The following is a 72,089-nucleotide window of genomic DNA, read 5'->3' on the forward strand; positions in this document are numbered from 1 at the left end:
AAAAATAAATAAATAAAAAACCTCCAAACAAAAACAGTTATTCCTAAACTCCATTTTTGCTCCATGGGCAATCTCATCCATGCCCATGTCTTTGAACATTACTTTCAAATCTCTCTCTTGAGTTCCAGAAACCTATAGCCAATGTCTTCAAGAAACCACCAGGATATCCCTGGGCACTCCAAAACACATGTCCCTAAACTATCTTTTTCCAAAGGCAAAACTCTAACCCCAGCCGGAAGCCTAGGGTCCCCCTCTAGTTCTCCTGCTCTTACCTCCTGCATCCAGACACAGGACCTGTTTCTCGTGTTGCTATGATACCTGAAGAATTTTAAATGTTGTATGAAATCAGCTGTGTTGATCTTTTCCTTCTGGCTACTTGTTCCTGCCTGCAGATGGCTTCTTGGAGGTGGTGGGGAAAGGCTAAGGTCTTTGGGAAGCTTGAAAGGAGCAAGCTTAATTAGTGGCTGTTCCTCACATTCCATGAAGAGCCCTGTCAAGGGTCTTGGCCGGGGTGTCGGGTGGGAGGGGGAATGATGGAGGCAGAGATGAGAGGTGACTTTGTTGAGTTTCCCTGCAGGCAAACCTTGAGGAAATCACTGTGCATTTAATAGAGTTGGGAGGTGATTCAAGGAAGCAGAAACGAGGGCATTAAGAGTGACATAGATGACTAAGATGTGGCTCAAGTGGTAGAGCCCTGAGTTCAAGCTCAATCTTCAAGAGCACAAAAAAAGTGACACGGAGAGTGAAATATGTTAAAGTGTGGTACCTGGGCTTCATCCTACAAGGGATTCTCTGAAAAGCTGTATGGATTACACCTTAGAACTATCACTAATGGATAGGAAGGCTCAGGCTAGGCTCCACCGCCCATGGGCCACCTTCAGAGGTATTAACCTCCTCTTCTCCAACGCACCTGCACATGGCTGAGCAGCCTTCTGAAACTCCCCTGAAAGTAGAGCAGAGAGATGACCTGCAGAGGTGCCTGTGCCTAGGGGAAGTTGGAGTGCAGCACCGACACCTACAAGGGGGAGCTGGAGTGAGCCTAGCGCTGGCACCACAGCCATCAAACCAGGGCACTTCCCTGATTACTGTATATACATTAAAGTCCTCATAGTTGCTTGATTTGATGGAAGTATTTTGCAGCTGGAAACACTTGAAAAACACTTCTCCTTACAGTCTGATCTCAGTACTGATGGGTACATTCACTGTATGTGTGTATACACATATCATCTACAAAATATATAAATCTGCCAATTCCCTGGCAGGTGCCTGAAATTTCAGCAGTAAACCTCAGTCACTCACTCAATTCTCACCAGATCTCTGCTAACATGTAAATGTTTGAAGAAGACTCTCTTTGATTTGCCATTTTCATTTAATGCAACTACTGATAAGAAGGGATTTACATCTGCCTTATGGCTTTTTTTTTTGTCTGTGTCTTTTCTTGTATACTGTTTAAATTTCTTTCACTATAATTTTTGTTCTTTCCATATAGTTGCTTAAAGACAATCTAGTTTGGACTAATATTAACTACTATCAACTGTATCCACAACCTTTGCTCCAGCACAGCTCCACTCCCCTGCACCTCCCTAGTGCAATTTTAATCACACAGGTCGCATCTTTAATGGCATAAGAAAGCACACTGAGCACTGTTGAATGATAGGGGTGGGGGAAGGGGAAGGGAGAATAATAGAGGGTTGATATGGTTAAAGTGGAATATACTCATGGGTGAAATGCCATAATGAAAGCCCTTTGAACAATGAATAGGCATTTAAAAAGGAAGGACAGGAATGTGAAACAGGTCTGGTCTTGGGTGGGTACCAGTGGGAAAGGAAGGGTGAATGGAGAGGTGAAGGAGGGTGAATATGGTTAATGTACTTCTTATACTTGTCTGAAAATAGAACAATGACGCCTGTTGAAATTGTTTTAACTAGGGGAGGAGAGAAATGAGGGAGAAGGATGGAGGTGATAAACCTAAGGTACGTTGTAAGCATATACAGAAATTTCACAATGAAACCCCTATACAAAGAACGTATGCTAATAAAAATGTTTGAAAAAAAAAAACCCAAACTGTCTCTTCATACAATATGAACTGATCAACATAGTTTTCTAATTATTGCTTTATGCCGTGTTTTAGAAATTTGGTTTTTAAAAATTGTGGTAAAATATACAAAACATGAAACTTCCTATCTGAACTGTCTTTAAACGTACAGTCGAGGCTTCAGTACCTTCACAGTCATGAGCAAGCGCCCTCCACATCCACCTGCAGAACTTCAGTCACCACGTAAAGCTCCCACCTGCGGCCGCTTCTCCCGGGCGCTGGCGCCCGCGGCCCCGCTCCGCCGCTCTGCACCTGCGCCTACCTCGTCTCAGTGGGACCGTAGCGTGGGGGCCACTGGGACCAGCTTATTTCACTTAGCACGATGCCCTCAAGCTTTATCCACTTTGCAGCCTATGTGGGAATCCGCGCCCCCCCTTTTAAAGGCTGAAGAATGTTCCATTGTGTATATGAAAACACTGACGTTTTTCAGTGGTCCACTCATAGACGCTTGGGTTGCCTCCACCTTTTGTCTCTTTTAACCATGCTGCTGTGAACACGCGTGTACGGATCAAACGAAAATTTACATCTAATTTTTGAGACAATATTACAGAGTCTCCTAGAGAGGCTGTACCATCCTATGTTCCTACAAACACAATAAGTGGATTCTAATTTATCCAAATTCTTTTTTTAAGGCAGTAATGGGATTTAAACTCAGAGTCTTGAGCTTGCTAGAAATGCTCTCTACCACTTGAGCCACAACCCCTAGCCCTTTTTGTTTTAGTTATTTTTAAATATGGCCTCGAGTTTATGCCCCGCAAGCCTGGACCATGAGCTTTCTTGCATAGGTGGGATGACAGGCGTGCACCAACGTGCCCAGCTTTTACTGATTGAGATAGGGTCTCATGAACTTTTTGCTCCGTCTGGACTCTAACTGCAATCCTTCCAGTCTTCATTCCGCTCCCCCACCCCCACCGCCACCCCCATAGCTAGGATTACAGACGTGAGCCACTGTGCCCAGCCTGGTTTGATTTTTGAAATAGGGTCTTGCTAACTTTTTTTTTTTGCCTTGGTTGGTCTTGAATCATGATCTCTCATCTCTGCCTCCTCTGTAGCTGGGATTTAATTTCTCCAAATTCTTGTCAACTCTAGATACTTTCTGTTTTTAAAAAAATACTAGTCATCCTAATGGGTGTGAGGTTGTATCTTTTTGAGGTTTTAAATTTGTATTTCCTTTAAGATTAGTGATATCGGTCATTTGTGCATCTTTACAATTTAAAATTCTTTTTATTCTTGAATTTTAAGGGCTCTTTATTCTGGATGCCAATTCTTTATCAGCTATGTGATGTGCAACTATCTTCTCCCATTCTGTGGGTTGGCTTTGTGCTCTGTTGAAAGTGTCACAAATGTTTTAATCTTTGATAATGTTCCAATTTGTCTTTTTTTTTTTTTGGTGGGACTGAGGTTTGAACTTAGGGCTTTGTGCTTGCAAAGCAGGCACTGTACGGCTTGAGTCACACTTAGTTTACTTTGCTCTGGTTATTTTGGAGATAGGGTCTCCTGAACTGTTTACCCAGGTTAGCTGAATGGTTTGGGTACCCTTGTCATAAGTCACTTAATTGTGTGTGTCTTCACATATTATTATACTTATTTTGGGCTCTCTATTCTATGCCATTTGTCCATTTGTCTGCTTTTAGTGACAAAAACACACTGTTTTGATTACTATAGCTTTTTCAAAATTTTTTTTCAAATTTCCTATTTGAAAATTTAAATAGAAGAAAAAAGAGTTACAAAAAAACACATATGTACTGACTTTTTGATTTACCCGTGTACCTGACTTTTCAGTGCTCTTTATTCTTTGTGTGTATTCATGTTACTGTCTAGTTTCCTTTTATTTCTGGATGAAGGACTCTTCTCCAGATTTCTAGTAGGGCAGGTGTCTTAATCTCTTCTTCATTTTTGAAGGTAATTTTAATGGTGGTGGAAGGTTTGGTTGCTAGTCTTTCTCTTTCAGTGTTTTGAAGATGTCATCCCATTACCTTCTGGGCTCCATGTTTCTGGCATGAAGTCAGATTTTAATCTCAGTGAGGACCCCTGTATGTGGTGAATCATTTTCTCCTTGGTTTCCAGATTTTCTCTTTGTGCAATTTGATTATGATTGATTTTTTTTTTTTTGGTGGTACTGGGGTTTGAACTCAAGTTCTCACACTTGCTAGGCAGGTGCTCTACTGCTTGAGCCACTCTGTCAGTCCTTTTTAGTGTTGGGTATTTTTGAGATAGCGTTTCTCAAACTATTTGCCTGGGACTGGCTTCCAACTGCCATCCTCCTGATTATTATTTGGTTTAAATATGTATCACCTTAAGTTTATCCTACTTGGCGTTCATTGAGTTTCTTAGGTTCATGGATTAGTATTTTTGTCAAATCTAGAAAGTTTCCATTCATAGTTGTTCAAATAGTCTTTTAACGTATTTCCCTCATCTCCTGAAACTCCCTTCGGCTGTGTGTTGATAGGCTTCATGGTGCCACACAGGTTTATTTTCTTTATTCCTTTTTCATTCTGTTCTTCAGATGAGGTCATATAAATGGACTCATCTTTCTAGTCATTCCTTCTTCCTTTTTGCCATCTGAAATTTCCTGATGGACCCCTGTAGTTAAATTCTTATTTTACGTATGGTTGTGAAAATTCATCATACTTTTCAACTTCAGAATTTCCACTTGGTTCTTACTTATCATTTTTATCCCTTTATTGATATTCTCTGTTTGGTCAGACAGTATCCTCATACTTTGCTTCAATTCCTAGATGTGCTTTCCTTTAATTCTTTCAACATATTTTAACGTCTTTGTCTGGTAAGTCCAAAGTCTGGTCCCATTTGCGGGACAGTTTTAATTGAATGCTTTCTTTTCCAGTATTGGACATTTTTTCCTGTTTCACATGGCTTATAATTTTCATTGAAAACTGGACATTCTAGATACTGTAATGTGTCCATTCTGGAACTCATTTTTCCACATTTTTTCTATATTGTTGTTTTTTGTCTCTGGTCAGTTGGTTTAGTGATCAGCTAATGATTAGTCAGAGTTTCCCTTAAATTCCTTGAGTGGTAAGGTAAGTCTTTGTACCCTTTGCCAAGAGGGTCTGTGAGTACATTAGGGACCACCTGCATCACTTGGGCAGTTTTACAGGTGCTTTACCAGTAAAGCTTCACACCTGCCGGATGTGAAGTACTGGGAGTCTATTTGGTTCCTAGAGCAAGCACATACCCCTGCATGTGACACAGCCTCCTACATCCTCAGGAATATGTCAGATTTTTTTGATGTGTATATTTTACTCCCAGGATCTCAAAGTTTCTCCCAGGCTCTTATTTGACCAAACTGATATCCCTATGCCGGGAAGCTGTTGCTGTTTCCTCCAACACCTGGGGACAGGGCTTTTCCTACAAAGCTAACTCCATGTCAAAGTAAATAAGGACAACATCCTCTGGGTGGAGCTTTGAGCTTCTCCAGGGACCTACAGGATGAATCAAATGGTCACTGTGCTCTGGGGATGGAACTGTTCGGGAAGCTCTAACCCTGGTCTGTCCCTCTGGTGACTAGAGGCTACTGATTTTGCAGAAACAGTGTCTGTGAAGCTTCCAGGTTTTAAGGATTCCACCAAGAAATGGAAGTGGAGGGGACAGGTGAGTCACAAGTCTGAAAGTCCCAGCGCATAGCTGAGCTTAAGCATTTTTTCTTTTACTCTCAGGTTGTTGCAATTATGAATAATTACAAGGCTACAGTGAAAGTAGTTTTAGACAATTTTTGTCAGTGTTTCCTTTGCTTTGGGGAGGTCCTCAATCCTGAATTTCCATCTCCAGAGCATGCCTTTTTATCTATGTACATATTGTTTTTGAAGGACTGGTAATTGGACTCAGGCTTACACCTTGAGCCACTCTGCCAGCCATTTTTTGTGATGGTGTTTTCGAGATAGGGTCTTGCAAACTATTTGCCTGGGCTGGCTTCCAATCATGATCTTCCTGATGTCTGCCTCCTGAGTAGTGAGGATTACAGGTGTGAACCTCTGATGTTTGGCCGGACATCTTTTTAATATGGATAATTTCAAACATGTACAAAAGTAGAGAGAAAAGGATACTGCAGGTTTCATGTACCCAGCAAGCCAGTTTCGGCAGTATTAACCATGGCCAATTTTGTTTTATTTTCTCGTATCCTGCTTCCCGAGGATGCAGATCATAAGGCAAAGACACGTGGATCCCTCACTAAGGAGGGCGTTCCAGAGGGAGAGCCAACTAGGCATGACATGGAGGGAAACACAACCAAGTGCAACTTCATGCACTTGAGAAGCCATCCTAAGCTGCGTCTCAGGTCTTTGTATCCTGGTGAGAAAGGAGGAAGAGCACATCCATTGAGCCCTGTGTCCCTTTGCTGGGACACTTAAGCACAGGGCATAAGTGCTCTGCACTTCTAGTTGCGCATGTGCAGATGTCCAGCGGGGTCCTCGGCATCAGAAGGAAAGTCATGGACAAGAAACGGAGAGTACAAGGCGCAGGGACAAGGAGAGAGGCTGTCGGATCCTGGAGTCAGTTCCTGCCACAGTGACTGGGACAAGCGGCAGATGATGCCAGGAGGATTTGGGGCATCTGATCCACATCCATATTCTACCCCAACGCCCTGTCCCCCTCCCTTGTTGGATTGAGACATGCATTTTTAACGAGCTTCCCAGGTGCTTTTAATGCACTCTCCAGGGCGTTGGTCCTCACTCTTCATTGCTCTTGGAAGTCACTGATAGTTTGGAGCCTGGCATTGTCTGGTCGTTAAATTCTGCAGGCTGGTTCTAGTCTAAGGCTCCCTCTGCTGGTAATCTCTAAGACGGCAGCAGGCTCTCCCCAGTCCTTGGCAGCCTTGGGTTTGCATCTGTCCTTGGGATTCATCAGAGAAGGGGACTCTCTGCTCTGCTCTAGGAAAACCCTCATTTCAGTGTCTTGAAATGAGCCTCAGTGTTGCATCTCCCTAGTGTCACGGACTCGGCCTGCGTCAGTTCAGAGGGGAACTCAAATCTCACCTCCTTCTAATGTCCTCTCAATGACTTCCAGGCAGAATGCATTGTGTCCTTCCTGGTTCTCTCAAATCCTGGTGACATGGGGGAGGAGTGAGGAACCACTCTTCCTGAGAAGATGCTTTGTCCCATGCATAACCTCCAACAGTAAAAACTAAAGCTGAGTTTACGGAAGCACGTACTATCTGCCAGGCACTCACTGTTCCAAGTACTCAACTCACTAACTCACCCATTGTCACAACTCTGTTAGGTTGGCACCATTATATCTGCTTTGTACAAAGGAGGAAACTGAGGCAAAGAGAGTTTAGTAATTGGTGTAGTCATACAGTCAGTTAAGAGGCAGTGCCAGGACCCCAGGGCTTGGCTCGTACAGCAATCATTAGGTACACCGTTACTGTGCGCAGATGCTCTGAGCTACCTAACTTGGATGAGCTACCTAACTTGGATGACTGCATTTTATTTTGCAGGTGAGAAGCTGGGGTTCAGCGAGCAGGAATAAGAGAATGGAGCCAGCTGGGTCTGCCTGTCTCATGCTCAGCCAAGGGGCCTCTTGGCAGAATCTACCAAGTCTGTCCAATGGACTACCTGGATCAGATACCTCTGGATGTCATAAGAATCATTCCTCATGATTATCAGCCAGCTAGCTTGGGGATGGGTTGTGAGAATCTGCACTGATTTCATTTTTCAGACTCTGCATTTTAATAAGTATCCCCTGTTGATCCTAATTCTCACAAAAGTTTGAGAAATCTTACTGCCCTGCCTCCATCTCACCACCCCCCTCCCTAATCTGATGGAGTACATCCTACCAGCCATTGTACTTCACATAAAAATTACCTAAGCATGGATCTGTCTCCCTCTATAATGGCTTTCTCTGCAAGTAACCGACACTCTGACAACCGTGGCTTAAAATCCAAAGCTCTTCATCGTTTATTAAATGAAATGTCCAGAATTAGACATTCTTAAGACCAGTGTAGCAGCTCAGAAGTGCCATTAAGGGCTTAGTTCTTTCAATCTCTCTGTTCCACTGCCCTTGACTGTTTGCTGTTCTTCATGCTGGTTGCTTTATTGTCACAAAATGGCTGCTGCAAATTCAGGCATCCTGCCCAGACTTTCTGGCAGTGAGGGTAGGGTTGCATGAATTTGGCTCAGCGAAAATATTCTCACCTGTAATTTTTATCTGGGAGCTGGTGGCCAAGAATAAGAGAGGGAAGTATGGACAGAAACAAGTAAACACAATAGTTCATGACTTCAAGGAGCTCTGTTATCTACTAACAAGGAGCCAGACAGAAGCAAGTAAACAAACAAATCAAATCCAGATGGACTGTGATGATTGTGTTTCAGGCAGTCTGGGAGTTTCCCAAGTCCTTCCTGTATTTTCTCCTGTTCTCCATCCAGACTCAGTTCCATTGCTGCCCCCTCAGGTCTTAACTGAAACACAATGCCACATAGAGTGCTCTCTTTCTGGAAGGGAGTGGTGCCTTAGGCCAAATCTGGCTTGCCTCCCTTGCACTTACTGAAACCTGTCTGGATTTGACTTGTTTGTTTACTTGCTTCTGTCTGGCTCCCTGCTGGTACATAAGTTCCTGAGGCCACGTGCAGAGCATCGTGCCTGACCCTGTGGAGTGATGTTCAGTGGCCCTATTTGACAAGTGCATGCAGGGATGGTTAAAGAAGCTTGTTTTGACAGGGACTGGCTTGGTAGTCACTAGATGAACCAATAAGCTCGCATTCTTTCCTCCAGAGTCACCTGGAGTCTTTAGTTCTGCTCCTGGGGATCAGTGGGCCCCTCACTGACTGTGAGAGGGCATCGTGAAGAGAAAGCCCAAGTTTAAACAGAGTCACAGACTTGTGTCTGCCTTGGATGGGAAGGGTGCTAGCCTCAGCAAACAGACACCACCAGGCACAACAGGGAGCAGTAATAAAATATTTAGACTAAAGGCTGTAATTGGCTGTAATGTCTGTGCATAGTGCCTACTTAAACATTGATAACCCTGGAAATAATAGAGGAGACGTTCATGACACCCAGGAATTATCCACCAGGCTGAGGTGTGTCAGGGCTCACTCCTGTCACCATTGTGTACAACAAAGCACCCAAAAACTCAGGGGTGAAAAACATTCACTTATTATTCTTATAGGTGGGGATTTGGGACCAGGCACGGTGAGATGGCCTGGCCTGGCTCTGTGCCACAGAGCCTCAGCTTGAGGGCAAGGGTTGAGGATAACTCAGGGCCCCGGGCTCTTTTACACACACGTGTGTGGGCTGCCTCTGGCTGTGGGCTGGAACCCCTGCACAAGGCCACTGACCTGGGCTTCTTCACAACATGACAGCTAGGTTCTAAGGACGAGTGCCCTGAGAGAGAGTGAGGTGGAAGCCATGTTCCTTTTATAACTTATCAGAAGTCACGTGACATGCCTTCTGTTGCCTTCTTCTAGATAATACACTCTCAAAGGACAGCCCAGGTTCCCAGGGGGTGGGAACAGAACTCCACCTTTGGATGGAATTTAGAAGAGAATGTGGAATTAGAAATATTTCTGTGACAAATTTTGGAAAGCATAATCTACTCCAGGGCCTCTCCTATTCTACCTGACCAAATTGGAATTAATGCTGGCCAACCTGGATCAGGCTTTTTCCAGTCCCCACCCACCCACCTCTCAGCTGCATGTAAGTCAGGTTCATCAGTGCCTGCCCGTCCTCTTGTCTCTCCCCGCTTCAGGGTCCAAGGCCCTATGCCTGGACTTGAAGAAGCTTTAACATCCTTCCAGGCTAACGTGAGAAGGCCTCCCTGACTGCCTAGACTCCCAGCTGGGCCTCAGGTCTTCTTTGTCTCTTGAACCTGATCTTCCTCCCAGGAAGTGCTGGGTGGACTGCTGAACCCTTGGGAACTCAACCAAAGAAGGTGCAGCTTTGGCTCCTGAGGCTTGGGCCAGGGTCCCAGTATGGAAATTAGGGAGTCAGACATAGAGAAGTGGCTGATGGAGGGCCAGAGTAAGCCTGGAGGGAAGGTAAAGAACCTCCCAGTGCCCCAGGGCCTGCCTGGTGGAGGAGGAACAGCAGAGCTGGGCTCCTGGGGACCTGGCATCACTAAAATGCTCAGGCTAAAAGATGCGGGCATCAGTTGCCTCCCTTTTGCCTGCACCACTTCGGCATATCTCGTGGGCTCTGCCTGTCCTTCTTAGCCCACCCATTGCTGCCATCCTGGTCCACGCCATCACCACGCACAGTACCTGGAATGTTATAGCAGCCTCATCCATGGGCTCCACATAGAAGTCAGCAAGAACTTGTCACTTCTGTGCTCAAAACCCTCTGGGCTTCCCATCACATTCAGAATAGAAGCCAAGGTTCTCACAAGGGCTTGGGAGGCCCTGCAGGAGCTATGTTTCCTTGTCACCTCCTCTGTATTCCCCTCTGATCGCCCTCATCCTCCCTGCTCCTCTCTGGAGCATTTGTTTGGCATTCGTACCAGGCATACTTCACTTTGGGGCTTTGTGCCCCTGCTCTTGGAACACGCTCCTTTATAGTTTCACCTGATTTTCCTCCTAGTTCTTGTTCATAATTCATAGTTCATGACCTAAATATCAACTTTCCAAGGGCCTGCCCTGCCCAGTCCCTCTTCCACATATACTCCCATTCTGACTTCTATTCATCTGTGTATAAATCATTGCTTGTATTTGTATTTTGTATTTATTTGATTACTCACTGTATCATCTTCACCCCACTACAGCCCTCCCAATTCCTGAGACTACAAACTTCCAGAAAGGACAAGTCATCACTGCTGAATCCACAACCTGGTCACAGCAGGAACTCATTAACCACTTGTCATTCAATAAAATCTTGCCCATGGAATTTAATGACCTGGTGATCCTAGGCAGTGACATGTTACAGGGTAAAACAAATTGTTTTGCTTGTGTGATTACTCAAATCTTTCTGTTGAGTTAGGCTCCCAATCCTCACAAGTATTTCAGGCTGAAGAACTGACCATTTACAAATGCCTGCAATTCTCTCATGGACCAGCAGGCGGTGCTCCACTCTCATCTCTACACACTTACAAATGGGCAACAGTTGCCACCTCTGCCAGAAGGAGTGGGAGAAGGGGAATTGTCTATTTTTTGAAACTCCTTTGTATGATTATATACTTAAGGAATTTTTATGTTGTGAACGTGATACATAAAAGTATTTCAATGTGTCTTAGCATATTTAAGTTTCATTAGAGAGGAAGATAATTTACTACAGAGTAGATATACAGTCTGAGTATTTAGTCTTTAAGTAACAAAAAGTAATACAATAAGTAAAAAAAAAAAAAAGCAGCACTACTGTAAATAATAAGTACTATTTTATTTTGTTCCAGATCAGGCCCTGTTAGTGATGTCTTCTGAGGCAGCTGAAGGTGCAGGTTTAGTTAGTGAAAGTCAGAAACACAGCTCATCTGAGGGGTGTGAGACTGACAGAAGTGCTGCATTAACACACCACTGTCATCACAGTTTTGTACTGCACACATGATGGCCTTGTGGAGGGATGATGTTTTGAGCTTACCATGTGAGGTCACTGAATTTATGTTGCTATAGTTTGGATCTTGAAAGTCCCCAAAGGTCCACATGATAAAGATTTAGTCACCACCCCACAGGAGGAAGGGGGTAGAAACTTTAAGAGACAGGATCCAGTGGGAGGTCGTTAGGTCTTTGGGGGTGTATCCTTGAAGTGGTTAGTTGGACCTTGCCTTCCTCCTTGCTCTCTGTTTTGCATCATGGCCATGAAGTGAGTGGTTTTGCTCCTGCTGTGATGTACTGCCTTACCTCAGGTCCAAAACAAGGGGCCAACGGATTATGGACTGCAGCTTGCAAAACTGCCAGCCAAAGTCAATTTTTCTCTTATAATGTGATTATCTCAGGGATTATATTACAGCAACTAAAAGCTGACCAACATACATATATTGTAATGTGATCTCACTAGATCTTCTTTATGCACATTCATTTATGTTTCCACTCTAGATTGGCAGCCATTGACAGATAAACAATTGCAGTAAAGTACTCCAGGTGATCATAAGGGTAATGGAAGGCTCGTACAAGAGCCAGGAATGAGAACTTGCTCCACGCCTCTATCTTCCTCTTGGTACAGGGGTGTAATAATGTCCACCCTTGAAGGTTACTGAAAGGAAAATTGATGTAAAGGCAGGGTCCCTGGTGCTGGCAGTCTCCAGGTTGAGTCCAGCTGCTGTGGCTGGTGTCACAAGGCAATTGTGATCAAAGTTGGGAAGGGGAGTGGCCTAGAGCCAGTGCAGGGAAGGTGAAGAGGCTGCTTCTGGGAAGAGGGACTTTTGGATCTCCTGCTGTTGATACCTCCTCAATAGGAATGAGAGAGATAGTAATGTTGCAGTTGCAGGAAATGAGGTTGTGAAGACGAACCCAGGGATGCCTGGGCAGGGCAGAGACACACTTCCTCAAGTTTCTGCGTGATTTGCCTGCCCAGGTCTTTGTAAACCAGTGATGGAATTTGCCACTGGGTACCTTTTAAGAGTCTGTGTAGGTAGCACTGCATAGCACACCGACCAGGCACTAGGGCCAGTCTACCTGTTGACGAGTTTCAGCTCCACCTTTATGAAACCAAGTAACTTGGGACCTCAGTCTTAGTCTCCCTCACCTGTAAAATGCGAATAATATTTGTGCTTTCCTTAAAGGATTGCTGGAAGGATTAAATATCTACAAGACACTTCAATCTCCATTGGGGATTAAACTCAAGGCTTTGTGCTCTTCTATTTGAGCCATGTCCTTTGTCCTTTTGCTTTTCATGCTAACTGTGCCTGGGCTGGCCTCCTGAGTAACTAGGATTATAGACCTATACTACTATGCTTGGCCTTCTTCTTCTTTTTTTTTTAATCAGGAAAGGAAATCTTACCCTAAAGAAAGATTTTCTTGGCTAGATTGGGTCCACTTCCAAAGCAATGACTGGTGAAGGAAGAGGGACATCATGATGGCTTGGGCTTTAGACCAATCAGAATTCATCCTCTGAGTCTGGCCATATTAACTTGGGTCTCAGATGAAACCAGGGTTCGATTGGCAAAGAAGAAGGAGAAAGAACTGAAAGTGACCAAAAGTGTCTGACACTCTATCATAGTGGCTTTGTTTCCAAAGGTAGACAGAGGGTTTGAACCCAGGTTTCTCCATTTCATAGCTCTGTGACTGTGTAAATGACTCAACTTCTCTGTGCCTCAGCTTCCTTAGTGGGAACATGGAGGATATTGTCATGAGTCGCACAGGTTTGTGGGGAGGATCAATGAGATATGGCATAAAAAGCACTTGGCTTGGGCCTGGCACATGGTTAACATTCTTAAGAGGCAGTGATGAGCTGTATGCTGGATTGCGTGACCTCTCCAAATGTGCAGGGTGGGGCTCAATAAGACTGACACTAAAACAAAGACTCCAAGGAGCTCCCACAAATCACACTGTGCAGGTGCACCAACACACACATGCATGGATGCACCAAACTGTCTGTGGACCCTTCACCTAGGTGCCGTGTGCAGAGATGTAGCAGGTCTGCTCTCCACCCCAGCTTCGGGGCCCTTTGTCAGACATGGAGGTGGGCTTCTCTGTGCTCCCTTCAAGAAAGAACTGTTAATCCACGGTGCAGAAAGCAGGGCTCCCACAGTGGGCACCTAAGTGACTCTGGACCTCAGCTTCGGAGCTGAGGCCACAATCTTCCAGGGTGGCACTTGTCATGACCAATCATGGCCAATTCTGTCCCATGTTGGCTTCTCCATGAGAAATCTTGGCACTACAGCTCCCTGTCAGGCTGGTGAGATTTTCCCAGAGTTGCACCATGGCTCCATCTCCCCAGCCCTTCTTCCTTCTGACTCTCCTTTCACACACATCAGACCCAATTCATGGTCTGAGGGTTCATCCTCTACATTTGTTACACTATTTTTTTTTTCATTAGGCATCACCTCCAATAAATCTCTTGTACTTCTATCCCAGCTTGGCATTCCCTAGTACCTAAATGATACATTCTATTTTTGCCTCAATGGATTCTCATTTTGACTCTTCACCAGGCTTGGATCCAGGTAACTGCTGCTTGGTTCTAAATGCTCAATCTGATGTCAAAGGGCAGAGGGCTCCACAGGCCAGCCTCAAGGCAGGCCAAGGTTTGGAAGGAGCAGAGTGGATTAAGGAAGCAGGGTCTGTCCTGGGAAAAGGTCTCTTCCCTCTTTTGGTGTCTGTAGGAAGCAATTTCTCTCATGCAGGTTCTCAATTTCTCTCTGGCTCTGGGCAGGTGGTGGGGCTTACCTGATGAATAGATTGGACAGAATAACTGAATCTGAGTGACTCGATTTTACCTTTGGCCTTCTTGGCTCAGGTAAAACCCCTTGGTTCATCTGGGTCTCTTGCACACCCCATCCAGTACTGCCCACATGGGGGAGGATGGGGTAGTGGAGGCTCCTAGCTATGTACCTTGCTGTAGCAATAGAAATTCTGGATATTAGCTGTATAAAAGATCCCCAGCTCATGACCACACTTCCCTGCTTCCCTTGTAACTAGCTGTGGCCACATAACTAAGTTCTGCCTAATGGAATGTGAGCAGAAGTAAGTGAATAATTTCTTTTTCTTTTTCTTTCTTGTGTGTGTGTGTGTGTGTGTGTGGTTGAACTCAGGACTTTGAGCTTTGCTCTACTGTTCGAGCCACACCTCCAATTCGTTTATATCTGGTTATTTTTTGAGATAGAGTTTTGCTTAGGCCCTTCTGGACTTTCATCCCCCTGTTTTAGGTTTCCTGATGTAGCTGGGATGACAGGTATGAGCCACCAAGCCCAGCTTTTTTTTTTTTCTGTTGAGATAGGATCTCACAACCTTTTTTTTTTTTTTGCTTTGGGGTTAGCCTAGAACCACAAACCTAATATCAGCCTCCCAAGTAGCTAGGATTACAGAAGCGAGCCACTGGCCCCTGGCTCAGAAATGAATAATTTTAAATGTCAACTCTCAGACTGTTCCTTTGATGAGAAAGAGGATGCCCGACTGGTTTTTTTCTTTCTTCCTATTGGAAAGAGTTGGACATCATGCCTGCAGCTGGGATAGCAATTGTAAACCTCAGGTGGAAGTCACCAGTAGAAGATTGCAGAGAGAGTAAAAACACAAAAGGATCATGGATCCCTGAACTGCCTCTCTGCAGCAGAGACTCAGGGCCCCCACTGTGCTCAGCCACCTGAGTCAGGGCTTGGGGACAGTTCCTGGGAGAGTTTGTCATGAGGAGCAAATGTGGCCATGGATTCTGATGCTGACCTTCTCCAGGGGAACTGTGGAGGTGGGAGCAGGGGGAGGCATCAGTGGGACCAGTGGGCCCCTGAAGGGAAACTGGGCTCCAGCTGTCACAAATGTACCACTACATTTTTCTAGGGCAGGTAGTGGTTTGTGCTTCCAGGGCCAGAGCGAAGGGCCACATTGCCCATGTCAGGGAACGTGCCATGTAGAAAGGCTGCATTTAAACTCTGGCTCACATTGGACATCAGTGGTCATGTGTCAACTCACAGTGAAAGTGAACCTTTACCACTTTTCTGATGATTGCCTCCCTGCCTGCAGGATCAAACAACAAGAAGGAAGGAAGAAGGAAAGAGGAGGGAAGGAGGGAGGAAGGCGAGGAGGGCAGCGCCTGCTTCACAAGCACAGGGGTGACCTGAGCACAGCATAGGGAAGTGGCTTTGAGTTAGGCATGCATTGAAGTTTCTCCTTAGACAGAACTGGAAAATAAAGTAGAATGGCCAGAATGGGATTGAGCAGCACAAGTGACAGGAGAACTAGGGGATCTGGGGATCTGCTCTTTTTTATTTTTTAAGGGACAATGGGGAATTATCAGAACCTGTTTAAAGGCAGAGAAGGTTCCAGTTAGCAACGCTATGGCTGACCAACATGGCACATTCTCTCCTGGATTCAAGAAAAACGTGGCACAAAGGAGGTGCTATGGATTGAGGTTTTCCCCCAGGGCTCATATGTTGGATGTATGGTCCTCAGTGTGGCAATGTGAAGAGGTGGTGGGACTTTTAAGGCAGTGGAGTGATGGGACTTTTAGAAGGCCATTAGGTCATTGAGAGGTACTGATCTCAGGAGACAATAAGGTCATTCTTATGAGATCTCAAATTAATTCTCATGAGAGCAAATTTTTATAACAGAGCAGGACTGGTCCCTCCCCACTCTCTGGCTTTGTGACCGTTCCCCTCGTGCATATTCCTGCCATCTGCCATGAAGCCCTCACCAGAGCTGGTGCCATGCTGTTTGCACTTGCAGCCCCTGAAGTTGGTAGTTAAATAAGCTTCCTTTCGTTGGACATTTTCCAGTATCAGGTATTTTGTTATAGCAGCATAAAATGGACAATCATCAAAGGGAGGAACCCAGTGTGAACAGTGACTGGGCCACCAGCAGCAGCTGGCTTTGCCAAAGGGTTCCAGCAAAGACTCTGAAGTCATTTCTCACTCTGACACATGTAGGAAGGCCCTCAGCACATGAGAGGGCTTGGAGCTTACCATAACAAGGAAGGCTCATCTATTTTGGACCTTATATTAGAAAAATTTCTCAATTGGCTTGAAATATCTCCCTAGTTTTGCACCTGGAGCCCCACAGAACAACCCTACTCCCTATGGACACTGGCACACAGAAGGCATGGGCAAGTTCATCTCTCTTTAGGACAACATGACCCCAGCTCCTCTTTCTCCCCAACCACGTCAGTTGAAGCAGCAGTCTGGTGGAGTCAGCTGCTATGGAATCACACTGGTTTAACATTTATTTTAATTGTAAGGAAGTGAATGCTGTGGCCCATGATGAACCACTCCCTGCCCTTCATTGAGGCCTGAGGGAGGAGCAGGAAGGTCCCAGCTGCAGGTTGGGGGATCAGCAAACAGTCCAGACCGGCGTCTCCCCAATATGTGTTTGGAGAGTCCATCCCGCAACATGGTTGGGGATATGCAGAGTCACGGGCTCACAGAGCAGGCAGCTGTGGTGGGAGCGATCAGGGAATGTGCAAAAGTGATCAAGTCATAGGCCAGGGAGGACCCGGCCCCAGCCTAGGGGGTGGAAGAGTGGGAGTTTGCTGGAGGTCCATGTCTTGCAGCCTTGGGGACAGAGCTGGCTTCCCAGGCTGGTCAACATGGGCAGGGGTCTCACGCCCCAGGCGAGGCCTCCCTGCTCCATGTTACCCAAGTTTGTGAGGGGGCCACTGGGCCCTTCACTCAGCCACATCGATGGACAGCATGGCCTTGATTGCAGGAAACTTGTTGCAGGAGAAGTCAGCGAGCAGCTGCTTGGTGCCACTGCGAGTGGGCAGGATCTCGAAGCGGACCCGGGACTTCTCCTTGGGGCGCAGGGACGGTACCCTGATGGGGAAGGGCACAGGTCAGTGCTGATGTGAGATCCACAGGGCCCAGGCTGTGACCCCCAACTCCTGCTCTAGTGGGGGCTGCAGCTCTTAGCTCTGGTGACTAGGACTTCCCAGGAGTTCAAGTTTGGTGAATTCCCAACCAAATGTAAATGCAGATTCTTGAGTTCCAAGAGCTCCCAAAGAATGAAGACACCAGGCCAGAGGGTACTCTGTCTGGCCTGCCCAGGGGCTCTGGGCAGGACTTCCTGTCCCTCTCCTGCCATCCCCACACCGGCCACTCAGGCCTGAGACTCACTCAATCTTGAGGTTACCCCGCAGCAGGCCACTGCCCTCCACCATCAGCACACAGTCCTTCACTGGTTCGTCCAAGGGGTTGGAGAAAAGCATCTGCACATTCACAGGCTTCCGCACTTGAGCCTGGTCCAGAATCTGCCAGGGAGAGTGGCCATTGAGTCAAGAGGCTGGGTGACAGAACCGACCTGGCACCCGGTGAGGGCTGGGCAGGATGATGTGGGGATGGGGAAAATGCCACTGAAGACGTGGGAAGGGAGGGCCATTTATTTAGCCCTTGTAAATGCCAGGTGACCTCCCAGCATCCATGCAGGGACTTCCTGGACATTATCACTGTCCCCATGCTATGGATGAGAAACCTAGCCTCAGAGGAAGACGGGGCACCTTGCAGTGGCCAATAGCACCATTGCTTCGGCTCTGTTCATCCAGGAAGGGACAGTCTGTTTTGTGGGACAGTCCTGTCCCACTATCAGCCCTCAGAAGGTTAGGCAATTTCTCATGCTGAATTTAATAACATTAATTTTCTTTAACCTCCTGCTCATTGGTCCTGTTTTTTTTCCTTACAACATGAACCTCCCTTCCTGGGAGGCCCCATGGGTATTGAAGATGGGGACCACAGGTAAGAGGCTGCTTAGACCCAGGCTTAGAGTCATAGTCCCTTCCATCCAGACCACTCTTGTCTGATGACAGACACCCAATCTACTGATTTTCTTCTAAACTTCTGGAGTCCAGAATGTTCCTTTATGTCATGATGTGCTCTTGGCAAGGCTCCAACCCTGACCATACAGGGCTCAGACAAGGTGAAGCCAGGGTTTGGGGTCAGAAAAGGAAACTGGACTTTTCACAGCAAAAGACAAAAACCACTGTGCCTCTTCCAAGAATCAGCCTCAAATCTGGGCAGATGGAGCTGATAAAGCCGGACAATTATCTCTTATGTGATCTCCTAGCAGGGATCACATAAGATCATGGAAAGGAGCAAAGGTGGTTTGGAAATAATTGAAACTATATGGCTGATGGATTTCTCCCACTTTTGAGGGTCACTGGTAGTTGCTGGTTTTGTTAGTTTGATTTTTGTTTTTCTTGTCATTAGTTCTCACAGCAACCGTTTTACAGTGAAAAAGCTGAAGTTCAGTCTGATTCAATAACTTGGGAAATTCACACACTGGGAAACAGTGGGGCCCAGCTGGTTTCAAAGTTTTTGTTGTTTTTGACAGGCCTTGCAATACCTTCTAATAATTCGTGAATTATTTGTGAATAAATTGGAGCATGTTAGAAAGGATGATATGTACTGTCATTTCTCCCATGGAACTTGCTTAAATGTATGACACAACTTGCAGTGTGCTGCACCATCTTACGCAATTGGAATAAATGGTGCCCTATTGCTCTCATTACTATTTCAGATTTCCATGTATTTCTTTCTTTCCTACCCTCTCCCATGGACCTGAATCTATAAATGCAGCCCATGGAGAGGATGAGAGCCACAAGTCATGGATTTGAAGGTCATCACTCTTGAGAACTATATTCAGTTTTTATGTCTGATTCCAGGTCTAAGGTCCTCAATGCTAATTGCCAATCAAAGCCAGATAAGACAATGGGATTTTTACCCAAATTACTATCTTTTCATACAGATCACCTTCATGAGTTTAAGCACCTGTGCCCTGCTGAGCTATTCATTGATTCATTCAATCAAGACAAGAATGGTTCAGTTTTCTGGAGGCTTGAATAGAGAAGAGAGAATGCCTGAAAGAAGGAGGATCAGGTGCATTTTAAAGGATTCAACAAGAAAGTTCACAATGGCACACTTCTATTCTAGCCTGTGCATGTTCTGATTTCCTTTCTAAAGGAATTATGGTATCATTAAAGATAAATTAGACATGATGTAGAAATCCAAAAGATATAAAGTAAAAGTGTTGAATAAAAGACATGCTGGAGGCATGGCCCAAGTAGTAGAGTGTCTGCTTACCAAGCACAAGGACTTGAGTTAAAATCTCATTGCCACCAAAAAAAAAAGTAACAATCCTATGAGACTATGCATAAGGGTGTATGCCTGTAATTCAGCTACTTGAGAGGCAGAGATTAGGAGGATCTTAGTTTGAAGCCAGGTGGGGCAAAATGTTAGCAAGACTCCCATCTCTACAAACAAGCTGGGAATTGTGGTTCGTGTATGTAACCCCAGATATGGTGAATTATGAGGCGAGAGGATCAAGGACTAAGGTCAGCCCCAGCAAAAAGTGCAAGACCCTACCCAAAAAATAAAGCAAAAAAGGGCTAGGAGCTTGGCTTAAGTGGTAAAGTACCTGCCCAGCAAACTTGAGACCCTGAGTTCAAACTCCAGTACTGTCAAAAACAAAAAACCAAAACAAAAAAAAAACCAAAAAAACCCAAAAAGATAATGGGATAAGGAGGTTTGAGGCCAGTAGATAGGGAATGTAATGAGAAAAGACTAACTTCATTTAAATGCTGATCATTTTAAGGGAAAATGTTTTCATCCCTGGATGGCATCATTTCCTAGGCTCATGAGTTGGACTGGACACAGATATCCACCCATCCATTCTGTCAACAGAAATGGGAAGTTTCTTGAAAGTACCTTGTGAAGCAGAAGAGGCTGTCTCCAGGCAGGGAATATTCAGGGACTGACAATGACAGCTCTCCTCTCCAAAGGGAAGAACACCAGCCCAGAGCCACTAGCTCTATTCCAATCATGACCTGTGGAGGGCGCTGTTTCTGTTTTACAAACATTGGGTGTCTACTAAGATACTGTGTCAGGGGAGTCAGAACTTGGATAGCATGGGCCCTCCTAATTTTTTTTAGTCAGGTAGGGATTAAGTAATTGCACAAATAAAGCTATGATTTCAGTGGAGACAAATGCTATGAAGGAAGAGGACAGAAGGTTCTGAGGATGCAGAACTGGGGACCAGTTTTTGGGGCCAGGAAAGTCTTCCCTGAGAGAATGGCCCCCTGGGAGGAAAGTATTATCTTTTCCCTATGACTGAGTTAGAGCAACTGAAACTCAGTAAGGGGGCTTGCTTAGTGTCAGGGCTGATGAACCTGGGTCCCAGATCCAAGGTCCGTTTGGTTGGATGGCTTAACACTGGAACTGCAGCCTTTCTCTGGTGCCAGGTACTGGTTTCCTAGTCCCTGAGGAGGGACCCTTCCCACTGGGAAACAGAGTTCAGACCAGGACAGTGAGAGGGCACATTGTAGGCCAGCCACATGGGAGAATTGGACCCTGTATTAGAGTGTCACTCTGGGTCCCCTTGCCCTCTGAGATCAGGAACCTCTTTGTCTAGGGTGCAGCTTAGGGATGGGGAGAGTTAGGGCAGCCACAATTACCTGGCTCCTCCAGCAATGGTTTCTTGGACAAGAAAAGTCCAGTACTGGCCTGAGATGGTAGGCAGAGCAGATGAGAGACAGCCTGACTTGGAGGCTCTCCAGAGAGAGGAGAGATGCAGATGAGTCCTGCCTACATCTGATCTGTTCCACAAACAGTGGCTGGGCTGTGGCCACAGGTGTAATCGTCTCTGCCCACCGGTCTGCTTGTCCTAGTCCAGCCCTTTTCCCCTCAGGGCTGTGCTACCTGGCTCTGACATCTTCCACCTTGGGCTGGGGGTGGGAAAATAGAGCCCAAGACTAGAGGGTGGGGAACAGGCTTGCAGTTCACATGGGTGTTCCTGCTTAGTACTGAGGAAGAGACAGGGGTCACATGGGGCCTTCTGCAGATATGCAAGCCCCCACATGCCTGGGTTCCTGGGAAGGAGTCTGGGAGTGGATTGTGCAGGCAGACGCAAGCTCTGAAAGCAGAAAAGAAGGGGCCTTTTGTCTCAACCACCTTCAAGATGCTCTTGCTGGCAAGAGATTCCAAGAGTTGACTTGGGAAGGGCATGGACTAGAGTTCCAGGCCTGAGTTCTAGTCCTGACTCTGGCAGTAACCAGCTGCTCCACTCTCTCTGGACTTTGGTTTACTTCAGTGTGAATGACAGGGTACAAGAGCCTGAAAATATTCCTGTGAGTCCTTGATTTTGCAACATTGGCTCCAGAGAGTGGAGAGATGCAGGTGAGTCCTGCCCACATCTGATCTGTTCCACAAACAGTGGCTGGGTTGTGGCCATAGGAGGACACATGAGCTTTCCATGGACCCCGACCTGTGCCTCTCTGTGATTCCTGAGCATGGTGTCTAGTGTGATCCAGAAACAGCACATGCTCAGTAGCTGAGTGAGTGGGTGAAATGGACTGAAGAAGAGTCTCTCTAGCCTCTCCCTCTCCATTGATATTCCCAAGGGCTCTGAAATGGGAGCCAAATCAGGCTGGGAGCTTGGCTTGAGTGGTAGAACACTTGCCTAGAATGGAAGCCAAAGAAGCTGCCAGGCACATACATGTGCCCATTTGTCTCACCGGACAGAAAGTGAGAACATCATCTGCACAGAGCCTTTGGCCTGTCCACTTGTTGGAGACTGGGCTGGAGCTGAATCCAGTTCTCTGCCCCATCAGCTGGAAAGTCCTTTGCTTTGTGGGCTGGCAGAGCTGCAGCCCACGGGGGCTTGGGGGAGGGGGCGGTTCTTGGGAGCCAGGCCGACTGGAGGAGGCTGGCACTCTTACCTCCAGGGTCAGGGTGGGGTTGTCCAGGATGACATCCCGCTCCACTACCACCTCAGCCTCATCAGTCACCTTGCATACTGCTGTGGTCCGAATCATGTTGTCTGCCTTCAGGTACTTATCATACTGGGCATATGTGATCTTCACAGGATGTTGTACTTCTGGAAGGAGAAATGGGAACAGACGGAGTGAAGATGGGCTCTGAAACCTGCTGTAGAGTCAAGGCCGGCTAGCAGGAGGATCGGTAGCCCCAAGCTTGACTGAGCCCTCTGTGGGCCAGGCTCTATTCTGGGGGAGCTCCAGACCAGGACTAAGCCAGCCAGACAAACAGACTAAAAGGGTGATCTTTCAGGGTTGAAATTTATCTGCCCCTACCCCTAGTCCTGGAAAACATCGGAGGGCAAGTTTCCATGTAAGGAGCAGAGAGAAAAGAGGAAGAATATTAACTGATTGCCTAATGGCAGTAACAATAAGGATGACAACACTGTAGTAACTGGGAAGGGAAGCCAGGATACCGGCTAAATAAATGCCTAGAACTAGAACCTTCCCAGTCATCTAATAACCTGGGATTCCATTGCAACAGCATCTCTAGCTCCTGTCACTCCTCTGGGCTCTTCTGCTTTCAAATCATCCACATACCAAGAGGCAAAACTTTATAAGACTACATTTTTTTCCCCCTAAATCATGCCACTTCTCCTCTGTGTCACAATAAAACCTTCCATGGCTCCTCACTGCCTTAGGGATAAAGTTCAGACCCTCAAACTGGCTCAACATCACTGTGCCCAACTCACTTGCCCCTTAAAGAACAGTGCTTCTCACTGTTCTGTACACAAAACAGGTACATTTCCACATATGCACTTGACTTGTATGGTTCCCCCAGATGGAGCTGCCTTACCAGCTTCTCTCCATGTGTCAAAGCCTTTTTTCTCTCTCTCTCCATTGCTGGGGATAGAACCCAGGGCTGTGTGCATACTACTCATTGAGCTACATCTCTAGCCTCAAACCCTCTCTTCTGATACCAAAGGCCACAGGGTCATCTCCCTTCTCTGATGGTCTTGGACATTGCTCTTTCATGCAGTTGTGCTGGATGGCCCAGGGGTGAAACTCTGAGGAGGAAGCGACCTGTGCTTTGAACAGTGGAGGAATTGACTGCAGCTGTCCCTAATGTGGAGGGGACAGGCTTGCCTCAGCTGGTTTAACCCTCTCAGGGGTTGGACTCTCTCAGTCCAACTCTGAGGCTCAGAGCGGTAAGGAGACTTACCCAGGGTCACCCAGCAAGTATCTGACAGCACCATGACTCCAGGACCACTTCACCTGCCTCCCTACCCCCTTCCCATTTCACTCTGCTGTCTCTTGCAGAGAATTTAAAAAGGATTGTTTTTGGCTTGCAGAAATAGTTGTTCCTGGGCTAGGGATGTAGCTCAGTGGTAGAGAGCTTGCCTAATATGTGTGAATCCCTGGGCTCCATCCCCAGTCCCGCCCCCCCCCCAAAAAAAAAGGTAAGCTTCAAAGGTAAGTAATAGCTACATAATTTTTTCTGATATTGACAGAGTGCTAAGGCATGCTACTTCTGACAGGTTTAACATATCTCAATTTCTCTGTAGTCTGAATTCTTTCAAGATGGGCTGTATAATTAATCAGTTTCTATTAATTCCTTTTGTGAAACAAATAGTCACCCCACCCTCTTTAATCTGCTTTGTAAGCCAAAACTTTTCATAAGCATTCAAAGGATTTTGCCAGCGTGGGCACACCTGCATTCTAATCCCACGGTACCCCACCTTGTTCCTTTCCCATCTGTGCTTCCCTGGGGCAAGGAGTCACAAATTCCCAAATGCTCAGACTTCCATGAAAACCCACCATGCCACTCATGCCCTGGCAGTTGTGGGAGACCCCAAGGTATATTGCAACGCATCCAGTGCCAAGCCCGAAAAGGGATTTGTTGTGGGGTGAGAGTCAGGTGTAGGAGGTGTGGCCGCAACCACATGTAGGAGCACAGCAAACAGGGGTGGCACTGGATTTAGCATCAGGAACTTAATCTCTGCATTTCCACTTACCAGCTGTGACAATCTCTGACACAAGTCACCAATCTCTCCAAGCCTCTTTCCTGCCTGTATAATGTGGATACTGAAACCCACCCCCCCCCTTTTTTTTTTTTTTAGGTCAAACGAGGTAGTGTAGAAGGGTACACTCTGGAGTTGTGCAGGGTGGCATATACCTCGAAGGGACATTGTGCTGTGACTATGAGTCATAGCTTCTTCCTTCCTCTTCTAGGGTGTAAAAGGATTCTGGTTGTCACCACCATGATTTGCACTGTTCACAGGAACGGCCACTTCCAGAGCATCAAAACCCAAGGACCTCCACTGCGAGGTCCTCAGTCTGCTGACTCACCTGGAGTCCGGCAGGAGCCCTCCAGTTCCAACAGATGATCAGTTACCTTAGATTTGTGCAGCCCCACCAACTGCAGGACAAGTTACCTTCTTCAGGGTCCAGGGCTATTGTGGCAGAGCCCTTCCACACCTCGTGAACAAGTGTGCCATTGTAGACGATGGTCCATGCTGTCATGTTCACTGTCACTGTCTTCCGGTCAGTGGTCAGGTTTTTGAGTATCAGGGCCAGGTTGACTTCTTTGCCCACCGTCAGTACACCAGTAACCTTGAACCTCCCCGAGATGCTGGGCTCCTCTTCCTCTCCCGATAAATTCCTCGCAGATGTTGCGCCAAATGACATATTAGGTTTAAGTTTGCTCAAAGCCTTCTGGTGCACTCGTCTTTCCTCACTGGAACCTGTGTGTTGGGAAGAGACAGGCGCATCTCAGGGATGTGGCAGCAAATCAGACAAACGACAGAGCCCAGGCAAAGAGGGTGACCTGGGATTAGCACTGATTGCATTCCCATGACACCATGCTTCTCCCAGCAAGTGTTTGACCTTGCCAGGTCTCCACTCGTCACCTTGACATGAGACTCCCAGCCAGCTCGTCTCTGGTCCTTTTCCAATCAGGTCTACATTGTCAGGGAAAGCTGGATGGATCAGCAACTGCACAAAACTACTATGGGGCCTGATCGTTCACTGTGTCTTTAGATTTATTTGTTCCTTCGTTCCTCCCTCCCTCTCTCCCTCCCTCTCTCCCTCCCTCCCTTTCTTCCTTCTTCCTTCCTTTTTGGCAGTACTGGAGTTTGAAGTAAGGGACTTGCTTTTGCTAGTTAGCAAGCCCATCACCACTTGAGCCACACAGAGTCTTTTTAGCTTTAGCTTATTTTTCAAACAGGGTCTTATGCTTTTTCCTGGGACTAGCTTTGGTCTTCAATCTTCCTACCTCTGTCTTCTGAATTGCTGAGATTACGGGAGGCATGTACCACCACACCTGACTTGTTCTTTGAGATTGGGTCTTGCTAACTTTTGCCTAGGCTGGCCTCAAATCTTGATCCTCCCATTTCTGCCTCCCACATAGCTTCGGGTTTCTTTTCTTTTTCTTTTTTGATGAAAGATCTTTTGTGAGACTTAAAGAACAAACAGATCATTTAAAAATAAATTAACAAAAACTTGGTTGTAAAAGGTAAGGCTGAATTCATAAACAAAAAACAAGGTTATGATTTAGAACTGGCTTTGCTAAAAAAAAAAATTTCAAAACTCTTCCTTACCTTCCCTTGCTTCATCTCTAAAGGCACTTTGAAAGTCAACAAGGGACATTTTGTCTGTGTCAGTTCACAAGAACTTCCCGTGGCTGGTACAGTTCCAAGTTATGACTAGCTTGCATTGACAAAAGATTTTGGGTTACAAAAATGCAAGGGCTAAATAAAAGGGTGGGTTTTCTGACTGAGATAGAGGCTGTAAGTGCTGCCAACTGTGGTGGCATACAGGGCCTATGGAAAGTGCTGGTGACATTCCCTTAACGGGTTCATGGGGCACTAAGAAATGAACAACCAACTCTAATCCTCTGTGCTGGGTTGACTAAACAGTGCACATAAGGCTGCTTGTCTTGGCCTGAAGACAGAGCTACCATAAGGGAGGTGGGGCCTCCAAGGAAACCCGAGGAAAGACATTGACATCTGCAGGCTAGCAGATGGCCCCTCAGCTTCCCCAACTAACTGCTGAAAATTTCAAGGTACTAGATGACTTACGATAAGCACTGCACAACTATCTTCCCGTGAGCTATGTGTAACCCTGGCAGAGACTTCAGAGGCCAAGATATTCCAAGTCCATCTGGTTAGAGAAGCCACTGTTGAGGCCATTCTGAGGATTAGATGTGGAGGTGGGAGGGGCTGCCCCCAGGTGTCTGGAGCCCTGTTCTAAGGTTCCTCCCATACATCCTATTGCAAGAAGGCAGCCAGATTACCTGAGCTGAGAGCTCCTGGCGGGCTGGGTTCCTCTGGGTGCACTTCCATTCTCTAGGCGAGTTGTAAGTCCACGCCCAGGCTGATGGCTGCATGGGGACCTGAGCCTTCCGTGCCTGCCAACTTGAAGCAGGTGTGTTTGCACAATGAGGCTCAGAGCCTCAGTGCCTATATAGGTCACCTGCTGGGCTTACTCAAGACTAAGCTTCCTGCTGCTGTTTTCTCCTTGTGGTGTTGCCATTGCGTAAATGCTTAGCAACCTCTTTTATGAGCTTTTCCTCCCTGAGGCCCTCCAAGACAAGCTAATATCATTAGGTAACAAGAGCTGGGCAATATCAGGCCAGATGATCTGTTCTGCTGTCATGTAGGGACTGAGGCCCTGCCAGAAGTCCTGCAGGGATTCCTCTTCCCTACTCCACACACCTGACCCTCCCCATTGCTTTGGATGGTTAGGACAGCCAGAGCCCCAAGACACAGGATCAAGGTATGAGAAATGGAATTCAAACTCATGCTTCTAGGCTCATAAATTCCATGGTGACTGCCATGAGATGTCATTATTCCAGGGGGGCTACAGATGTTCAAATAGACAAAGACCACCATGCTATTTATTAAGTCTTTACTCTGTGCCAGGCACTGCACTTGGCACTTTGTGTGCATTTTGTGCATTTAAATTCAACTGAACACAGGCATTGCTATTCTTGTTTTATAGATGAAGAAACCGGGGTTCAGAAATCATAAGAAAGCTGACTGATGTCGCACAGTTATGAGTGGTAGGACTTGAGCTCACCTTCTGCCCAAGGTTATTTGTTTCCTGCTCTCTATACTCATTTCTATACCACAACATTGTTGAAAATCCTTGTTTCTATATCTGTCTCCCCCATGACCCCATTTACAGTGCTGTGTCTCCAAGGCCCAGACTGGATCAGGTATTTAGGAGGAGCTTGTGAAGGTTGTCAGAATCAAAATGGAGTCACTTATGTCAACCCTAACAAAAAATCTGGGTGGTTATAAACAAAAGATTCTTATGTATTGTTAGATCGCCTGTTAGTAATTATCACAAAAGACTTTGCTAGCAGCATGAGCTTTCAAGGAGGCAGCTACAACCTTACACACACGCACAAAGTATCTCTACAAGAGCATCTGCCCCGCAACTGTTCAACCTCGGACTGACATCACCCTGCTCATTAACCATTGTGGCCAAAGATTATTGTCTCAAAATATCTGATGCAATTCTCCTCATTGTTGCTTTTAAAAACTTCTCGTGCCCCAACCTCTTTGAATCCACCCATAGCTCACTGTAGCATGTATGCTCCCATTGCAATGCTCTGTTACTTCCAAATAAATATGACTAGTTTTTGGAGAATCTGGCTGTGATTTTTTAATGTAAGATTGACAGGTTCAACACAGTTTATTGACTGAGAGGAAGTCATCTGCCCTCAACCCTGTGGAGGCCAAACATGGGGGCCAAACAGAAGCCACAAAGCTCATTACTCATGAGTTGTGCCTGAAAATGTCCACAAATACCAGTGTCCAGAGGGGTCATCCTCCTGACCTTGGAGTCAAACTCCATTTCCTCTACTCAGCTTTCCTTTCTTGTAAACTCTGGTCAACCTCAAAACCAGCAGTTGCTCAAAGATTTAGGGCTTATTTTAGGGAGTGCTGTGGGCAACTTTACAAGAACACTTTTCTTAACTTCCTGGGAACTGACTGTCAGAAGAAACCAAAGCAACCATTTCCAAGCATTTTAGAGAGAATGAACTATTGACTCCATTAAGGGGGTGACTATGGCCTTTTAAAGAAAGTGCTGCATTACTTCAGGCCATTTGTAAAAATGCACTTCACCTTCAAATGCAGTGGTCTTATTACCATTAAGAAACACCACACCACTGGTTGCAAAGCAACTTCTGAGCAATGGATGTAATTTATAGCACCTGGCCTTCCAAGGTGACCCCAGGGAACAAGCACTGGTGTGCATGCTGGAGGTTTCAGGGACTTGGGCATTTGCCTTTCCATATAACAACACCTCATCTGGCTTCTTGGTGTGGGCTTTGAGTGTACAAGCCTGAGTCTCTGGGTTTCTTCGTTTATTTCTTTGTTCAGATACCATTTTCTGCCTATGTTCCTTGGAGACTAGGGAGCAGACTGATGGAGCAATCTCTCCCAAAGCCCTTGGGGACCTCTCCCATGGGGGCCATGTCTCTCCCTATGATGTTCAATCACTGGGCTGTCACCAAGTTATGCAACTGAGAAAGGAACACAGCTGGAGATGAGCTGGACTGATAACTGTCTGTGCCTTGCCGCCAACCACCCCTGGCATGCAGCTGCCCTGGATGCTTCTGTCCCACTGAAAGCAGTCAGGACAATTGAGTGTCTGATGCCAGGTAACCATCCTACCACTTGGGCAGAACTAATTGAGGATGTAAGGTGTGGGATGAAGCCTTGTCTCTCCACCCTCAAAGCTGTCCAGCCATCACCGAACCCTGTGTGGCGCCACCCTGTTGGCACCCCTCCTTACCTTCTGGATACTTGTACTTGTCTGTGACATCCATGCGAGAGTTGCTGCCTACTGCCTTGGTGCTGATGTATTTGCCAATGGAGCTAGTGTCCAAGGAATTTTGCTTCTGGGTACCATTCCTGGTATCATAGAGCCAGGTGATGCGGTCGGCATTGACCTCCGAGAAGATGAAGATCATATCGTAATTCTTGTCCACATCCCCCTCTCGGACTGCGTTAACGGAAGCAGGGCCGCACTGGAACACCCCTGGTGGCCGGGATGCAGAGGATGGATGCAGGTAGATCAAGGTTAGGCCCATCCATAACAGCCCACCTGGGGCCTGTTTCTCTGGGGGCCTCTCCATCATCCAACCCCCCTACTTTTACTTGGCTAAATTGCTTTAGCCTGGACTCATCTGGCATTCAGCAGACACCCTCCCATTGCTGTCATTCTGTAACAGCACCTGGCCCCACTCCACCTCTAGACTGGCTCAGTAGTGCAAACCGTGGGTGCCTAATCTGAGCTGCCCACTGCTGTTGCTCTGTTTCCCAAAGAGGAAAGTCTTGCTGTCTGCTACTCAGACAGCTGTCTCTTTCTACCTCTGCAAATCGCTCTACTCCAGAAGGTTATTGCCTTGTTCCTCTAAGCAAACCACCCTGACCTTCACCTCAATCCTGCAGCACTCAGCTAGGTAACTTAGGTGATAGATGGACAGAGGGACAGATGTAGATGTAAAGATAGAGATAGACAGATAGTTAGTTGATAGAGTTTCACTCAGAAAGTGTCCTGCTGAGAGAAAGCAAGGTGTAATAAGCAAATAAGTGAATAGATATAGGCACAAGTTTTCATATGTTTCAAAGAGTAACTGACTTGTTTTTACCTTGATTTCTAGAAAGAAATACATTTGACATCCTGACCTACATGTGATGCTGAAGCAAAAATTTTATAGGAAAATATGTAGATTTTTTGGGGGGTGGGGTAGGTAAAGGCCTGTGCTTATTAGGCAGGTGCTCTACCACTCGAGCCACTTCCCAAGTCCTTTTATTTGTACTCTATTTTTGAGATAGAGTCTCACTAACTTTGCCCAGCTGGATACCTGACCCTCTTGCCTCCAGTTCCTAACTGCTCTCCTGGCTCAATTCTTAGTCGTATTAGGTCCAATGCACCCTGATAGTTTATTCTCCTTTCCATTCCATTTCATTTTCATTTCTTAAAACGATGGTCACAACCCATTAACTTGATTTTATACCACTTCTGGGCTGCAATGAAAACTGTAGGAAACAGTATGCTAGAAAATATCAGGAAGGCCACCCCACTCTTAAGTCTAGTAACATGCCTTGCTTCTGGTATAGAGGCGCTAGGAGTTGTGGGAGTGGGGATGGGGTAAGACTTAATTTTCATAACAAGTCCTTTTAGAACTGCTTGACTTTTAAAAACTGTGTGCTCAGATTACCTTACAAATCTTTTTAGTTTTGAAAGAAACAACTCACAATGAAGGTAGCAGTCAAGGCATACTACTCTAGAATTTTTTTTTTGGTGGCACTGGGGTTTGAACTCAGGGCCTTACACTTGTAAGGCAGGTGCTCTACCACCTGAACCACTCCACCAGCAAGACATGCTACTCTAAAGGTCATAGGAGGAAGAATAAAAACTCCCAGAAAGCTTGGCACCCCAGTCCTGATGGGAGAGTTGGGAGGAAAGGCAGAGGTGGCACAGGCCTGGGGCAGGGGCGAGGCCTGCCTGGAGGGAAGCTCAGCTCAGCGGAGGGCACACAGAAACAGAGGAAACACCAGCACACCATAATCCTGGAGGCCTGTGCAGGCCGGGGAATGTGGACTAAATCCCTAGGGCCATGGGCAGCCACAAGATTCCTGTGCGGGAAGGGATGGCTGCTAGAGATAGTGCTAGAAAATCATCATTGGCCAGGAAAGGCTCTGGTCACCTGGAAATGTCAGGGCCTCTGCGGTAGTAGCAGCAGCCAAAGTGGGTGCAGGGAAGGCACCCATTTAAATAGCAGTCCAGCTGAACAAAACAAGGAGGTGAAATGTATTTTTCAAACATTTTTTTTGTTTTAATCCCATCATGCATTGCAGAGGTGGAGAGGACTTTGGTTACTTCCTTGTGCCATTGTTCTGCTATAAATAACCAAGAGCTCACGGTGGGGAGTCAAGCCAGAGCAGGACTGGTAGAGGGTTACCTTGGCTCCTCTCCTGTGGGGTAGCATCCAGAACCTGCCATCCATTGTACGAGGGGCCCAGGTCAGTGCGCACAAACCAGCCTTCATTCCAGACGTGGAAATTCCTGCAGAAAGAAGGCCATGCGGCAGGTGAGTAGCTCAACACCGCATTGCTGGCCAGCAGATCAGTGCCTGATCCTCATCGGGTGAGTTAAGCCTGGACCAGCTAGTGCTAAGCCTTGGTGAGCATCCTGTCACTAAAATCCTGTCAGGACTCAGGCTCAGAGACATTATGCAGCTAACGATGGCAGAGGCAAAGACTAGGCCCAGGCAAGTCTACCTGCAAAGCCAAAGCTTTGCCACCATGGGCTACTGCCTTTCTGAGGAGAAGAACGAGTCAAGGTTAGGACCAGCTGCCCAGCAGGCAGACCCACATGGCTTTCTCTCTGGGTCCTATTGGGGATATTTCTCTATTTGGTGTGGGCTAAGAAGGAATGGGATGGTAGCAGGAGTGACAGGTCTGGCTAAGAGCCACATAATCTCTTGGCTGGGGAATGATGTAGAACAGTCCTGAAGTGTTCTTTATGTCCCCGTCTGAAAACCTCTGTCCCCGGGCACAGACAATTGGACAAAGTGTATTCATTTCATCCCTAATTCTATCCTCTTCTTCTCTCCATTCCCACTGAAACCACAGTACCACGGACTGTACCAATAACCAACAAACAAACACCCTGTAGGAAAAGGGAAGGGTTGAAGTCCTAGCAGATGGACCCTTATGCATGTAGCAATGAACTCTGAGAAAAGAAGTAGAAAAGAGTGAACAAAGCAGGAAGATTTGGAGAAAAACTTGGAGGAAGCCTCCAGCATGGAGTGAGTTGTATGTTTTGTGATTTTGCTGCAAGGTCAGGCCACAGTCGGGGGGAAGTATGAGGCAGAAAAAATGCAGACAGAGAGCCCAGGTCATCCTGAGCTGAGGAGCCAGGACATAGAGCCTGGGTCAACCTGTGTCCACAAGGGTACTGGAGAGAATGAGGGGATATTCTGAAAAGAAAGAGCCAGGGAAAAGGAATCCTGAACTTGTGTATAAACTCTGCCCAAAACTCTGTGTGACCCCTGAACCAGGCATGTATGGGACTGACTACAAGTAGCCCTGCAAAAGATGAAATGACTAAACTGAGATTGGAGATGATGTCACCAAAGTGGCATATCCAAGAATAGGGACATATCTAATATAGTCCGGGTGCCATCCGAAATTACTCAACATGCAAAGAGCTAGAAAAGTGTGATGATCAACAGACATGAACCCTAAATAATGGAGCTGTTTGAATTGTCAGACAAGGACTCTAAAGCAGTGATTATACCTATGCTCAAGGAAATGAAGGGAACTGTGCTCATAAATGAACAAAAAGAGAGGAACTCCTGGCAAAGAAATAGAAAATACTTAAAACGAACTAAATGGAAAACTTTAGCTGCAAAAACTCCAATATCTGAAATTAAGTAGTTCAATGGATAGACTTAGTAGACTAGAGATGATAGAGGAAAGAATGAATACATTAAAGAAGGATGAGCAGAAAATCTAAAAATCTAAAAATGAAAGAGAAAAAAGAAAAAAATCAATAATGAGGATAGGTGTGACATATATGTTAGAGATTTATTATTTCAGTATTATAAAGAACTTAAAAATTAATAAAAACAAGACACATAAGAAAAACACACCAATAAAGGGCAATGAGCAGGCAGTGTTCACAAGAAATGTAAATAATTGCTGAATATATGACAATAGTTTTAACCTCATTACTTTTAAAAGAAAATTAAAATGACAAAGAACATAGATTATACTTATTAGATGACAGAGATGAAAGCAGAGGATGTCAGCCATGGCTGAGCACCATCAGTGGGAGTTTAAATTGGTCTGATCTTTGTGGAGGGCAATTTGGCAATGAGTATAAAAATCTTTGAAAAATTCACACACTCGCTTAGCCAGTATCTCCACTTCTAGGAATTTCTTCTATTGAAAAACTTAGATGAGTGCACATACATATACATGTGAAGATGTTTACTGAAGCATTGTTGTAAAAGCTGGAAAAGTACATCCGTAAGGGAACAGTCAAATTGTAATTCGGTGGTTGTTAAGAATAACAAGCAAAATCTTTTTTTTCGGTACTGGAGTTTGAATTCAGGACCTCACTCTTACTAGGCAGGTGCTCTACCACTTGAGCCATTCCATCAGCCCTTTTTTGTGTTGGAGTTTTTTCAATGTAGGGTATTGCAAAAATCTTACATGGAGAAATACTTAAAATACATTATGAAGTAAGAAAATCAAGTTACAGCTGAGTGTGGTGGTGTAAGCCCAGCACTGGGGAGGCTGGCAAGGATGATTATATGTTCCAGGCCAATCTGGGCTACCCTGTCTCAAAAATAAACACCCCACAAAAACAAAAAGCAAACAGAAAGAAAGAAACAGGCAATCAGAGTTTCTAAAATAAAATGAAAATGGAAAACTAATTACTAGTTTAAAATATCAAGTTACAAAATAGTGTGTGTGTGTGTCTATACAACACACACAGACACACATACATACGTATCTACACATGATAAATCCTTTCAATTAAAAAAATTAAAGAGAGATTTGGGGTTTAGCTCAGTGGTGGAGTGCTGGTCTAGCAAGTGTGAGGCCCTGGGATCAGTCCTTGGTACTGAAAAAAATAGGAGAAAGTTAGTCTTCAATAATTCTATCGTCTTAGTCAGGATCAACAGTTTGGTGTGTATATTATGTATGTGGTGTGTATGAAATAAGTTTTACATTATTTATTTCTGTAATGTTTTTCTTTCTTTTTTTTGGTGGTGGTATGGGGTTTGAACTCAGGGCATGGCTTTACCACTTGAGCCACACCCTCCTCATGTTTTCATCTTTATAATGAGAATTACTCATTACTTCTACAATTAGAAAATAAATGAAGACTTAAAATTATGTATATACATATACATGCATATATAATTGATAATGGCTAATATAGCAAGAGTTAACATAGAAAATTGAGTGTTCTAACTGCCTTAGGTTTTTTGTTTTTTGTTTTTGCTTTGGTGCTGGGGACTGAATCCAAGATCTTGTTCATGCTAGGAAAGCTCTCTACCAATGAGCTATACTCCAAGCCCCTATATGAAATATTTAATCCTTAACAACCTGCAAAATATAAATAATTACTATGCCCATTTGACAATTCTGTAAACTGAGACACAGAGAAATTAAGTGATGTCCAAGGTCTCCCAGTAAGTAAATCCAGACAGAATGGATAAAAAGGAAAAAAGTGCCATAACTATTAGTAAGGAAAGAGACAATAGCTCAAACACAATGTTTCATTGAAAATAATCTTATTTTTTGAAGATTATTTAATGACATAGAGGAAATGCTTATGATATTTAGTCAAAAATCTATAACTAAAAGTTATATAGTAGTTGGTTTTCAGATTTACAAGAGTAGGATGTCTATTCTATGTCCAAACCTTGCAAAATGTATAATCCCAATTCTATAACCACAACAACTAATAACAATTGTGTAGAAAATTATCAAATGTCAAAAATATGTGAATAATAGGATCAGAGATGAGTTTTACTTCTTTATCCATTTTGAAAATTATTGTAATTGTGAAAAGTCACAATAAAAATTATCTCCAGGAAGACCCCAAAAATGTCTTTTTGGATAAGCCTTTAAGATGGGTTAGAATTCACTAAAGAGAAGGCAGAGGAAGCATGGGACAATGACCTTGGGTGGATGAAAGGGACAAGGCAAGGATGAAAGAGTGAGAAAACCAAGCCTCACATTCACTTGGTTCGTGGCAGATGAACCCTACGAGAAGGGTGGGTTGGTTTTTAAAAGTTGGTAAGGATACTAGCTGTGTTTTAATACTTATTTGCAAGATGGGAATTTAAGACAGAGAAGATAACAGACACATCTTGGTTCTTCCCTCATGTAGAAGAGGCTGTTTGGGTCACACATATGGGGGATGGGCTCCATCATAGCAATTCTGAGTTTCTGGTTGCCACCATATTCTCTCCCCCTACCAGGCTTAGGCTCTGTTTCTGTCTTGAGGGACTCAGGACAGGAGCTCAGGAAGAGGACAGACTGTTGGCATCAGACCTATATGAAGCATTTATTAATAGTCCCAGACCCCTGCTTCTCTGATGTCCACCACTCACATTGATTCAATGTGACCCTGGGAGTTTCTAAACCACTAGTCTAGAGACAGCAACTGAGCTCTGCTCACCTTTGAATTCCTGGGGTTAGGACACCCTGCTTAGGAGGAGACCCCACTTCCAACACCTTCTGCAGGTAAACTCTAAACACAGTTCAGACACTGCCTGTGCCAAGACATCTTTCCTGATATGCTGAGTGCCTCCCAGACCTCTGTGCTGTCTCTGACTCTTGCACATCATTCAATAACATCACTTCTGCTTCATGATCGCCAGTCATCCCCTGCAGCTGTATTCTCCTCTAGCATGGTTCCTGCCCTTGACTCCTCTCAGCGCCCAGTGTCCAGGTACTCTCGCGGCTTGGTGTCCCCACTGTGAGTGTGAGTAGTTAAGGGTTAATGGGGCAGGTATTCAGAGACAGAGCTGTGTGTGGAAAGTTTGCATTAGGAGCCACAGGCTCAGCCCAGGTGTGGGTGTCTACAGCTCTTCCTCCCTGACAGAGCTGGGAAACCCCCACCTGACTCCTTCCCCAGAACTCTGCAAAGAGATTACAAGTAGAGTCAGGTCTGTGATGGTAGAAGTTGGAAGACAAAGTTAAATGAATTAAGAAAACAGGGCAGAAACATCAAGACAATTTGACCAAACTGTTCTGAATAGTTTGGTTGCTACTCAGTGAGAGAGAAGGCTCCCGAGACCACCTTCATAGCAGTCAAGGAGGAAACTGGATTGGTGAAGTATCTCAAGTAAGTTCCCCCAAGCTCCTGCTCTGAAGAAAGGGAGGCTCCAGAGCCCACAACCTCTTCAGCCAAAACAGTGGCATAAGAGGAATGGCTTAGAAAAAGTGTACTCCACAGGATGCTGTGAATATCATCAAAAGAAAGACCTGGAAGAAGTCCCAGAGGGTTCCTGACTTAGCCCTTCATTTTACAGGTGGGAAATTAAGTACAAAAACAAATTAAGGAACCTGTGTAATGTCTTATACTTACAGAACCTAAATGTCTCTAGCTGCAATCGTAAGACAAGAAGTTACAGTTCTCCCTCAGTATTCACAGGGAATCCATGCCAGGACCCCTTCGGATTCCAAATCTGCAGTGCACAAGTCCCTTAAATAAAATGATGTAGTGTTTGATATACAAACACACACCTTTGCATATTTAAATCATCCCAAGATGACTTATATGCCTAATATAGTGCAAATGGCATACAAATAGTTGTCATATTGTATTGTTTTGGGAATAATGACAAGAAAAGAAAGTATGCAGATGTTCAGACAGAAGAAGCATGGTAAGCCTACCTATGTTTTCCATCTGTGGGTGGTTGAACATGTGGACGTGGAACCCACAGATACAGAGGGCTGGATGTACTTCTCTCTGGGTCTTTGTTTCCTCATCATAAAATGAGCAGCCTCCTCTCTAAAGTCCCTGCCAGTCCTAATGTCCTTAGGGTTGGTAGAGTTCTATTTAAGCACACTTGTGTTCTACCCCTAGCTTGGTCACTAATTCACCACGTGACTTTGGGAAAGTAATTTTTCTTTGTGGAGCCCCTGAGACACGTTAGTCTTACAAAGAAGTGACATTTACTGCTTACGGTAAACCAAAGAGCCCAGCTTCTCCACCAAAATTGGTTGGACAGCACCCAGTCTGACCAGAACCCTGGTTGGTTGGCATTTAGCCAACTTCCTGGGCACTCTCTAGTTAAGAGCTGTCAGATTTTTCAAATCTCAGACAGGAATAATAACAATGTTCTCCAGCATCTTTCTGATGCTCTATAGTTTACAACCTGCCTGAGTTCGAATCCTGCCTCCACCATCTGCTAGTCATGTGCCTTTGGGCAAATTATTTAATCTGTCTGTGTCTCAGTTCCCGCATCTGTAAGATGGGGATGATAACAATTGTGCCTACCTCATCGTTCGTTAAGAATACATGTAAGAAGTCGGGCGTTGGTGGCTCACACCTTTAATCCTAGCTACTTCAGGAGGCCGAGATCAGGAAGATTGTGGTTTGAAGTCAGTCCAGACAGTTTGTGAGACCCTATTTAAAAAATACCCATCACAAAAAAGGGCTGAGGGAGTGGCTCAAGAAGTAAGAGTGCCTGCCTAGCAAGTGTGAGGCCCTGAGTTCAAACACCAGTGCCGCAAAAAAAAGAAAAGTAAGAACTTAGAATATTGCCTGGCACACAGCAATGGCTCAGCAAATTATTCATTGCTGCTGTTATTATTGCTAAGCATTTTCTGATGCAAAACCTTGCTTGACCCTCACCTTCTATTACTTTTGGCAAATTTCGATAAGATTCTAAAGCTTCCAGCATTTATAACAGACAAAAATTCATACTGAAGGTTTTCTATCCAAACCCAGACTGTCCTTACAACAGGTTAGTAATTTCACTCTGGGAAGAAAGTGACTCTTGGTTCAGCTCTCCCTGTGTGGATTTAATGTAGAAGAGGAATGGTTCCTTTGGCGGGGGAGCACCTCTCATACAATGAGTGAGGTGGGATGGAACTGAAGAGAATAAAAGTAGCCAAGTTGGTAAGAGACTTAAATGATTATTGCGTCCTAGGCCAGCCATTAGGTTTCACCAGTGGAACAACTTGGGACCAGAAGGATGAGGTGACTTACACAAGTCCCACAGAAATTAGTAGGGCTGGAACCAGGGCTCAGGACTCCCTGTCCTCATCATCCAGGGCTGGCTCCCCAGCCACAGCTGGCAGGGAATGGATGGGGAGCAGCTATTAGCTCCATTGTTTTCTGAGAAGGAATCAGAAAAGAGAGGGAGAGCAAGGGTGGCAGGACCCACAGGAACAATCAGAGGTTCTAGGTTTGGCCTCCTTCCATGAGGCCAACAGAAATGACAGTGGAACCTGCCCAGGTATGTCTCCCTTGGTGCCTACTTGCCTCAAATATGATTATGTTTGGGATGAATTATTAAGCTGATATGGAGTGGTAGCATGAGCCAGTAACCAAGACACCTGGACTGTAATTCCAGACTCAACTTTAAAGCCCTGCCCCCACGTTTCATGGATACCTCCTTTCTGTATTCCCTTCCCAGGCTCCCACACTGCTTAGTCTTAGTCACTTACCTGGCATATCACACACTGTGTTGTGTTGCTAAGTAGCCTCTATTACTGCTCCCTACCAGGACCATAAAGGCCTTCATTAGAGGGAATGAGTCTGAAGCCTTCTGGTCTCCCTGTAGTTCTTAGCATGTAGGATCATCACAGAAGTGTTAAACCAAAGGGAACATCCCTACAAGATCAATAATCTTGGTCCACCAATCAGCAGTGTGGCAGGAAGGGAGATAATGAGTGTTACAGTGAAACAAAGAAACACTGGAGTTGGGAAATGTAACCTGGAGACCAGAGAAGGGTCACTCTGCCCCAGAGGTTAAAGTGGCCAATGAAATAACATGTGATTATGTATGGGACAGGCTGTATTCCCCCACACCATTTCTGTAACCAGCTCTAAATGGCATATAGGGAAAGCCCCCTTTGTTCTCAGGGTTCAGCCTTTGGACAGCTGAGTTGCTACTGGTTTGCTTAATAAACTTGCTTTCTAAAAGCTTTGGTGCCCTCTCAGTCTCTGTCTGAGCATGCCTGCAACAGCAGCTTTTTAGGAGAAAACCAAGGCCAGGAATAACATTGTCCCAAATGATTGCAATGGAATATTGGATATAACAACAAAAGGAAAAGCCAGGGAGAAGAAAAGACACTCATTAGTGGGACGCTGGAGCATAAAATTTTGTCACCAGTAGCGATGTCATTAGAAAGAAAGCTGGGTTTATGCAGAGTGGGAAAGAAAACCCTAAAATAAGCTTTGTCTCCCCTGTGCAACTCTGTGATCCATGAGATTAGGTGAATTACGTAAACTCTCTTTCCTGCGGGGGAGGAGGGCAATGGAGTTGTTTATTTGTGTTAACAGCTTTTTCCATTAATTTTTCTCATTTTTCTCTTTTTTTTATTAGTGTAGATTAATTGTACCATTAATTTTTATTTTTCTTTTACTTTATTCTGTTAGTTACACTAAGCACATTTTAGAAAAGTTGGGCCTTCTTATTCTGGGAATAATAAATATAATAAAGATTATTTTACATAGACTATCTCAAGATTGGACATTTGAAAATAAGATGTCATTTGCTATAAGATCACATAGCCACATATATGCTTCTGATAAATTATGTATGTGTGCATTCTTTGAGATGGATATAACAATGGGTTAGTAATATGTGTATGTGGTAGGTTGTAGAGATAGACATGTAGAAACCTATGTGCAAATATAGATATAGACATTTTCAACTGCATCTGGTTATAACCTAGCATATAGTATTACCTTAAATAGTTGTAATAATAAAATTTTTGAATATATATATATATATATATATATATATATATCTATCCACATCCACACTGTCTATGTAGTTGTAGGTCTGTAAGTTTTATATAACTTAATTCTACTTTGCATCTATTATAAATTATGTCTACATGTGTGTACATATAGATACATGTGCTCATCTCATACTTATGGTTAGCAATATATAATGCCCAATAAAAATATTTTTTCATCTGGAATTCAGAATAAATATAACTTTTCATTCTGTCAATCAAGGAACATAAACATATGTATATGTATATGTTAGGAGATTATGTGTTGCTTATCTTATACCCTTATGTCATATGGGTTGCCTGAAATGAGATAAATTTACATTTCTTACTGGAAAATCAATGGCTTCAACTTTTATCATCAGGTGTAATGGATCCTATAAACCCAGGGTAGATAAACCCATGATCCTGTCCTTCACTGGTTATCAGACCCTTCTGAGGGCAGCAAGATAGAACAGACCTCAGATTTTTCAGAGCACGGAGAACAAGTGTTTTGCTCCATATATAATTAGCGAGGTCAGGATTTCCATTCTAAGTCATGTGCTGGCTGGCTTGTTACTTCCCTCCCAACTCCAGGGTGGAGCTGGGTCCCAGGAGAAGGTGAGAACAAAAGACTGCTCAAACTTGGCATTCAGAGTCCAGGGAAAGGGTTAGGCACTTACCATATGCTATCACTGCCTTTGTCCAGAGGGTTTCCCATGGCGTCATAGTACACATCCACACTGAGGTTTCTATCTGTGTCATGAGCTGAGTTGAAGTTAGTGATCACCCGAGAGGGAATTCCCAAGGACCGCAGCACTGCAAGTCAAGATCAGTGTGAGGACTCGGACTGTGGCAGGGGCAATGCCCCGGCATACCCCATTACTGCCCACCAACCCAGCAAAGGTACCTCACACCCAAGGTACCTGTGTTGAGGGCCCCAGCAAAGACCCAGCACTGCCCATATCGGACTGGCCTGAAGCCACTTTTTTTCCACTCCTTGAGGATTTCCACACTGCCATTCCAGTTCCTTGGGTCGCGGCCACCTGTGTAACTGCCGCTCCAATTCCCAGCAAGCACACCGTTGTCATCATTGCTATTGATCTGGGCAGAAAACACCCCCCCACCCCAAAATAAGTCAGTACCGTGCTTTTGCTATAAGAGTGACTTGCAGAATTTAGAGGACAAGGTAGGGTGATGAGAGAGGAAATCACGGACCCTTGAGTGAACTGTCTGTGATGACAGTTGTAATGACAATCCCTTAGGTGTATTGAGTGGTTTATGAGTTTAGAGGTGCTTTGCCTAATGGGCCATGTTTGATTGGCCTTGATCCATACATCAATCCTGTACTGCAGACTGACATGGAATAAAGAGATACCACAGCTTGTCAGTGGCAAGGCAGAGTCGGAGGTCCAGCTGGCAGAGGACTTCTTGCAAGAAAGAACTGGGGGGTTACCACTGATGTCTGTCTGCACTGATGTTTGTTTGAAACTGTTTGATGTCTGTCTGCATGGTTTGAAATTTTTTTTTGGTATACTGGTCTTCTAAAAAGATCACTTTGGAACTTTAGTAGCTAACTTCTTCTTGGAAAGAATAAAGGTGGACTATTGCTTTTCATTCATTCAACTTAAGGGATAGTTCTTGCATAAGGATCACAACCATGATGCAGCATGGAGAGAACACAGAATTGGGACTCAGGAGAGCTGAGCTCTACTGTTTTAGAGACACATGTGGAAATATGTATGGGTGAAATGATGTCAAAGTGTGTAAAATCTGAGATTTATCAAATAACCTTGGAGGAGGGGTCAGACGTGAAATGAGACCAGTCTTGAGTGGGCAATTGCTGAAGGTGATGATGGGTTCATAGGAACTTACACTTCTTTTCTAAAAAAGAAGTGTAGTTCTAAACTTTTCCTTAATAATTAAGAGAGAGCTGTGAATATAGCTCAATAGTAGAGCGCTTGTCTATCATGTGTGAGGCTCTAAGATCATTGAGCAGCACACAAAAAAAGTTAAACAAGAAAGGAGAAACCCAGGTTATAAGGGCCACCTTGTCACTTGGTGATCATGAGCAAGTTAATTATCCTCTCTGGGCCTTATGTCTTCACCTTGTGTTACAGGGAAAGTGAAAGCCAAATGTACTTTCAGGTGCCTTCTATCAGTCAAGTTCTCCGTCTATGAAACTTTGTCATCCACCCCAACTGTATAAGGAGAGGCTTGGACCTGTCTGTGAATTCCACTCTGTCTCTTTGGAGCATCTAATAATGGTGAGTCCTAGGACAGTGGACAGTCTGGACACAGAAGGATCCTGGCCCAGGAAAGGCTGGGCCCAGCCTTCCTTGGACTCTTAGCTTGGTGGTGAGTTCTGTGCCCATTCTGGGAGGACGTGAGCTGTCATTTCAGAATCAAGCAAGTTGGGGCCTCATCTGAGATGGAAGCTGTGCAACCCCTCCCCATCTCCTGAGTCACAGATGCTCCAGCCACCAAAGCAGTAATCAGCAGAGTCATCTCTGGCTGAAAGCTGAGCATTTCAAAGCCCTGCACAGGCCCTAATTAGCTCCTGGCCCAGCCCAGCAGGGAGGTCTGGAGAGAGCATCAGAGAGGTGCAGCAGAGGCTCCAAGATGGAGTGGGTTGGCCCCAGGCTGAGTGAGTCAGCAGCAGTCGGCTGGCCTCACCCACTGGGGGGCTGGGCCGGGGGTAGGGGGTAGTGGAAGCTCAGTTTCCCAAGTGGCCCTGAGCTCCACATTTATTTGACCTCTGCCTCACTTTAATGCTCTCTCTTCCAGGCCTTCCTCTCTGTCCCTTTTCTGAGCTCTTCTAGTCCTCACTGATCACAGGTCCCCTAAGTTCTCTGAGGCTGCTCCATCACGTCCTACAAGGTGGGGTTTCAGGCTCAACTTGCCTAAGAAGCCCCCCAGATGAACCTCACGTATTCACCTGCAGTCAAAAGGTTGTTCACATTTCTCATCAAGTAACTAGATTGTTCACTTGGAAATTACCCATGTTAAAAGTTAAAAAAAACAAAACCCGAAGTTCAGGCATGGTGGTACATAGCTGTAATCTCAGCAACTTGGGAGGCAGAGGCGGGAGGATCATTAGTTCAAGGTCAGTCTCGGCAAGGATAGTGAGACTCTTATCTCCAAAACAAAACAAAAGCCAAAGGATTGGGGGCATAACTCAAGTGGTAGAGCACTTGTCTAACATGTGTGAAGCCCTGGGTTCAATCTGTAGCATCAGAAAAAAGAAAAAGTTAAAAGACCCAAGATATGCTTGAATCATGAACCAAAATTAAAAGAAGCTATACTTCTGGGTAACTGTTTAGTTCAAGAATTAAAATGTAGGCAACAAGATTAGAAATAAGGGCAAAATAGTTTCTGCTGGGTATTGGGGGGGGAGAGGGAGGGGGCGGAGTGGGTGGTAAAGGAGGGGGTGGGGGCAGTGGGGAGAAATGAACCAATCCTTGTATGCACATATGAATAATAAAAGAAAAATGAAAAAAAAAAGAATTAAAATGTAGGAACTCACTTTGACTTTTAGCTTTTTAACTTGTAACTTTGAGCAGGCTGATCCTTTGGTTACTTTTTGTTTTGTTTTGTTTTGGCAGCACTGGGGTTAGAACTCAGGGCCTAATGCTTGTTAGGCAGGCACTCTTACTGATTGAGCTGCTCGGCTAGCCCCTTCAGTCACTTTTTGATGGAGGCATTCTTTATACATCAAGTGCAGAACCATAGATTCCTTATGGAATCTAGCGTGCGTGTGCGCGCTGTGGTGGGACAGGAGGTCTTGTGTGTGGAGGTCCAGGTGAATGGACAGAGGCTCTGAGTTGGTACCATGAGGTTTTGCTGTGGTTTGCACAATAAACAGGCTGTTTACTGTGAATCAGTTGCATTAGCTCTTGGAGCTTCTTTCCCCATCTAGATAACGAGTGATGCATCTGCTTTTCTCTTGGGACTTTCCATGCAGTGGAGCAGCTGCACTACAGCAAAGGAGGCTAATGCTTCAGGCTCCCTAGGAGATGCACCTCTCTTCCCACGAGGCCCCCCTGAGGGAGCAGAGGCTTAGCTTTGCATCCTCCTCCCATCCTGTCCCTGGCAGACACCCAAAGGGCAAGTTCCTATCTCATCTGACTCAGGCTTCCCCATGCAGGAGAAAGCGCTTTGGAGCCAGCCAGACCCGGGTCCAATTCTGCCTCTGCCTGCCACTGTTCCACCATGTATCTCAGGGAAGCCCTTGAAAATTCTCATGATCTATGTTGGTGAAACTGGGATGGTCATAGCCAACGACTGCACAGGATGACCTAAGTGCATGCCTAACCCAGAGCTGGTGCTCACCACCCTTTTGCTGTTACTCACCATGGCACTCAGCACCCGGCCAACATATTTGGGGTCGTTTCTGTTGGCCACATCAGTAGCAGGGTCACGGCGGAAATTGAGACTCTTATCCAAGATGGAGAGGCTGATGTTCAGAATGTCTTCTTCAAACTGTTCAGAATGGGATTGAATGTTACGATGAAAGAAATGACAGGTAATGTCAGGTAATTAAGGGAACAGGGGCCACAGTGGTGAGACCCACAGGACCTCCCCAAGTCCTTTCACTTGGTGGCCTCTAGGACTGAGAACTGCTGAGACATAGCCACTGTGCCCAGTCTTTTGCCTGGAGCTGTCACTGCCCATACACCCTGTAGACTGCCACTCCCCTAGTGTGAGCAGAAGGGAGCATGGAGCCATCTACCCCTGGCTGCCACAGACTCAGGAGAAAGTTGCTTAGGCTGTCTGGCCTTGATTTCCCTATCTGTAGAATGAGGGACCAGGTCAAGATCATCTCAGTTTCCTTCTAGTTCTGGCTGTGATCTTAAGCATGCTCCTGGGAAACTAGTTATATAGATAAAATGCCTCTAGAAGATAGATCTGAAGCCATTTTCACAAAATGACTTATGGTAAGTAATAATTTTTCACACTAGCTCCTTGTGCCTTAGGTCTTTGCATTTGCTTTTCCTCCTACCCAGAATGCTCTTCCCCAAGATTTCTGGCAGACTCCCTTGCCTCCTTCTAGGTTCTAGATCAAAAGCAACTTCCTAAGAGGCTTTCTCAAGTCGCACCACCAAAAATAGCCCTAAGTGTACTCTATGTCTTTACCCTCCCTCTTCCCTTTCTTTTTTCTAATGATATTTGACACATAAACCCAACATAGAAAAGAAAGAACCAACTTGCTCTGTTTGACTACAGAATGGGGACTTGGGATAGGCAGAGCATTCACCTGCCTGTCCACTCCTGGATATCCCAGGTATCCTGGACTTCATTCTAATGCGTTTACTTATCTTCTGGGGAAAAAAAAAAGATGGAGAGGCATCCCTGAACATTTTCTAAGCTGAGCAAACCTGGGAACTCTCTGAATTCCGATGGTGATGTAGGACAAAGAGGCTGTGGCTTTGAAAGGTCAAGTGCTTACAGCAAGGGCATTTTATCTACAATCTTGAGGGTCTCTCCTCTTATTTGTGTACCCTGGTTACTGTAATACTTCATTGCATTGATTAAGCTGTATGTATCTGTCTTGCCCACTAGATTGTGACCCCCCCTCAAAGCAGGAGATCTTGTCCATCTCCTGCAGACTTACTGTGTAACTTGGGGTCTGGCACACAGTAGGTGGTCAATGTGTTTTCTGAATGAATAAATGAATGAATGGATGGACAGATGTGAGGATGATCTGTGGGGCAAGCCATCGAACTTCTTGTGTAACAGGAGCATTACTCTTGGCCTCCTATGGCCCTTTTACCTGTCCAAAGTTCCAGCCAACCATGCTAATTCGATTTGTGCTGCCCACGTAGATGATTCCAGAATCTTCCTCAACATACTCTTGTCTCTCAGCCTGGTTACTCATAAAGACATCATCCGCTGTTTGACACAAAAAGCAGATATCAGGGACTAGAATCCCACACAGGACCAAAGAGGTCAGTCTTCCAACTCCTGAGGACTGGTGTGGGAGTTGGAGCAAGCGCAACTTTTGGTCTGTCCCCCAACCTCCCCCAAGGAATGAAGTCTTGATCTGTAATACTTGCTGCTGTCATTGTGGGAGCTATAGAAAAAGAAGCTGGGCTGATCCGAAGGTCTAAAAATGAGACCCAAGGCTGATCAACATTTGTTCCTTTAGGCAGGAAGCCATTGACATGCAGTAGACTTGTACTGCAGTCATTGTCACTTATAACTGACAAGGTGCTATGCAGTTGTGCTGGGTAAGAACTCACGTGAGCCCCATAAGAAATCCCAGAGGAAATAGCAAATGTCCACTTGATAGGGAAGATTTTTGAGGATCAGCTGGTTAAGTGGCAGAGGTTTTGATCTCTAACTTCTCTCTTTCCACAGCCCAAAAACTGTTCCTAGTCAAACCTGAGCTGGTGAAGAGCTCCCTCCCCCCATCTCTTTTCTTTGCTCCTTGCTTAGATGAGGGCTGGGAGCATGGGCTTAGAGACTTACTTTGCAACCAGGGGTTAAAGAGCAGTATGAACTTCCCAAGTTTCGCAGAGGAGGCACTGCCATTGGAGGAGATCTGAATGTCCATGGTGTACCATCCTATGGGTGCATTGACAGGACTGACGATGGCGATGGTCAACACATTGTCATTATTGGCACTGAGCACTGCATTCCAGCCACCTCTACTTGTCTCACTAGAGACTGGAAACGTAGCCTTTGTCCTGGCTGACTCTGAGGGGTAAGGCCCTGTCAAAAAAGAGGATGAAGGAAACCAGAATGCTGGTCAGAACATGAGGACAGGGCAGGTTCCAATACAATCGCAGAGGCTCCTGGGGGACTTCATCCAATGAAACACCATTACAGTCCTGGAAGTAACTGGAGAGACCATGCAGACCACATCCTTCTTGATTTGAAGACGATAACTGTTAAGCTCAGAAATGGCAGTCACCTGCCCATGGTTACCCTGAATGAGTGGCAGAGCTGCATAGAGCCCAGTGTGGTTACCATTCCCCTTTGGATGTGCAGCCTGCACTACTTGGGTGTGGTGTGCATGTGTGTGTGTGTGTGTGTGTGTGTCTGTGTGTGCGCGCGCAGTGAGTGAGTAGATACCTGTAGAGACTATGATGTCCAGACGTTCTCCAGATTGAAGTCTTCGGTTACAGACTATTAAGATATTGAAGGATTGGCCTCTCCGCACGATGAGCTCCTTGCTGGAGAACTTGTCTGTGTGATGTGCATGTCGGTTGGCAGCCACCTGCCAGTTGACATTCTGGAACTCTAAAGCTGTGGAGCAGAAAGGAGAACCTGAAGTCCTGGTGGTGTAGCGAATGGCGGATGGGGAAAGAGTGCAAGATACCAAAAAGGCAGTGATTGGGTGAGGCTAGTCAGGGCAGAGCCAAATGTCTAGAAGGAGTCAGACTTAAAACCCATAGTCTTCCTGCATAGCATGAAGGTCATAACCTATTTCCATTCAGCCTTTCCAGACTCAGATATCCCAAGTCATTCAACACAAGATCACAAACACACCCTGCCCTTTCAGACAGCTGAGCCTCTCCACAGAGGCACCTCTGCTGTGTTCCGCATCTCTGTTGCCTTGTGGATGAGGCTCAATGGAACTGTGGAGGAAGCTCTTCTCTCACATCCATGAACTTAGCTTGCTTTCTTGTCTCTTTGTCTCTCTCCTGATATCAAATACCTTTTACCATTGTAATATCCAGCAAACATTCACTTATGTGTTCTTTGCCTTCTATACTTGCAAAGGCTTTGGTGTTGGCCTGGGCCTCTGATGCTGGGGAGGCTAGCCATGACTCTGAGTACCATTTCTAGGCCTAGTGATTGGGAAATCCCTGGCCCAGAGGTACATGCAAATGCTCCTGGCAAGAGCTATATAGAGAAGCAGGCCAAAGCCCCCTGAAATCCCTGGTAAGACTCTGAGGACAAACCCCTCAAAAATCTACCCTCTGCCACTTCTCACATGTGAAGGTGGAAACTAACTACATAGAACTTTTGAGAATATCAGGATCAGGAGAAGTTTAGCTCAGAAAAACCTGTTGAGAAACCTTATCCCTTTGAGTTATGTTTGAGATGTTATGCCACCCATTATTCTGCAAACCAAACTGGTCTCTGTTTGCATGATGAGGCACAATTATTGTGAGATGTGATGGCACATCCCAGAGCCACCTGTCATTCTTTTCGAAATGTCTCTCTTTCTTCATTCAGAATGTGCCTCCTTGATCTTCATATCGAATGGCTAGTACATTGCTTGACTGTATTAGGATAATTAGATACACAAATGAAGGAACAAGTGAACAAAGAACAAAAAACAATATCATCAAATGGCCACCGCCACTGTAGCTCAAAATTTAGTTCATTAGGAAAGGTGACTATGGGGCATTCTTTTAATAAACATACATAAAGTTTCTATTATTGGTAGGGCACTCTATTAGACCCCATGTTGAGAGTGGAAAAATGTGTGAAATGTAGTTTTAACTTTCAAAGGGCTTCTGCACTGAGTAAGGCAAGAGAAAGGAATAAGAATGGGGTGAATCGGTCACCCCTAGCAAATGGTGCATGAGAGTTACAGGCAGGAGAGAAGCACTTTCAGCTGTAGAGATTGGAAAAAAGCTTCCTTGAAAATGCTAGATCTTGAAAGAAGACATTATAATTGCCAATGGGCATATGAAAAATGCTCCAAATCACTAGTGATCACTGAAATGCAAATGACAATCACAGTGAGCTGTCACCTCACCCCAGGAAGAATGGCTGCTGTCAAAAAGACAAAAGATGGCAAATGCTTGAGGGTGTGGAGAACAGGGAACATTTGCTCACCATTAGTGACAATGTAAATTAGTGCAGGCATTATGGAATATAGTATGGAGATTCCTTAAAAAATAGAAATATCATATGATCCAGCATTCCCACTATGGGTACATATCCAAAGGAAGGAAATCAGTCTGTTGAAGAGACTTGTGCGCTCCCATGTTTACTGCAGCACTGTTCACTCTAGCCAAGAAATGGAAACAGCCGAAATGTCTATTGGCTGATGAGTGGATAAAGAAAACGTGGTGTGTATATACAATGGAGTACTATTCAGTCATAAAGAGAATAAAATGCTGTCCTTTGCAACAACATGGATGGAACTGGAGGACCTTATGTTAAGGGAAATAGCCAGGCACAGAAAGACAAGTACCACGTGAACTTACTCATGGAGTATAAAGAACTGATCTCACAGAAGTTGGGAGTAGGATGGTGATTTACCAGAGGCTGGGGGAGGAGGGGGCGGGGAGGGAGGAGGAGAGGCTGTTCGGTTTGTACTAAGCTATAGTTAGATATGAGCAAGAGGTTCTGTGAATGTTCTCACCATGAACAAATGATAAGTGTTTGAGGGATAGGCATGACTAATCTGATTTAAACATTATACAATATCTACATATATTGACACATCTTCTAGAACCCTATGAATCCAAATAAGTTTTATGTTTTCATTTATCAGTTCAAAATAAATTTAAGCAAAATTAAAGCTTAAAGTTATTTTTTAAATGCTGGGCTTTTATTTGCTTACATTTTATTATTTTTATTTTTATTTTGGCAGTTCTTGGATTTAAACTCAAGGCCTATACGTGTTAGGCAGGCACTTTTACTTCTTGAGCCACATTCCCAGTCCAATGCTGGCTTTTGAAAGGAGAGAATTTTGTCAAGTGCCAATGGACAGCCAGTTGCCAGAAAATAAGAGAGGCCTCAAAGACACAGGAGGGTGAGGTTGCTACTTGGCAAGAGCAGAGGCCACGCAGTGAGGAGAGAGAAGGAGAGACAGGGTTAGGCAGAGGGCCAGGGCAGGACTAGTGAGAGCAACTGACACAGCTATGGAAATTTGCAGAAGTCTCTCCTCTTCCCTGGGGCTGTGAACCAAACATTACTATTGGAAAGATGGGCTTACTAGGTGATCTTGCCCCCAGCTCAAGGCCCTGAAGACACATTTATTCATTTACTCCCTGATTCATTTATTCATTCATTCAAAAAATATGGGGAGGGGCAGGGGGAGGTGGCCCAAACAATGTATACACATGTGAGTAAATGTAAAAATGATAAAATAAAAAAAATTTATGGAAAGAATAAGTTAAAATTTTGCACAAATTCAGGGAAACAAAAACGTTTGTCTAATCAGCAGGAGTCTGTTGTATGAAGAGAAGAGAAAAGGGAGGACAGGAAGGACAGAGAGAGGGAGGAAAAAAAGACGAACATAAGTACCGTGTATAAGTATGGGATTGAGGGAGCTCAGATCTAAGCCACTGTCTGGCAGACATTGAACTGTACTGGCTTGTAGACAGTGAGGGTGCTGGGTGCTAGGTCTCTCTAGAACAATTGTTTCTGACTTTTTAAACCTCTTCCTCCTACCAACCTTGCTTACTACCTCTGGGCATCTGAGCTGATTGAGATTGATAGAACTTTATTCTCTTATTTTAGAAAAAAAAGGACCCCATGGAACATGTAGTTTCAGAACTCCTGAGCCTCCCTAGAGATTCTTCACCCCCACTCTGAAACCCAAAAGGATGCCTGTCCCTCTCCAGGATTGCTAGACCAGGAGCTCCTTGGGAGTAGTGTGGCCCAGATGGTCCTCTGCCAAGCACCGGGGTAAGATTCCACATCTATGGCCAGCAGCTGCTTCCCCTCCAACAGGCCCACACCCTTTCTTTGCTCTGCCAAAGTTTATGCTCTCTGCTGCGGCTGGGATCCAGGGTACCTAGGCTGCAAGGCACTGTTACTCTTATCAGGGATGCTGGCAGAAGGGAGAGCACATGCACTTTGCATAATCCACTAGACCAGACTCCCTGTGATTGTAGAGGTGATGACCAGAGCATTACCTGAAGTTTACTGGGCACTGATGTGCCTGTCATCATCAAGTATTTACATGCATTCGTCCATTAACCCTGTGAGTTGGCATTTGTAATACCCTGTTTCACAAGGTGCGGAGAAGCCTGGGTCATGGTCATCCCACTTCTGAGTGGAAGACAGCAGGGATGCACACCTGAGAGTCATCACCTCTGCCTCTTCTGATACCCAGTGTGAGCCCAGCAGCCCTGCTCCCCATAAGGGCTGTAGGATATGCAAAGAGGAGGAAGAAAAGGAGGGTCCCCACTTGTCATCAGTCTGCAGTGTGTCTACTGCTGTTGACAGCACACAGAATCCTTTATGTACATCATTGATGAAATATGACAACTGGGCAAAGGGCTCAGAGAGACAAAGCTCCACATCTGTGTGGTCCTGTGCCTAGAAGTTGGCAGAGCCTGGGCTCTGAACCCAGATGTGATATATATCAGAAATGTACGTTTGGTGCCTACCTTTTCCTGGCATGTAGCTTTTAAAATTCTCAGAATTTCTGAAATGATGAGAGTCTTTTTATTCTAATGAGATGACTGGTGGCTGGTGACTTCTGGACAGCCTCAGGAGGGGAGCTGGTTGCCAAGGGAACCAACCATATGATTAGAGGGTTGGAATTTTCATCCCCATATCCCCCTAACATACAGGAAGGGGAAAGGGACTGGAGATTGACTTAATTACTGGTGATTAATGGTCATTATTAATCATTAATTATTAAATCAATCAATCATGCCTAGGTAATGAGACCTCCATAAAAACCCAGAAGAATGGGGCTTGGAGAGCTTGCATTTTGGTGACCACACGGAGGTCATCAAGGTGGCTTGATGGGAGATGTTCTACCTTGCTTATGCGTGTGTTCCGCCTGGCTGTTCCTGAGCTGTGTCCTTCCATAATAAACTGACAACCTCCTAAGCAAAATGCTGTCCTGAGTTCTGTGGGTTGTTCTAGCAAATCTTCAAAGTGAGGAGGGGTAGCAGGAAACCCCTGTATCTAGGTGGTTGGTCAGCAGCACAGGTGACAAACTGGACTTGGGTGGTTGCCATGTGAAGTGGGAACAATCTGGTGGGACTGAGCTCTTACCTGTGGGGTCTGCACTAATTTCACACAGTGTCAGAACGGAGTGAAATTGTAGGACACCCATTAGTGTCCACTGAGAATTAGAAAATGGTATGGGGGGGAAGGGACAGATTTGGTGGCTCCAAGTATTGAGAACAGACTAGAAGGAAAAATAGCACTCCTTTCTTACCAGGCTTTCCATCCCTACTGTGTCCCCAGTTCTCTTGGGAGGGAGTTCCATGAAGGACTGAGTTTAGGAGCTACCTTAGGTGGTGAGAGACCCTATGGACACACTGTCCACCCCTTGGCATCTGTATCCTGATATACAGGGGGCAGTGGACCCCTGGAGGGGACGAAATGGATCCCCAAAGGGCAATCTTTAGGGAGGTGAATCTTCAGGAGAGGCCTGCCTTGACATCCCTGAGTGGGGTGTTGCCCAGGGACATGTGATCAGAGAGCTTCCTCCCATGGCTGCCTCCCTTAGTCCTTGTCACACTCCTGAGCCCTAGGACTGGCTCTGACAACCCCCAAATCTGGATCTGATGGTCCCATATGTGGGTTACCTGGGGCCCTTTGCTCCCCCACTGCGCCGCCCTTGATAGGGCACTTTGCCTACTCTGCTGGAAGTGTAGGAAGGGGAAGATGGGAAAATACCCAGCCACTAAGGGTCTTCTCAAGCTGGGAGGTCATGAATCTTATGGAGACTTGAGGCTATTTTCTGCACCAGCTTGGTGAAGAGAGGGGATGAAGAGAGAGTCACTCTGTTCCTATAATCAACCCATCAACTTATACACATAAAAACCATCAGAGGGGAAAAAGGGGACAGGAGTGTAGCTCCATGCTTAGCTGGGGACCTAGGTTTGGTCCCCAGCACTGAAAAAAAAATTAGAGGGAAAAGAAAACTTAGAGACAGGTCAGACACTCCTAACTCTTACTCCTGGCTTGAGGACAGAATGGTGGCTCAGAGCAGTGCTCTCCCTACAAGGGAGTCACCTAGGACTTCCATTTCCCAGGGCTCCTCTCACAATTCCACACTTTCCTTCAGTTTCTGCTTCACTTCAGTGTCAGGCCTGGGGAAATTTCAGACTTCCCCCTTAGAATATCAGTGTTGCCAGCAGTCCTAATAGAGCAGAGACAGCTAAATTCCATCCCATCACTCACTTGCACCTTCTTCCCTCTAATAAAATACCCTGTATACTAGGTACTGCATTTCCCAGGCTCCACTGCACATGACTGGTGGTCATGTGAGTAAGGTCTGGCCAATGACATGCAGACAATAGGTCTACACTTTTTGAAACAAAGATGTGTTCAAATCACAGTAAAATGCACTTAACATAAAACCACCATTGAAACCATTTTGGAGCATAATTTTAGTCCATTCACAATATTGTGCAACCATCACCACCATCTAGTTCCAGAAGACCCTCCCCCAACCCGGGTCCATCAGTCACTTGTCATTCCCTGCATCCCAGCCCCTGACAACTGCTGTCTGCTTTCTGCCTCCATGGGTTTTCCTGATCTGGGCGTTTCATCTAAAAGGAATCACACAATATGTGATCTTTAGTTCTGAGTTCTTTCACTGGGCATATTGTTTTCCAAGCTCATTTGTGTTGCAGGATGTATCACTAGTCCATTCTGTTCTTATAGCTGAATAGTATTCCATTTTATGACAATTCCATATTTTGTTTATCCATTCATCAGCTGAATGGGTTGTTTTTACCCTCCAGCTATGTGAAGACTGCTGTTCATATACAAGTATTTTGAAGATCTGCTTTCAATTCTTCTGAAGAAACCTCTTGCTGGGATTACAGGCATGCCCCACTATGCTCAGCCAGAAAAGCTCTTTGTTATTCTAGGTTTTTTTGGTGGGTGGGGTTTTGAATTCAGGGTTTCACACTTGCAAAGCAGGTGCTCTAATTGTTTGAACCACACCTCCAGTCCATTTTGCTCTGGTTATTTTGGAGATGGGGGTCTCAAAAACTATTTGCCCAGGCTGGCCTCTAATCACAATCTTCCTGATCTCAGCCTCCCAAGTACCTGGGATTAGAGGTGTGAGCCACCGGTGCCTAAGAAAGCTCTTTTTAAAAGCAGTTTTTTAAAAGCAGTTGTCAGATGCCTCTAATCACAATCCTCCTGATCTCAGCCTCCCAAGTACCTGGGATTATAGGTGTGAGCCACCGGTGCCTAAGAAAGCTCTTTTTAAAAGCAGTTGTCAGATGCCTGTGGCCTGTTTTCTACCCTGCTGTCTGGAGTGTAAGTGTGATGCAGACGGGGCTCTAGCAACTGTCTTAGACCACTCAGGACTATATCCTGGGGGTGACAGAGTGGGGGGTTAGACAGAATCCTCCCCTTTCTCCCTTTCTAGCTTGTGCCAATTCCTTTTAACTTTTACCCATAATTAGACACTTTCAAGCATAATTTCTTGGCACCCATGGTGGGAAGTCTGGGCTGTGTTGGCTGACAAAGGCCAAAGGGGCTGGTGAGACATTCTGGATGAAAATGTACAAGCCTGGACAGGTGAGAGGCCTTGGGCAAGGGTCTCAGCGTCTCTGAATTGTACTTTCCTTTTCCGTAGAATGGGAGTAGTGAAACCTGACTACTCCCCCACTTTGTAGGGTTATTGTGGGGATCCAAGATATACCTATCACTAACCCTGGGCCCCCAGTTGTTAGATGGAACCAATGCATTGGGGTCACACATCTAATGGCAAAAACAAGAAGAGTCAGAGGAAGAGTTTGAACTTTTTATGGGCAATCAACTAGGCTGTCATATGTGCCAGACACTTTGCTAAGCACTTTATGTGCTGTCTTTTAATAGTCACAAAAACCCTGTGATGTTGCTATACTCATTTTACAGATGAGGGATTTGGAAGGTCAGTCAGTTGAAGACATGTGTCTAATATCACAAACTCAGACAGAACCTGGACTCAGGTCCAGGCTGGGAGTCAATATTGCCTGACCAATTCTGACTCTGAGGAGCCACCCTGCAGCCAACCAAGGTGGTGTGGGGCAGTGACTTGGGTACAGTTCCTGAAAACTGCCAGAGAGAAAGGACCATTCACAGCCTACTCCCTGGTTAGGAATCATGCTTTCAGGGTGAGAGGAAAGGAAGGAAGAGCTCCTTGCCCCTTTCTTTCCAAAGACAAGGCTTACAATCTCTTAGTTGGAGGCTCTCAACCCTACCTGTGCAGAAGAATCACCTGGAGTATGTCGGATGGATCCGAACTCAGCCCTGGGTTAGGGGCAACACTGGTATTTTTTTTTTTAAGTTTTCCTGGAGATTCTGCACATTTTGCAGCCAGGCCTGAGACCATGACCTTGGGCCAGTATTTCATTTCACACTTACTGAAGTTCTCACTTTAATGATCTCTTGTGAGCCACTGTCTTCTTCTCACAAAGAGGAAAGTCAGGCTAAGAGAGGGGCTACATCTTCCTTTGGAACCTGTCTCTCAGCCATACGGAAGAGACTGTGGCCTTGTTCCCTCCACTCCCGAGAGATAGGGAAGGAGTTTCCTAACTTGGGTGCACACCCCAGCCTGGCATGTGAGCCCTGGGGAAGAGAATGATTGCCTCATGTGTGCAGCGTGGTCCTGCAGGGTGGAAGGCAGCTGGAGAAGCCATTTGAGGTGGAGAAGGAGAGAACACAGACATGAGGACTAGGGACTTGGGACTGTATGAAGAGGGGCAGATGAGGGAGATGGGGGACTTGCACCAGGGAGAGGTTCCCCTGGGAATTATCCTTGAGTAGAAAATGGACTTCATCTTATAGGGTTTTTCTTAAGACCTCAAGACAAGAAGGAAATGTGTCATAAAAGAAGTTGATAATTAAGCTGTTCATAAGCTGTTCTGAGTGAGCACCTGCTGGGTGGTACCACAATAAGCCCATTTTCAAGGTAAGGAAACTGAGACGTACAAAGTAAGGAACTTGTCCAAGATCACTGCAAGAAGGGTCAGAACTGAGAGCCAATCTAAAGAGTTCTTCTGGACTTGCTCTGGTAACCTTTCGGCTACTCTATCTCTGCATGTAATCTCGTGGCCAAGTGGGCTTTGTCTTTAATGAACAGGAGCAGCTGCTACCCAGGTGAGAGAAGGTGACAGGGCTGGGGCAGAGAGGAGGCAGCTGGTCCTTGTTGCTAACAATGGGTGGCTGGAGCCAGCCAGTGTTCTGCTTATCAGAGCATAGATATTGTTCTGGTCTAAGTGGTAGAAATAAGAATGTGAGGAGAACCCAGGAAGATTTTGGAGAATGTTCCAAGAGAAGGAGGAATTCCTGACTTTCCCATGGGAGAAAGAGCCACTGATGTCCCAGCTCCAAAGAAAATGTCTGATGACCCAGAATATGACAAGCTCTCTGGAAATGGGCAAATGAGACCCAGAGAAAAGATGAGTCCCTAAAGTGCTTATCAGTGTCATGTCCAGCAAAGTTATTAGTAAAAAGCTCACGGCTCCAGTGGAATAGAGCCGTTAGTCACCAAAATAGAGGCTCATGTCTTTCACAGGCAGGGCTCTAGGGTTCAGGTTTGTGCTGTGGTGTCTCAGCCTCTAGGAGCCTTTGGGACAAGGAGCAGTGCTGCCCCTCCACATGGAACCCAACACCCATGTGCACAATCTCTCTTGTTCTTCCCAAGGATGCCAGGCCACTTTGTGCAGGACACTCCTGGACCTTCCTCTACCACCACCATCGCAGCCACCAGCCAGGGTGCCCTCTTGGCTAACAGGAGAAATAACCATACTCTTTGATTCCAATGAGAGCATTTAGCTAGGAGGAGCTGGACCCAGAGCTCTCCCAAAGCAGTGCACATGTCATCTGATAGTTCCCTGCGTCACCCTGCCTGTACACCCACATTTATTTTCCTGTTCCTTCTGTTCAGAATACTTTGAACCCCCAGACCACTCCACACCAAGTCCAGCTCATCATTCACAGTCAAGTGCCATTTACTCCCAGGGTCTTCTGTAATTCACAAGATTAATCTCCTCTTTCTTTTCATCTCCACAGCACTTGGTTTATATTTGTCATGCAACCTAATGACAGACCACCTTGCATCTTACTCACCATGACTAGTGTCACCAAGACTGAAAGCTCACAGAGGGCAGAAACTGCAGCTCATTCACCCCCACGTTCCCCAGTGCACCTTGCACAACCCTGTACCATTAAGAGCCCCAAGAATAAATCCATTCATCCATGAAACAAACATTGCCTAAGTCCTTCCTGGCCAAGTGACAAGGAGCTGAGCTAGAAACAGCAGATGTGACAAATTTAAAGGCCTGAATGTATTCACCTGGTTCTCTTCCCCCCTTTTTATTTTTTTTTATGGCATTTTCTTTTTTTTTTTTTCATTTTTTTTTTATTATTCATATGTGCATAAAAGGCTTGGTTCATTTCTCCCCCCTGCCCCCTCCCTCTCCCCCCCCTCAATACCCAGCAGAAACTATTTTGCCCTTATTTCTAATTTTGTTGTAGAGAGAGTATAAGCAATAATAGGAAGGAACAAGGGTTTTTGCTGGTTGAGATAAGGATATCTATACAGGGCATTGACTCACATTGATTTCCTGTGTCCCCCCTTTTTAAAAATTGATTTTCTCCCTACCAGCCATTGTCCTCATTGTGTCGTGGCATTAGAACATCTCTGGTCCATTGGGATGGGGTCCTAAGAGCTCAGTGTTCATGAATTGCAGCCTTAGTGAGGTCAAACAGGGCTGGCACACTCAATATGACTCCACTGTGGGTCCTGCACACGCTGCAGGGGCTGAGCTCATGCTGGGGCATACCTGCTCCCTGACCTTGGTTTCCTCTCGTGGAAACAGTCAGTCCTAGAAGGAGTCTCAGAATCCGTCATTTCAAGCCCTTCATCCTGCTAACCAAAGGCTGCACAGGGGCAGAGAACACCTTAGTGGTTTGTATCAGACCTCAAATAAGACAGTAGGTTCATTGCTTTCCTGTCCGCCAGATGTCACACACAGTCATGCATGAGCTTAGTGCTGGTAGCAGAACACAGTGGAAAGGTCCCTCAGTGTCTAGAGACCTACTTGATGTCTGCTACCAACTTTCCCTATGAACTTCCCATAAATTCTACCTGTTCCCGGGACTCAGTCCTCTCCTGCAGGGAGGGAGATTGGCTGGACAACAGCTCCCCATCCCTTTTGATAAAGCAGACCCCAGGGCTTTCTTTAGCATCCCAGCCATGCTGGGCATTCACAGGAGTAAATGGGAGGCAGGGAACATTTCTGCCACCAACCTGTCCCAGCCTTGGGGATTTCTAAAGTAGCCAGTGATTTCTTTGGGTCAACCTTCCTGTGGTCCTAACTGCCATTCCCAGTATTTTACAGGTTTGACTCATGCCTTGTTTGGGTTTGGCGTCCTTGCTGTCAACGTCCTAGGCTGAACACCCATGACAGGCAATAATTAGCAGCTGCTTAGCAGGGGTGCTGATTAAGAAAGGGCTCAAATCCTCGACAGTGACAGCAATGCCAGAAAACCCGAGCTTCTTGTTCTTTTTCACTCCCCTTCCCTGGTGCAGCTGGTAGGGACAATGAGGATCTTGGGGTGCATCTGCTCCTTCTGCTATGGGGCTTTAGCAGGAGTCACTTCAAGGAGCCTGCTAAGTAAACATAGAGTTTCCTTAGGAACAGTTCAGTGAGGCTGAGCATTTCTTACAAGCCATTTCTCTCTTGCCCTTTACATCTGTGAGATTTGCTGCTACTGACAGTGGGTCAAAGCACACTAAAAAAAAAAAAAAAGGAAAGAAGAAGCAGCAGCTTGGGAAACAGGTGCCCTCTAGCTTGACTTTACAGGTGGCGACCGATGTGTAAAAGTAGCAGCAACAAGGCAAAGCTCTTCCTCTTCCGAGGGGATGTGAACTCCAGCTGCGCTGAGCACCCTGTCCCGTCACTCAGAGCACATTCCAAGAATGTTCCACCCCCGGAATGTGCTAGAGGGCTCAGCAGCCACTCTGGAAGAGCCACCTCTGAACAGAACCCTAAGATACTAAGATCGAGCCTTCCGAGTCCCCAAGGCAGGCAGCTGTCCTGGCCAGTCACTCTGGTCTCACAGACTGGGACCTGCTGAAGAAACTGCCTTGCACTCACCACTCATGCTCGCCTTCCTCTGCCTCTCCTTGGGCTCCGATGGGAATGACAGAGATGGTGTGGGGACGCCAGGGATTGCCTTACCATTTATAGAAGCCTCTCCTACACACCTCAATTAGAATTCTAATGAGGTGGGCGAGGCACCAGGTCATTCCTGTAGTGCCTGTAAACGTTTCACTTACGACATGCTTGTCACCCAATGGAAGGTCATCATGCTTGTGCAAGACTAGCTTGGGAAGAGGAGGGGAGATGAAAAAAGTAAAATAGTTTGTTTTTATGACTTTTTTTTCCAAAAAGGAAAGAACTTCCTGGATTATAGGGTTTAGGAAATGATGATAGGCTTGTTCAGAGCTGATACTAGGGTGTCCTCTTTGGGGCCAGTGAAATGTCTAGCAGAATCAGAAGCAGGAACTTGCGGAGTCTTTTCTCACTGTTCATTCGTATTGGTGTTTTCCGCTTGCACAAGGGATGTGAGCCACGTCACAGCTCAGGGTTGCAATGTAGCAGACAAGGCATTTGACTCAGAGTTGGTAGCCCTTGGTTTTGGTGCTGGCTGGGCCCTAGGTCACCCCCTAACTTTGAAGTCTGGAAGCTTTGTTTGGGGTTGGGAATAATTACATCCACCCTTCTCAACTCACAAAGGTGCAGGAATAATCCAGTGCAAAGGTGCAAGTGGACAATGATCAGATGTGACCACCGTAGACTAAACCAGGGGGCATGCAGAATTGAGTGGTGGCTGGATTCCAGATTAGAGGGAAACTGTCCTTTTTCCTGTGGTGTCAGGAACAGCCTCTGGCCTTCTGGTTCTACCACGTACTCCCTCTAAGCCTGCAGGGGGAAGTCACTGACCCTGTTCGGTTCCAGTTCCTACATCAGTTTTTAAAGTTAGGGAAACCTCTGACGTTCTACATTTTTTATTTTTACTTATTTTGTGGTACTAGGTTATGAACTCAGGTAGGTGCTCTACCACTTGAGCCATGTCCCCAGCCTCTATATTTTGTTTGTTTACTTGTTTTTAAGGGGATATGTTTTTCTAAAGATCCTGCTGCAGATGTTCACAAGTGACAGGTTATCCTGTGATAGACAAGGGCGTTAATATGTATTTTTTAAAGTTACGTTGAAAGGATTCTCAACACAGCAGAAATTTCTGAGACTTCCCCAGCACTGGTGTGGCAAATGGGGCCTGGGCACTCTGATGAGAAGGTTGGGTCTTCAGGGAGGAGGTAGGAACACTGGATCTTTGAGCAGGTGAGACTGAATAGGCAGGTGGTTTGGAAAAGCTGGAAAAGAAGAATCAGTGTCCTTCTGTTCCCTGTGCTCCTGCAGTTTTTGTTTTTTGGGATTTTTTTGTTTGTTTGTTTACATTTTAGGACCTCTATTAGAATTTGCGGCTGGGTGGAGGTGAAGGCAGAAGGAATTTGAGTTCCAGGTCAGTTTGGACTACATAGTGAAACCCTGTCTCAAAAAAAAAAAAAAAAAAAAAAAAAAACAAGGGCTGGGGATATAGCTGCACTTGCCTGGTATGGGAGAGGTCCTTGGTTCAAGCTGAAAAAAAAATGACTATACGTTTAAGATATGCATTGCATTGTGCTGGAATTCTCTGTTTTGTGTCTCTATCCCTAGACTGAGCCTCTTAGCGGTATAGGCTGCCTGGCATTTGTCTCTTTCTTAGAACACAGCAGAGGACGTGACCCATGGCAGAACACACACCTATGTGAGCAGGTGACTCAATCACGGTAAGGACAGGAACAGTAACTACTACTGTCCCTGTGGTGCTCACTGTGGCTGAGCACTGGCCACCACTTCACATGTGACTTTGCTTGCCTTCACTCTAGTCTTCTACAATGGCACCATTGTCATTATTATCACACAGAAAGGACAGAGTGACCTGAGACTATGCCACCTTGAGGTTGGTACCCAGATGTAAGTGACTCTGGAATCAATTTGGATTTGCTCAGTCTCTGATGCTGCTGCCTACATGAGGTGGGAGTTCAGCCTGTCCAGGGCTCTGGTGGTCTTAGAGAGGTGGCTCAGTATAGGATGCAGTGGCATATGCATGTAATCCCAGCACTTGGGAGACTGAGGCAGGAGAATCTCAAGTTTAAGGTCAGTCTGGGCTACATACACACACACAAAAAGATATGGCTTAGCACCTCTGCCTGGCAAATAACAAAGAGAAGAGCACAGGGTACAGAGGTCTGTGGCAAAGAGCCCTGGACTCCAGTGAGGAGGCTCTTGTCATGGCACCAGCTATGATCTGGGCAAGGCCTTCATTATGCAGGATTGGTTCTGCTAAGACCCAAGAACTGCTGTGTGGATTCAGTGGGCTAAGTGGATATCAAAGTGCTCCATATGCTCTTAAGTATGGTGTAAAGAGGAGGAGGGGGATTCTTTATCATTATTATTATTACTATTACTATTATTATCATTATTAGTTGTACTGTGAACTGAACTTAAGGACTTATGCTTGCTAGGCAGGTACTCTTCTATTTGAATCACAGCCCCAGATCTTTGTGCTTTATGTTTTAGATAGGGTCTCACTTTTTGCCCTGGTATGTCTTTGAACTACAATCCTCCTACCTATGTCTCTTGCCTGGTTGGGATGACAGACTTGTCCCACAATTCCTACCTCATTTATTGAGATGGGGTCTTGCTGACATTTTTGCCCAGACTGGCCTTGAACCGTGATCCTCCTCATCTTTGCCTCCTGAGTAGCTGGGATTAGAGGCATGAGCCACCTTGCCTGGCTATTATTATTGTTATTGTTGGCCTGGGAGCCAGGAGGAATTGGACCCTGGCCATTCTTTCAATGACCTGACAAAGTAACACTACCCTGGCGTCACACAGACCTGGGACTAAATTCTGCCTTTGCCGAGTCACCTCACCATTCAGAGCCTCTGTTTCCTTATCTATTAAACTGAGACAGAATTGCTGTTGAGAATGAAAGGTGTTGTGAAAATAGAGTGCTTCATGAGCGTGTCACTTGGCACAGCTCAGTGTAAGAAGTTGGTATTGATATTGTTAATTTCATCATTACCCTTAAGGAGCCCCCACAGATTTTGAGAGGGGACCCACAAGTTGGATATTGCTGCCTGACCACTGACCATGTGATCTTCCCCTGAATCACACTCGACCCCAGAAAAATAGCCTCTGTTGGATTCAGAAGACGAGGCTTCACAGCCAGGTGCTGTAGCTTGCCTGCTGTGTGACCTTAGCCAAACCCTGCCATATCTTTAACCTTTTAGTGTCCTCATCAGCCTGACCCACAAATCACCCAGGGCTGAAGTGAGGCTTAGAATCGCAGTGCAATTGCAGCTCTGAGGCTCCTCTGTAGACAGGCTATGGTCACACAGACATTGGGGGCCAGCTTCGTTTGCCCCACCCTGCCACTGCGGCCCAGCCAGGCTGGCCTGGAGCCTGTTAACTGACCAGCAGCAGGGCCTGACAGGAGTCTGCCGTGAACTGACCGAATGTTAGCTGCTGGGAAATTGCACCATGGCTACAGCCGCAGCCGCAGCACAGCCGCAGTCGCAGCCCCAACCTGCAGGCAGCCTATAATTTGCTGACTATGTCACAAGTTCAGCTAAATGATTTTCAGTTCATGGGTGGAGTCACCCAGCTACATGCAGGATGAAATTCCTGCTTGGTCACACTCACTGTACTCTGGACTCCAGATAAGATGGAACAAGCAAAATGCAGGCTTTTCAAAAGAAGCTAATTGATCACTTACCTTTTTTCTCTCTTTAATTAAAGGATTTAGGGGTGTTGAAGATTTCGCAACGCTGGTAGAGCACAGATTCTTAGGAAAAGTTGACCAGCCTAGTCAATCTCCCGGCATGAGTCCCCTTCCCCAGCACAGCTCTCTTGATGAGTCTAATGAGGGGAGTTGCATGCCCCTCTGGGTAGCCCATGCTGTACTAGGGCGGCTCTGGCTGTAACCTTAATTTCTGGGACAGTTCTTGTTGAAGAGTGACTTGTGAGTTCCATGAGCAGGGACCTTGTCCATACCCAGCGCTACTCCTTTCCTGCTGTATGATTTGATGCCTAGGACATGCCATGGCTCCTGATGAACTCAGGTTAAAGTGCATGGAAAGGACCAGAAAACTCATCTTCATTTGAACTGGAATTTGTCTCTAAAGCTTCTACCCATTAATCCCACAGCTTACTCCACTCCAACCACTCATTGGGACCACATCAAATGAGCCTGCTTTTTCCTTCACCCAATAATAACCATGTTCTCCCCCAAGTCTGGCAAATACCCTTCTCCCTCCCCAAAGCCTTCTCTTTTCTAGGTTAAACATTGTTTTCTCCAACCATTGCTGGTGAGTCATGATTTGGAATCTTCTTGCTGTCTTATTGTCCTTGTGGATAATGCTACTCCCTTCTTCTGAAGCCTACAATGGCTCCGTATGGCCAAATACAGCCTGAAGTCTTAAGTTTGGAGTCAAGGCCTTCTAGAATATGCTCATCCCCAATTCTGTTATTTTCTGCTACTTGTGCGTGAATTCTCCTATTCTGTGAGGCACGTCTAATCATTTTCTACTTGAATATAGTAGATATATACCATATACCATGCCTATCTGGACTACCTTCCCTTTCTGTCCTTATGTATCTAGAACTCATCACAGCAAGGTCCTCGGTGACCCTCCTCTCCTGTTCTTCCTGGCTTGTGACTACGGAAACAGGATTTGCAACAAAACCAGCAAAACTAGGTTTGGGTCTCAGGGACACATCCTAACTGTGTGAGCTGCCTTGCACAAGTCACTTAACCTGTCCAAACTCAAGGTTTCTGCTCTGGAAAATGGGCACAATGACACCTGCACCACCCACCTCTAGAGTGTGGCGTGGAATAAGGAAATGATCGCTGTCAAAGCCCTTTGGAAATGACAAGTGCATGGACTAGTCCACACCTGAGCCTCTTGAAGGTGCTCTGTGTCATTTGTCAGGAACCCAAGAACACACCATCTCAATCTGTTAGTGCCATATCTAGGAACACTCTTAGATGCAAGACCCTTCAGGATGGGGGTGGCTGGCCACCATTCCTGATGCCAGGCTCTGTGCTAAGAGTGCCACATAGATTAGCTTCCAGGCCTCCCTGGAACATGGCCATTACTATTTCTGTTTATAAATAAGAAACCAAAGGCTCGGAGAAGCTAAGTTCTTTGGTTAAGGCAACATGGCTAACACGTGGCCACCAGGATCTGAGGACAGGCCTGTGTGACAGATGTGACAGCAGGGGCCCTGCTCCTCACTCTTATAAATCTTCCACTTCAGTGAAGCCTGAGCCCAGTGAGGCCCATGGCTGGCTCTTTTGTTCCAGACGCTGGTGTTGTCACAGATCTTGGAGCTGAACACGAAGGCAGGGCCCCTGGGATCCTGAAAGCAAAGCTTTGACTTCAATGACTATTTCCACTCCTGCTCAAACGTCTGATTAAATGAAACAAAACCTTGAAGGGCGAGTAGATACGATGGTTCCCTCTAACTCATTCATCGACTGCCTGTTTGCAGGAGGAGTGTGAATTATAAGAGATGGCCAACCTTCACTGGAAAAGACAGACCTGAAGCAAAAGAAACTTTTGAAGAAGATGAACTGATTAACAATTAAAAGGAACTGCACAGCACTTACAGGAAGCATTTAGAAAGAGTGATGGCTCCTGATTATAGAGGTAAGGGAGAGCTGTTTGTTAAGAGGAGGCATTTCTCATAAACCAGGAAGGAAAGATGAGCAAGGGGCCTCCCTAGCAGGGAGATGAAGAAACAGAGGCCTGCAGAGAAATGATTTGCCTAAGAACACAGAATAGCTGAGCCAAGTTCCAGAGCCCAGGGCACCCAGAAGGAGAATGCAGGCTTTCCAGCTCTCCAAACTGGGCTCTTTCTGTTATGCTATTTCAGTCACTTCCTGCCTTTCCAGTGAGAAAAGAAAGCCCCCTGGGACTGGGCCTGCCAATCAATCGCAGTGTACGTTATCATTAATATCATTATTAGTATGATAATTGCAAACTTGCTTTCATATTTCCCATCTCCCTTGATTCTTACAAGGCTCCCTGAAAGCAGATATCAACACACCTGCTATGTTACAGGGGAGAAAATGGATGCCCACCCATCTTAGCTGAAACCAGGCTCAGATCTGAAACTTTGGATTCCAAATTTCACGTGCCTTTCTCATCCACCTCATGTGAAGAGGAGTTTCAGAAAAAGAACGTTCAAAGCGACATACCATGTTCTTTATGGTATTTGTAACTTGTATGCACAGTGCTTTGCTTCACTGTTGCCACCCGACACAGCATAAGCTGCTGGAGTATAAACTTGACTTCTTAAGAAATCCAAAAGTCTGGGAAGGGCTGGGGCTGTCCAGGGAGAGTGGGGAAGGCATAGGCTGGCAGGGGGTCTGATGGCCTCAGGGGGCATTCTTTGACCCTGTGCAGTCACTCACAGATTTGGAATAAGTTTCCTTTTCCTCAGTTTACCAAGGTAATAAAAGAATAGAGAAGATCAGCTTACATATACCCTACCTCTAATGGCTCCCCTTTCTTGGGGTATGAAGAATAAACAGATTTTCTACTAACGTCTCAAATTAAAAAAACAAAAAGGAGGTGGAAGGAAAAATAATTCCTTCTGGATTCTATCCAGAACATTTATTATGTGATTATGAGCAAGGTTCTCTTTTAGACATTTTGGGAAATTAAAAACCGAGTATATTTTATACAGGGCAATTTTTTATCAGGATGTGTAAATGTGTACATATGCCAACACATAAACTAGGATGATCTGTGATGTTTGTTAAAGATTGTTTTGGAAAAAAATATAAATGCCTTATGAAACTGTGGCAGATCCACACATGATCTATGCATATATTACAAAGATGAGGTAAATGTCTTAATTATTTGACATTGAAAGATATGTACTGTGTTGAGTGAAAATTAAACTGTGTGTATAAATGGTCATATTTAAATAAATATATGTTGAATTTGAAAATATACACATCCTTGCTCTTGTAGAAAAAAATATGAAATGTTGTAAGTAGAATGTGAATAGTGATCTCTGTAGTGAAATTCAAACAATTTTTATTTGATTTGTTATGCAATTCTACATTCATTTTCCATTTTATGAAGAACACATACTTTTATTAGAAAAAACACATTTTAATCTTAAAATATTATCATAACATAGAAAAATGTTAATGATATAAAAAGTGGACTTAAAACTTCATTTATAGTATGGTATAATTCATTTTTGATATATCTTTATAGAATGTATAGGGTTTTTTTGTTTGTTTGCTTGGAATTTTTGAGATCGGATCTTGCTATGTAGCCTGGGCTGGCCTTGAATTCAGGATCTTCCTGGTTCAACCTCCCAAGTGCTGGGATTATGGGTGTGCATCACAATGCCCAGTTCAAATATGTAAGAATTTAAAAAATCTAGAATGTTGTACAACAAATTACAAATGGTTTGTATTCCCTCGTTTTATTTTGCTATATTTTTCTAGTTTCTATAATAAATATGCATAAAGTATATAACACAGAAGAAAAGTAAGTTTTCTTTTCCTGAGAAAGGATGAGTGAAATAGGGTCATGTGTTTAATGAGTTGACAACATACAAGAGGAGAGGAGAGCAGAACTCACAGAACTAAAACACGGAAGAGGCTCGGCCATTTCCCAAATTGAGAAAAGATTTGTGGAAGAGAGAAAGAACATTTGGTCCATGACTTAAAAGTTAGATATGAACTGAGAAAAAATAGAGGAAAGGGCATCCTTATCAAATTAAAGACAGAGGGAAGTCTAGTATGGGCTGATGGCATGTGATCGACAGTCAGACCTGCCTACGATGATGCCTATCTGCCATGCTCCGAGATATCTTTTCACATCTCATGGTCACAGGCAAGTACAAAGGGTACATTTGCCATTCTAATTCTATCTTACTACTTAGTGAATGAGGAAAATAAAGATGGACTCAGGGCTAGAGAACTTTAATTAATGAATTATCTCACAGTTTGGAAATGTATCGGCCACTGGCTGGATTTGACTGGGAATTTCGGTCTTCGCCAAATTGATCTGCTACTTGTTTCTTTAATTCTCAAAGGTAACGTGGGGATTTCCCAGTCAACAGATTTAGATCTTAGTTTCATGCATTCATAAAGAAAGCTACAAATTTGAGAGATTTAAAGCTTGTCTTGGCATTAGGACATGGGTCTTCTCAGTTAGGATGTTAGTAAGTTAACCTGGATGAGTGACTTGCAAATGAGGCTACAACCCATCTACTGGAGACAGTCTGGGTAGTAGGAAGTGAGGACCTATTCTGGGAAGTGGCTTAGCTCACTTCTTTGGAATATAAAATGTCTGGAAAAGGCTCACTCTTACCAGTGTGGCAATCTTTATGGGGTTTGTGCACAGGGAACATGAAAGGAAATGGAATTATTCAGTTGAGTCAATTACAACACAGGAAGAAATAAGGATTTCCTGACTGCTTCTAACCAGTCCCCGACACGTAGCCTCTCTTGACCTTCTGCCAAGTAGCAAAGTAGCTGGGAGGACTTCCTCTGGCTCAAAACCTCTGTCCTCAACAATTACATCTGGGTGAAATTGGAGCCCTGTGTTAGGTATTTGGGAATTTAGAGTTGAGTCAGGGCTCTGTCTGTAACTTACTTGGAGGCCTTGGAGGTCACCACGTTTTCTTTAGCCATCACCATCTTGTGTTCTACACATTCATCAAGAGCATGTCTTTCAGACATGGTGATTTTCATTGATTTCATGGACACCTCCACCCATTTCTGTCCTCACAGAGAATCTCTGAACAAGATGAACTTATGTGTTTCACCCCTCCACTCCACCGGTATGTTTTAGGCTTCTAGGTTTAAATTATCAAAAAGACCTGGAAAAAAATTAGGCAAGCACAATTATGCTTGTATACACTTAGACAATAGCTGGAAAAACTTAAAAGAAGACGCTAACTGTAGGTTTCTCTGGGGAAGGCACCTAGAAGCCTGATAATTAAGAGTGACTTTTCACTGTAGAGTCATTAATTTTTTTCTGAATACATGTTACATTAGGAATGACAAGGGCTGGGGTGTGGTTGAAATGATAAGAGTTTCTGCCTAGGAAGCACCAGGCCCTGAGTTCAAATTCCAGTACCTCCAAAACACCAAAACAACAACAACAACAACAAAATTCACTCTGTAATCCTAGCTACTCAGGAGGCAGAAAATATCAAGAGGATTGAGAATGGAAGCCAGCCCTGGGCGAATAGTTCATGAGACCCTATCTTGAAAAAACTCATCACAAAAAAGGGCTGGTGGAGTGGTTCAAATGGTAGAATGCCTGCCTAGAAAGCGTGAGGCCCTGAGTTCAAACTCTAGTGCTGCCAAAAAAAAAAAAAAAAAAAAGAAAAAATACATTAGAAATTTCATCTAACCACATGCCTCAGAGACCTGAGGAATGGAACTTAACCACACAAGGTGTTTATTTTTCTTACTAAATGAGAAGTCCGGGCAAGCAGTTCAGAGCTGTTGCCATGCCATGACAGGGCCTTCCCATTTCCTGCAGCACCTTCATTAATTGTGGCCCTGTCTGGCCTCAGACTCACAGACAGCTGCTGCACCTCCAGGTGAGACCCTTGTGTTTCAGGCAAGAAGACAGAAAGGCAAAGAGCATTGCCAGCTGGTTGTGGCCCTTTTATTTTTATTTTTTTACATTTTTTTTGTTTGTTTGTTTTTTCTTTTCTCCTTTTATTTGATCACTTTTACATTTACTTACATGTGTATACATGGGCCCTTTTAAAGAGCTTCCCAGGGCGTCCACATCACAGCTCTGCTCAGAGCTATGTGGTGCTGCAAGGGATGCTGGGAAATAGAGATTTTTTTTTTTTATTGGACCAGTGCTATCTCATGCAAAACTGGGGATCTGTTAGTAAGAATGGAGAGAAGGGATAGGGACTTGGCGATTCATAGTATCTGATCACACATGTGTTGCCCTTTCAAATGACAACAATTTTTTTTTAAAAAGCCTTGAGAAAATAGTCACAATGTGAGAGGTGACCGTGGGAATGATTGAGTGGGAAACTCAACAGGTTTGCCCAGCACAACAACCATTAAGCTACTGAAAATTATAAAATAACCACTTAAAGTCCTTGGAACTAAGGCCATATGACAAATGGAAAACATTTATCTATGGAAATCTGCTGAACCTCAGAGGGAACAGCGAGGGCCTGTGACATTTCATCACCCCCTGTCCCCTTCTTGCCTAGCATGTGACAAAGATCTGCTCAGGTGTACCGCTTCCTTTAGTGTTCACTCCTCCGTGTCTGGAAGGCTGGGTCCCGGCCCGACAGGGTTCAGATTTCAGAGCTGTTTCACCAAGTGGTTTTTGCTTTTCTTTTATTTTTTTTATTTGAAAGAGCTGAGCCTATTTCAAAAGGAGACTGGATTCAGCACTCCTGGGACAGTGAAGTCTAGAATCTCCATTATGACAGCAAGTCAAGAATGCCACCAAGGATTGGGAACCTCCAGATTTGAGTACTCACTGTTTTCATAGGCAAGTCATTCCCCTCTCTGGAGCTCCACTTCCCACAGAGAGGAAAAGAAAAACCCATCATCTCATGATGGCCCCCAAACTGCTATCCCCACAACCTTCCCTCCTCAGTTCTTTTCTTATCTCTCCCATAAGAGTCGCTCCTTCTCCCTCTCCCCTCTCTCTTTTTTCTCATCCATGAGTGTGTTTACCACCTGCAGAGCTCTGGAAGGTATATTGGAGGGTGGAGGACGAGGATGTGGTTGGAGCTTCTGATGACAGCATTATATGAGAGGGCTGAAGGCTAACAGAACAACACTGGAAGAAATGGAGGTCATGAGGCAACTCATACAAAAAAAGTCTTTTTTATGTTTTGACAGCACTGGGGTTTGAACTCAGGGCCTCACACTTGCTAGTCAGGCACCAAACTCCCACTCTTTTTCTTGAGTTATTTTTTTCAGATAAGGTCTCACTTTTTTTTTGCCCAGGCTGGACTGGACCTCAATCCTCTTATTTATACCTCCCGAGTAGCTTGGATGATGGGTGTGAGCCACTGTCCCCAGCCAGAAAGGGACGTTTTGAGCAGGAAGGTGTGGGGGAAGGGGATGGGGGGGTGCGGAGACTAGAGTAGACTTTTAAGTTAAGGAGATGGGTAGGTAACTGGCTCTATTTCATCCCCTCTCTCACACATTCCTGGGAATAAAAAGGCAGGGAAGAGAAATGAGACTCAGTGCCTCGTTTGGCATTAATTTGGAGTTTGCCAGACTTCAGGCACTCACCTAGCCCCTTCATGATCTCTGCCCTATTTGTCACCTGCTATGCTATTCTTTACTAAATAGTTTTCTTTAAAACAACTCCCTTTCTTTTTCCTTTAGCTCACATGTCTATTTTAGCCTTGTGCTATAGTGTTTATAAGGATTTGAATATGTGATTTGCTACGGCATATGAAAATAAACATGTGACTATTAGAATTAGAAGTGTCCGTCCCTGTGTCTGAGTTATCTGCACCACACTTTGGGGTCCATCAACGATAACTCATTCTGTCCTTGCAGCTACTCTATGAGCTGGTGATTGTTATTCTCATCCTGCACACAAAGAAGTTATAGTTCTTTGAGAGGTTAAGTCACTGGACCAAGATAACAAAACCAGCAAAGGCCGAAGAAGACTCGAAACTACTTTTGTCTCCAAGGTCTGTGCTTTTTCTTCTAAGTCCGCCCTACAGTGGAGAGAGAGGAAGAAAAGAGTCACACAAAGGCGAGATCAGTCTACAGACAGTTGATGCTTTTGATCCAACTCACCTGTCAGTGTTCACAAAGAGCCAAGCCCCAAGCATCCTTGCCACTCTTGCTTCCCTGGCAGACTCCTTGATTCTTTTGCCACAATTGAGTCATTCATGTCTAGCACAAACCTGGTGCTTGATCTGTGCTTGTTGGGTGGTGGCTTTGGTCCAGGGACAGCTCTACCATGTCTTCAGTGGTTCCAGGGAAGCCTTCTCAATCCTTCTCTTTCAGAATCCTCAAATCCCAGGTCCTGCCTGCATGTTTGCTTCTTGCCCAGGCAAACACAAAACTTTTCCTGTAATGGGGCCTTGAGGATGGGTTTGCTCTCTGAGGTAGTGGATTTATGACAGTGGGCATTGATTCTGGAACAATTTGAAAGCATACGCTTATCTCTTCTTTTCACCAACAGCACCTAGTTGCCTAGCAGAGCAGGCTTACTTGCTTGGCAGACAGGGGTAGAATTCTCTGCCACTATCCCTTGGCCCCTTTGCCTTGGTCTCCCTTCCAAGGGCTGCTGGGGTGTGGTTCTTCCATGAAACTGAGAGAACATGGTTAGGGCCATGTGAGGATTTGACCTTGGCCTAACTTCTGCCCTACCAACAGCTGGATCTGGGCTTGGGAGATAAAGGACAGGGTAGAAGAGTGGAGGAGTGTTGGGCAAAGGAGTTAACATTTATTATGTACTTAGCATGTGTCAAAGACTGCATTAGATACTTCATATCTGTTATCTAACTTAATGCTCTTACCAACCTACTACCCTAACAAATAGATATCAGGGTCATCTTACAGATGAGGAATTCCAAGTGAGGAAAGTAAGGGACTTGCTTAAGGCCCCTCAGCTACTAAAAGACAGTGCCAAGATTTGAACTCAGTTCTATCTGATTCTAAAGTCCATATTCTTCACTCTATCAGGCCACCTCATTTCTGGATGAGATTTAGTAGTTTACAAGGCGAGTTAGGTATCATCTTCAGTAATTTCCAGGCTTCAGAACACCAGTTACTCAGATCTGAAGGGAGGGGAGGCTAAAAGTTTTTGGAAGAAGTTAGTTTAAATGAAATTAAATAGCTGTCTCTACTGCAGGACTTCTCAGAGCTGTTAACATTCTAAGCTACATGTGAATCTCCAAAGGGAGCTGCAGTATTTGTTTTTTATGCAAATAAACCAATATTTTACAAATAACTTAGAAAATATTTATTTATTAGTTTCCTTTATTTTAACTATAAAAAGGAAGGCGGGAGACTCGACCAAGGAATATGACAAGCTAAAGCAATGTATTTGTAAACACACTGCGACTTCACTCCTGTCCTGCCTGCCACTCTCATAGCAGGACTCTGCCCGGCTCGTCAGTCATCAAGACTGAGGTAAATCCCTCCCATCTGCCAGGCACTGGGGCAGACGAGACTTGGTAATAAGACATGGTAAAGAGGCAACCTCACAGCGGGGTGGGGGTGGTGTTGAGGAG

At 45.3% G+C, this 72,089-nt stretch overlaps 1 protein-coding gene across 1 annotated transcript; it reads right to left on the reverse strand.

Annotated features, from left to right (window-relative positions):
- Nucleotides 1-16,812: 16,812 nt before the first annotated feature.
- Nucleotides 16,813-58,945, reverse strand: Tgm3 (transglutaminase 3). The gene is made up of 13 exons (XM_020173857.2): nt 58,845-58,945; nt 46,936-47,109; nt 46,330-46,572; nt 45,632-45,750; nt 44,212-44,340; nt 40,785-40,962; nt 40,542-40,677; nt 31,338-31,441; nt 29,162-29,407; nt 24,790-25,098; nt 22,319-22,476; nt 17,727-17,860; nt 16,813-17,426 (listed from the first exon to the last, which is right to left on the reverse strand). Exons 1-13 carry the CDS (start codon nt 58,849-58,851, stop codon nt 17,279-17,281), a joined length of 2,085 nt encoding a protein of 694 aa, XP_020029446.2. The 5' UTR covers nt 58,852-58,945; the 3' UTR covers nt 16,813-17,278.
- Nucleotides 58,946-72,089: the final 13,144 nt, after the last annotated feature.

Source organism: Castor canadensis, chromosome 5 (assembly GCF_047511655.1).
Source record: "Castor canadensis chromosome 5, mCasCan1.hap1v2, whole genome shotgun sequence".
Lineage (NCBI taxonomy): Eukaryota > Metazoa > Chordata > Mammalia > Rodentia > Castoridae > Castor > Castor canadensis.

What these genes read in the sequence shown, in the direction of transcription:
- Tgm3 (XM_020173857.2), bottom strand. An exon ending in CCCACAGGAGAGGAGCCAAG is followed by an intron (nt 29,408 to 31,337) that starts GTAACCCTCTAC and finishes CCCGGCCACCAG; the next exon opens with GGGTGTTCCAGTGCGGCCCT. An exon ending in CAAGTACAAGTATCCAGAAG is followed by an intron (nt 25,099 to 29,161) that starts GTAAGGAGGGGT and finishes CCCAACACACAG; the next exon opens with GTTCCAGTGAGGAAAGACGA.